Source organism: Macrotis lagotis, chromosome 7, assembly GCF_037893015.1.
Source record: "Macrotis lagotis isolate mMagLag1 chromosome 7, bilby.v1.9.chrom.fasta, whole genome shotgun sequence".
Classification (NCBI taxonomy): Eukaryota; Metazoa; Chordata; class Mammalia; order Peramelemorphia; family Peramelidae; genus Macrotis; species Macrotis lagotis.
The window spans coordinates 108,249,052-108,311,748 of NC_133664.1; the positions used below are offsets into that span (position 1 = coordinate 108,249,052).

The window sequence follows — 62,697 nt, forward strand, 5'->3', positions numbered from 1 at the left end:
ATAACTGAAAGTCTATCAGGAAAAGAGCCTTGACTTCATTTTTAAAGAATTCCTACAGGAAAATTGCCCAGATATCCTAGAAGCAGAGGGCAAAATAGAAATTAAGAGAATCCACCATTCTCCCCTGGAAAGAGATCCAAAAACAAAACAAAAAAAACAAAACCCAGGAATATTATAGCCAAGTTCCAGAACTCCCAAGTCAAAGAGAAAATATGACAAACAGCCAGAAGAACACAATTCAAATATTGTAGAGCTGCAGTCAGAATCACACAGGTCTTAGCAGCAACTACATTAAGGGCTCATAGGGCTTGGAATATAATATTCTGGAAGGCAAAATAGCTCAGAATGCAACCGAGAATCAACTACCCAGCAAAACTGAACATCCTCTTACAGGGGAAAAAATGGACTTTCTGTGAACCAGGGGAAATTCAATTGTTCCTGTTGAAACAACCAGAGCTGAACAGAAAGTTTGATCTTCAAATACAGGACTCAGGTTAAGCATAGAGAGTGGAGGAGAAGGGTAAAATATGAGGGACTTAATGATGATGAACTATATGTATTCCTGCATAGAAAAATGATACTGATAATACTCATATGAACCTCATTTAATAGAGTAGGTAGGGGGCGGCTAGTGGTTAAAGCACCGGCCTTGGAGTCAGGAGTACCTGGGTACAAATCTGGTCTCAGACACTCAATAATTACCTAGCTGTGTGGCCTTGGGCAAGCCACTTAACCCCATTTGCCTTGCAAAAACCTAAAAAAAAAAAAAATAGAGTAGGTAGAAGGAGCTTTTATAGATGAAGCACAGGAGAGACCTGAATTTGAAGATATAATATATTGTAAAAATGGAGTCAATGGCTAAAAGTAAGAGAAAAGAGAGGGGCTGAGCCAAGATGGCGACATGAAGGGATCGAGTCTTAGGAGCTCTCTGATAAAAACTCATCAACTAAGGACTCTAACTAAACTTTTGAGAGACAGAACCCACAAAGGGACCCAGTGAAGCAGTTCTCCTACTCAAGGTAACCTGGAAAAGAGCAGAGAGGCTCTGCTCCCCGGGGCTGGAGGGGCGGCCCGCCTGAGGGGTGGCCTGCCAGAGCCAAGGAACTTCAGCCTCCTGGAGGCAGCCCCAGGGCACTGGGGACCGCAGCTCGCAGCAGCGGGGGAGTCTCCTGGGCTGCACCCCCGGGGAGCACCTGCACGGAGTGGGGGAGCAGCAGGGGACCTCTGCCGGAACGAGCACGTGGAGCCCAGCCCTCAGGGCACACAGCCAGCAGCCTAGACCCGGAAAGAGAAGCAGGCAGGAGCCCCCAGGGCATGAGCCCATTGAACTGAGGGAGGGGAGTGAAGAGAGAGACTGCAGAGCTCTGTCCTCTGCCCCTGGAACAGGACTCTGGAGCTCTGACCACATTCAGATCCTGATCCCAGTCTAGGCCCCCCATAGAACAGCAAGCCCCCCCGACCTTGGCCCCGTGGCAGAGCGGGGCGCATATGGTCATTCACAGACCAGGAGGGAGGACAGAACCTCACACACTGAGACCCTTGTGGGAGTGTCCCAAAAGCTCAGGAAGCACCCCCCAAAAACAGGCTTAGGCTGAGAAAATGAACAAACAAAGAAACAAGAGGAAGACCATTGAGAAATATTTTGCAAATGAGCCCAAGAAGGATCAAAATACTCAGTCTGAAGATGAGGAAGCACAAGCTCCTGCATCTGAAGACTCCAAGAAAAACAGAAATTGGGCTCAGGCTATGACAGAGCTCAAAAAAGACTTTGAAAATCAAATGAGGGAGTTGGAAGAAAAACTGGGAAAAGCAAGGAGAGAGATGCAGGAAAAACATGAAAATGAAGTCAGCAGCTTAGTCAAGGAAATCCAAAAAAATGCTGAAGAAAATAGCATGCTAAAAACCAGCTTAGGTCAAATGGATAAAACAGTTCAAAAAGTTACTGAGGAGAAGAATGCTTTAAAAAGCAAAATTGGCCAGATGGAAAAAGAGATAAGAAAACTCTATGAGGAGAATAAATCCTTTAGACAAAGAATAGAATTCAGGGAGATTGATGAATTTACCAGAAATCAGGAATCAATACTTCAAAACCAAAAAAATGAAAAATTAGAAGAAAATGTGAAATATCTCATTGAAAAAACAACTGATATGGAAAACAGACTTAGGAAAGATAATTTAAAAATTATTGGAATACCTGAAAGTCATGATCAGGAAAAGAGCCTTGACATCATTTTCAAAGAATTAGTACAGGAAAATTGCCCTGATATTCTAGAAGCAGAGGGCAAAATAGAAATGGAGAGAATCCACCGATCCCCATGAAGAAGAGATCCCAAAAAACCAACCCCTAGGAATATTATAGCCAAGTTCCAGAACTCCCAAGTCAAAGAGAAAATATTACAAGCAGCCAGAAGGACACAGTTCAAATATCATGGAGCTGCAGTCAGGATCACACAGGACTTAGCAGCAACTACATTGGAAGCTTGTAGGGCTTGGAATATAATATACCAGAAGGCAAAAGAGCTTACAATGCAGCCAAGAATGAACTACCCAGCAAGGCTGAATGTCCTCTTCCAGGGAAAAAGATGGACTTTCAATGAACCAGGGGAATTTCAAAGGTTCCTTTTGGAATGGCCAGAGCTGAACAGAAGGTTTGATCTTCAGATACAGGACTCAGGTGAAGCACGGAGATTGGAGGAGAGGGGGAAATATGAGGGACTTAATGATGATGAATTGTATGTATTCCTGCATAGAAAAATGACACTGATAATACTCATATGAACCATCTCAGTTAATAGAGCAGGTAGAGGGAGCTTTTATAGTTGAAGCACAGGAGAAAGCTGAATTCGAAGATAAAATATGGTGTAAAAATGGAGTCAATAAGAAAGAAAGGGAAATGGAAAGGGAGAAAGAAAAAGGAGAGGGGGAATAGTCCAAGCTATTTCACATAATAAGATTTTTTTTATTTCAATGAGCTATTGCAATGATATGGAAGGGGGGAGGCAAGGGAGAATGAGGGAACCTTTGCTCTCATCAGAGATGGCTAGGAGAGAAAACAGCATATATACTCAATGGGGTATAGACATCTGGAGTAAGAAGGAGGGGGGAGCAGGGGGAAGGGGTAGGGATATGAAAAAAGGAGGAGAGGATGGACCATGGGGGGACAGTGGTCAGATATAACACATTTTCTTTTTTATTTCTTGCAAGGGGCTGGGGGCTGGGATTGGATGGCCTGTCTGGGACCACAGAGCTGGGTGGTTGCTGAGCCTTAGTGGTGGTATGTGGGCTTGGGGCCTCTTGGCCACAGGGCTAGTGATCAGTCTGCTGTGCCACTCAGCTACCCTACAGCACATTTAAGAAGAGGGACAGAGTGAAAGGAGAGAGAAAATATAGTATATGGTAGGAAAAAACCCTACCATTTTCAAGTACTAACATAAGGGTTAATGAATTACTTATTAAAGTTTTGAGGGTTCTTGTCTTTGTGAGAATTGTTTATAACTGGAAGATGTTTCTGTAGTGCCTGAGTAAGGCAAACACTTCCCTTGTAATCTTGTTTAGGATCTTATAGTGCCATTAAAATTGTTTAGCAAACTCTAATTCATAAATAGTAGATAGTCAAAAGTTGACCAGTTTCCTAAATGGAAGTGAATATTCCAGACTTGGATTAAAAATTTTTTTCCTGTTATCACTGGTGAAATATGACTATGAAATCTAGCTGAAATTAAAGATTCAAAATTGATGTAACCAAAGGCTATTTATAAAGATGTAATGTTGTTTTATAGAAATCAGAACAAGAGACTATTAATAAAATGTGGTGATCACCATGTCCAGCCCATCCTAGTTGCACGCTCTGTAGTAATGTTGGAATGCTAAGCAGTTTAGCTCGAGAAAGGACCTCAGTGTCTTCTCTTGCCAGGTGATCTTCAGAATCTTCCTAAGACAAATGAAATGGAAATGATTCGGTTTCCTGTCATGGCACTGGTAGACTGATCAGGTTTCACAGGCATATAGCAATGAGTCTGGAAGTCAGTCTAATACCTCTCCTCTCCCATACCTTATTTTGGAACCTCCCAAATACTGAGCTTACTCTGGCAATGCATGTGTCAACCTCATTGTCAATATGTACTTCCTTGGAAAGGACACTACCAAGTTAAGTGGACTCAAAACTTCTCCATTTACTGTAATCGATGGTTCCACATATGGATGGTGTGGTGCTGGCTGATGGGGCACCTGTGTTTTCTTGGTATTGTTAAGTCAAAATTAGCACAGGCAGCAGAGAATCCCTCCATATTTCATTGCATCTCAGCTTCAGAGGCTGCATTGAGTGCATAGTCATCTGCAAACAGATCATGCACCAACCCTCCCTCCACTTTGGTCTTGGCTTGTAGCTTTTTAAGTTAAAGAATTTGCCATCAGTGCATTAGCTGACCTTGAGGCCATGCTCATCCTCAGTGAAGGCATTTGATATCATTTTACTTCAGTGGTGACTGGGAAATACATTGTCCACTATCCAGAACCTGGGCACACATGCTGTCATGAAACTGTTGTACAATACTGATGAACTTCTCTGGGCAACCAAATTTTGACATAATTTTCCATAGGGGCGGCTAGGTGGCACAGTGGATAGAGCACCGGCCCTGGAGTCAGGAGTACCTGAGTTCAAATCCGGTCTCAGACACTTAATAATTACCTAGCTGTGTGGCCTTGGGCAAGCCACTTAACCCCCCTTTGCCTTGCAAAAACCTAAAAAAACCCCCATACCCCAAATTCACAGTGTTCCTCTTCACTGTGACCACCCCCCAAAAACATGTATCAGCTCCAACTTCAGTAAATTGGTCTTCATTTGCCAACCTTGTTTTACTCAGGGCTGCTCTTTGGATATGATACCTGCTGAGTTCTTTGGCAACAAGAGCTGTTCATTATTGTGGTCTATTGGATCTTGTGCTGTCTATGAGTGTGCACATGTTCCACACAGTGATGGTGAGCAGAATCTTCTCTGAAGAAGTTTTTGTAGATTTTCTTGTATCTCAACCATACTGTTGGATCCCTGCCTGCTGTGGTAATCAAGACAGAGTTGGGTAAGCAGACAGTTTTCTAGCCCTTTCCTCACATCAGGAAGTGAGCAATTCTATCCTTAAAAGGGCTGCTCAGATATCCTTTAATCCAGCAATACCACTACTGGGTCTATACTCTGAAGAAATCATGAAAAAGGATAAAAACATCACTTATACAAAAATATTCATAGCAGCCCTGTTTGTGGTGGCAAAGAAATGGAAATTGAGTGAATGTTCATCAATTCGGGAATGGCTGAACAAATTGTGGTATATGTATATTATAGAACACTAATGTTCTATTAGAAACCAGGAGGGTTGGGAATTCAGGAAGCCTAGAAGGAGTTGCATGAATTGATGCTGAGTGAGATGAGCAGAACAAGAAAAACATTGTACACCCTAACGGCATCATGGGGTGATGATCAACCTTGATGGACTTGCTTATTTTATCAGTGCAACAGTCAGGGACAATTATGGGGGTATCTACGATGGAAAATACCTTCTGCAGCCAAAGAGGGAATTGTGGAGTTTGAACAAACACCAAAGACTTATACCGTCAATTAAAAAAAAACCCCATTATCTTATTATGTAATTTTGCTATCTGTTATATTTTACTTTTTCCTTAAGGATATGATTTCTCTCTCAACGCATTCGATTTTGATCAATGTATAGCATGAAAACAATATAAAGACTATCAGACTGCCTTCTGTGGGGGGTGGGGGAAGGGAAGCAAGATTGGGGGTGGAAATTGTAAAATTCAAAAAACAATTTTAAAAAAAGACTGATCAGTCACCCAGGGAACTGCCAAATCTCACTGCTGTTATCGGTGAGGAAACGACCCTATGGCCTGGGTGTGTGCAGGGTTGTAACCACAGCTCCCAGTGTATTCCCACCTGCCACTTCATCACTCGCTTGTCACCACAGGACTTTAAGGAATGATTATCAGCAATGTCTTTTGTTGCATAGGTAAATTGGATTTAAGTGAGGTAGAGCTGCTTGAAGTTATCCGCTTCACTCTCTCTTCTAAAATCATTTTGATGCAGCATGGCAAGACAGAATCAAAACAATTGGTGATGGCTTCTCTATGAAGTGGATGACCTTGGGGTCTTTGATGTCTAACCAAGCTCTAAGTGCTCCACAGCACCTGCTTCAGCTGGCTTCATGACCATTGCAACAAACTGTTCTCTTCTACCCATTCCACCAGCACTCATTTGCTTGGGTAGACACTAAATGAGCTTGACGCTCCCTCAGTTACCTTTAACCTGCCTGCCTGCCATTTGTGGTCCCTGTGCATGCTACAGCTTCTTGGAGCCCTAGGTGAGAGTTAGGTGGCTCAGGTGGACCTCAAAGGTGGAAACAGCCCTGAAAATGGCTCAGCAGCCCTCACACCAAGGTACTAATCTTCCTTGAATACACCCTACACCCCCAATGTAATCAGCTAGGCAGCTAGATAGTGCAGTAGATAGAACAGTGAGGACAGGACATCAAATCCAACCTCAGGCCCTTGATACTCACTAGCTATGTGGCCCTAGGAAAGTTACTTTACCCTGAATGCCTTGAATTCAGAGCCATCTCCAGTTGTCCTGATTCATATCTGGCCACTGGATACAGATGGCCCTGGAGAAGAAAGCGAGATTGGTGACTTAGCATAGCACTCCCTCACTCAAATCCAATTCATGTGTTTGTCATGGCATTACCTCTCTGATGTCAGGGTATTCTGGTCTTCAATGTTTGGCCTATGCAAATGAAACACTAACTTTCTGATTTTGTGTGTGTGTGCAGTTTAGTTTTTATAACATAGTTATTTGTGTATATATATATATATATATATATATATATATATATATATATCATATTCCCCAATAGAGGCACCCAATAAACACTTAAGAAATGATTATTGAATTGAATGAATTTGGACCAAAATTAGGAAATGGTGACCAGGTAGGGGTTGTTTTGGTCTGAGAAGTTATAGAGATGGTGAGGAGAGTAATACAGTAATTGATAGATAACTCTTTTCTGTAATGAGATTTTTCATTTAATAACTACTTCCAAAGTTGTTATAACAACCGTACAAAAATAACGCTGTTGGGAGTTGATTTGGGGGTGGAGAAGAGGAGAAACCTTAGCTGTTTTAACAAAGTCACTTAGCAATCCATATCCATATGAAAAATTGCTCTAAATCATTAATTATTAGAGAAATACAAATCAAAGCTTCTCTGAGGTACCCCTTCACACCTCTCAGACTGGCCAATATGACCAGAAAGGTAATGATCATTGTTGGAAGGGATGTGGGAAACTGGGACACTATTACATTGTTGGTGGAGCTGTGAACTCATCCAGCCCTTCTGGAGAACAATTTGGAACTACACCCAAAGGGCAACAAAAATGTGCATACCCTTTGATCCAGCAATACCACTACTGGGTCTATACCCTGAAGAGACGAAGATAAAGGGTAAAAACATCACTTGTATAAAATATTCATAGCAGCCCTGTTTGTGTTGGCAAAGAATTGGAAATCAAGTAAATGTCCTTCAATTGGGGAATGGCTTAGCAAACTGTGGTATATGTATGTCATGGAACACTATTGTTCTATTAGAAACCAGGAGAGAAGGGTGGCTAGGTGGCGCAGTGGATAAAGCACCGGCCCTGGAGTCAGGAGTACTTGGGTTCAAATCCAGCCTCAGACACTTAATAATTACCTAGTTGTGTGGCCTTGGGCAAGCCACTTAATACCACTTCCCTTGCAAAAAACCTAAAAAACCCTCCAAAAACCAGGAGGGATGGGAATTCAGGGAAGCCTGGAGGGATTTGTATAAACTGATGCTGAGTAAGATGATCAGAACCATAAAAACACTGTACTCCCTATCAGCAACATGGGGGTGATGTTCAACCTTGATGGACTTGCTTGTTCCATCAGTGCAACAATCAGGGACAATTTTGGGCTGTCTGCAATGGAGAATACCATCTGTATCCAGATGAAGAGCGGTGGTGTTTGAACAAATTTCAAGGACTATTCCCTTTAATTTAGGGGAAAAAAACAGATATCTTATTGTCTGATCTTGTTATCTCTTATACTTTTTGTTTCTTCCTTAAGGATGTGATTTCTCTTTCATCATACTCAATTTGGATCAATGTACAACATGGAAACAAAATAAAGACTATCAGATTGCTTTCTGTGGGTGGGGGAGGGAAGTAAGATTGGGAGAAAAATTGTAAAACTCAAAACTCAAATAAAATCTTTAAAAACAAAACAAAACAAAGTTGCTTAGGAAAGGAGAGACTTGCATACCTTGTTCTTTGCTTCCAACTTGGGAGGGGAAAACCCTTATTAGCTCAGCCAAGAGATCAGACCTGAAAACTTTTGCAAACCAGTTTTGTTGTTGTTGAGTCCTTTTTAGTCATGTCTGACTCTTCAGGATCCCATTTGAGGTTTTCTTGGCAAAGATAGTAGAGTGGTTTTCCAGTTCCTGCTTCATCTCATTTTACAGATAAGGAAGCTGGTCCAAACCGTGTTAAGTGACTTGCCCAAGGGTCACATAACCAGTAAATGTCTGAGACTGAAATGAATCTTCCTGATTTTAACTCCAATGCTTTATGTATGACTAGGACAGCCAAGATGATAAAATGGTAGAGTGGATAGACTCATCTTCATCCTGTTTGCCTCAGTTGTCACATCTGTAAAATGTGATGGAAAAGGAAATTGCAAACTAGAAGAACTGGTTATTGCAAAAAAAAAAAAGCACAATACTTTTTAAACACTGTGTCAAGGATTGATTTGACCTAGAAATTTGTGTCCTTGCTTCCCATGAATAGTCTATGCTTTGGCAGTAGAGAAAGACTCAGACTTATGGGTAGACTATTATGATATGATTATCCTTGTTTTCCATTCTGTTTAATAAATGTTTCATAATTGAGAGTTTAAAATATCATCTCAGCTGATTTATTTAAGTGGGAAGTACACAGGTAGAAACTCAGGAGCTTCAGTTGTGAAGGAATGGCTTCCTTGACCAGGGTTCTCCCCAGCTTGCTAAAATGTATATAGCTTCACATGAGTAATCCAGCCCAGAAAGAGAGCCTAGAGAGAGGTAATGGGAAGCCATGACCTATGCTATTAGATAAAAAGCAAGACTATCCTTTCAGATATATGTGATGAAACAGGTTCCAGGCAAAACCAAAAACCAAATCTTATCTGGGGTTTTTCCTGTTCTATTTTCTGACTGTTTGGTTAGCAACCCAAGCTGATTAATTTGGGGCCCCTCCCTCATCCCTCTAATATTGCCCATCATCCTTATCTAATTTTTAGGAGGCTGCCAATTCTCATTCCAAAAGCTGTCTCAATTCACCATGGCAAGATTGAATGGCATCATTCAATCCCCACAGGGAGCATAAAAAAGAACAGAGGGAACTTATCTTCCTCCCTAGGATCAGACATCGCCTCAATGTCTCCTGCTCTGATGTCTGATTTTCTGATTTCTAGGGACTATGGTACTTGTCCAATTCTTGTTTCTATAGTTAATGTTTAGATTATTTTGCCTATTAGAGCTGAGTTATTTGTCCTTTCAGTCTTGTCTATTCCTTTGGATTTTGATTTCTTACCTTCCTCATTTAATGGGCCTTGCCAGTCCCCTCCTGCTCAGTTATTTCTGTTTCAGGTACTAGTTATGTTGTGAAAATTATGGTGTTTGGGATAGATCTAGAATTCTTCACTGAAATTTCAGGAAGCTCAGTCACCTTAAGCTATCTGCGAATTGGGAACAGATAAAAATACTACATGTCTATTATATCCCAAAGGCACAATAAATATATTTATCTGATCAGAATCTTTTATCATTCTATCTTTATTATTCTGTCTTCTGTCTTATTACCATTACCATTAGCCCTTACTGTGACCTCCATTAGAGTCAATTAGGTGGAGCGAACACTGAATGTGGAGTCAGAAAGTGCTACTTTAAAGCCAGCCTCAGGCCTTTACTAACATGGGAAGAATCTGCTTCAGTTTCCCCATCTATAAAATAGGAATAATAAGCTACCTCCCAATGCTGTTGTAAGAACAAATCAGATAATATTTATAAATCATTTAGCATAATGCCCTTAATATGTCCCCATTTCCTTCCTTCCTTTCTCCCTCCTCCAGTACTTCTACCTCTCAATTCTTTTATTAGATACACTTTCCTCCCTTCCCTAACTAACCCTTTGGTGAACCAGTTCAATTCAACACTAAATTTCCCTGTCCCCCTTTCCTGCTTTCAAACATGCTTTGCCAATCTCTAGTCTTAGATTATTTCCACCATCTGGTACCTTCACTCCTAGTCATATGCTACTACTGAAAGAAACTGGAAAAAAAATCACAAAGCTTATTGATGGGGTCCCCTGTATATTTATTTTATAGAATAGCAACTGAGCCTTCATTCCAGCAATCTTGTACAACTTTCTTGGTCAATTAAATCACCACATTGGTTCCCAGATCTTTTCACCCCTCCTCAAGCCTCCTAGCTACCCTCTCTCACTTAGGAACTTTTCCTCATATTTCACTGGAGAAAAAAAAATGAAGCTTTTTCAGAAGAGATGCTTCCTCTTCCTTCCTCCTTATATCACATCATACTTATGTCTTCCCACATTGTCTTTTCTTGCAACTGTCTCACATAGATATGACTATTCTCTTTGCCAAGGCAAACCCCTCTATATGCTCCTTTCATCTCATTCCATCCTATCTTCTCTAATAGAATTCCCTTTCTCTCATCCCCCTTTTCTAATTGATCTTCAGTCTCTTCCTATCTGCTGATTGTTTCCCTACTGACTATCCTATCTTTTTAAAAAAAAATTTATCAAATAAGATACTATTTGTCAAAAGTTACTGGTAGAGTGCCTACAATGGTATTCCCTTCTCTTACCCCCCTTTACCTGCTGACGACATTAGCCTTCTAACTGATCTTCACGAAAGACATGCCATCTCCCAGATTCCATATATTTTCACTGGCTGTACCCTCTCCAAAATCAGGAGAACCTAAGTTCAAATCCAGCCTCAGACTCTTACAGGCTGAATGACCTTCAGCAAGTCACTTAACCCTGATTGCCTCCCATCTAAGGCCATTTCCAGTTGTCCTGATTCTTATCTGGCTACTGGACTCAGATGACTCTGGAGGAGAAAGTGAGGCTGGTGATTTAACATAGCGCTCCTCATTCAAATCCAGTTCACATGCACGTCATGGCATCACCTCCCCTGATGTTATGGTCTTCTTTGAGAACAAAGGACCGACATCATCCTCATCACCCCATATGATTGATGAACCAAGGTCATCCACTGCTGACTTTTGTTTTCTGACTGAACTTTGATGACTCTGGAAGACAGTGAGGCTGATGTCTTTGTGGAACTCTGTGTCATTTAAATCTAACTTACAGACAAGTCAATACATCACTCCAGAGCTGTCACTGGTCTTCCTAGAAAACAAAGGATGAACAACCCCACACCTGGAATTTTCTCCCTCTTGACCTCTGCTTCCTGGCTTCCCTAGTTTTTTCAAGCTTAAGCCCCACCTTTGACAGAAAACCTTTCTCATCTCCTGAATGCTGATACTTTTCTCTGTGACTTCTCCTCAATTTGCCCTATCAGAATATTTATCTTATTTGTGCAAGATTGTTTACATGTTGCCTCCTCCCCTAAAACATGAACTCCTTGAGGGCAGTAGTTGGTTTTTTTTAATATCCTTATTATACTGCCTAGCACATAGTGTAGGATTCATAAATACTTGTAGACTCGCTAACTGATAGCAGGGAGTATTTAAAGGACACTGATGCTTGTTAGGTTGATTGAACAGGATTAGGAAGAATCCTCTATTGGGAGATTAGAATCAGTAGTTTTCAGAACTCAAGTCTGCATAGATTAAAACAACAAGGCAAGGGAAAACAGCACAGACTGAAACAGAATGTTGTGTACTATAATAACCAAACTTGGTCCAAAAGGCTCTATCTATCTACTGCATCTCCCAGTTTCAAAGGAGGAGTTTGAAGATAGAGTTAAAATTGATGGAATCTATCAGAAATTAGGGAACAGAAATGTAAGGTATGGTGAAAAGTCAATACAATATTAGATCTTAAGATGATTCTCAAAAACTTAGGTCTTTTGATTCTAGATGTTTGTTTACCTAGCAATTTTTGTCTGAAATAGAAAACTTTGTTGAGTTCAAGTTGCCCTTAGTTCAGTGGCATTGTGTGATTATCAACTGTTAATGATCCAGCTCTTCTCAACAACACAATGACTCAAGACAAGTACAAAGGACTCAGGAAGGAAAAATACTATCCATAACTAGATAGAGAAGTGATGGACTCTGAATGCAGATTGAGACATATTTTCTTCAATTACTTCGTTTTTACTTATGATTATTTTTTTCCTTTTGGTCTGTTTCTTTCACAACTGAGACTATTATGGAAGTATATTATAACATGTGTAAACTATATCAAACTGCCTACCATTTCCTTTTTTTTTTCCTAATTTTTTTGGGGGGGTTTGCAGGGCAAAAGGGTTAAGCGACTTGCCCAATGTTACACAGCTAGGCAATTATTAAGTGTCTGACATCGGATTTGAACTCAGATCCTCCTGATTCCAGGGCTGGTGCTCTATCCACTGTGCCACCTAGCTGCCCCCTGCCTACCATTTTCACAAGGGAGGGAGGGGGGACAAGTTTGAAATTCAAAATCTTATAAAAATGAATATAAAATATAAAAGAAATTTTAAAAATTGAAAATAGTTTACTTTGGTCTGCCCTGAGATTCAATTATTCTTTTTCTGAATGGGAATGGTATTTTCCATCATAAGTCCTTTAGAATTGTCCTTGAATTATAGTACTGCTGAAAAGAGCAAGCGCATCAACAGCAACAACAATGTTGCTGTTAATGAGTATGATGTTCTTCTGATTCTACTCACTTCACTCAGCATCAGTTCATGCAAGTCACAAAACACGATTTATTAAATTCATATTATGTACTAAGAACTGTGCTAAGTGCTTGACAAATACTATCTTATCTAATCCTCACAACAACCCTGAGAAGTAGGTGCCATTATTGTTTCCATTTTACAATTGAGGAAACTGAGATAGAAAGAAGTTAAATGACTTGTCAAAGACCTCACAACTCAATGAAAATTAAAGCATCTCTGAGGTACCCCCTCACACCTCTCAGACTGGCCAATATGACTAGAAAGGATAATGATCAATGTTGGAAAGGATGTGGGAAATCTGGGACACTAATGCATCATTGGTGGAGCTGTGAACTGATCTAATCTTTCTGGAGAGCAATTTGGAATTAAGGGCAATAAAAATGTGCATATCCTTTGATCCAGCAATACCGCTACTGGGTATATATCCTGAAAAAATCATGAGAAAAGTTAAAAATCTCACATGTGGCAAAGAATTGGAAATTGAGGGAATACCCATCAACTGGGGAATGACTGAACAAATTGTTTGTGCTGGAACACTACTGTTCTATAAGAAGTCATGAGGGATGGAATTTCAGAAAAGCCTGGAAAGACTTGCATGAACTGATGCTGAGTGAGATGAGCAGAACCAAAAGAATGGTATGCACACTGGCAGCAATATGGGTGATGATCAAACATGAGGGACTTGTTTATTTCAGCAGTTCAATAATCAGGGACAATTTTAGGGGATTTGTGATGGAGAATGCCATCTGAATACAGAGTTTAAATGAAGATCAAAGCTTATTATCCTCAATTTTTAAAATTTGTCTTTTGTATTATGTAATTTTGTTAGCTAATATTTTCTTTCTTCCTTTTGGATCTGATTCTTCTCTCACAACATGTTTAATTTTGGTCTATGTTTAACATGGTTGCAAATGTAAAGCCTATATCAGATTGCTTTTGGGGGGACAAGGGAGGAAGAGAGAGAAAAATTGTAAAAGTCAAAATCTTATTTAAAAAAATGATTGGTAGAAACTACCATTATCAGGTTGGAAAAACAAATGAAATGTTTATATAATAAAAAAAATATATTATCCATTTGATCCTTACATGTGAGGTAGATGCTTTGTTCAGTCATTTCAGGCATGTCTGACTCTTCATGATCCCTCCCCTCAATTTGAAATTTTCTTGACAAAGATAGTGAAGTGGTTTTCTTCTCCAGCTCATTTTATAGATGAGGAAACTGAGACAAACGATGTTAAGTGACTTGCCCTGGATCATAGAACTAATAAATGTCTGAGGCTGGATTTCAACTCAGATCTTTTTAAATGCAGATTCCAAATTTTTAACCACTGACACCTAGGTGCTCCAGGTACTATTTTTTTTTATCTCTCCTTTAAAGATTTGGAAATAGAACAGTGGCTAAGTAGTTAAGCTATGGTCATACAGTTAAGTTCCAGAGGCAGGACTTTCTGGATTCCACTCATAAAAAATTCTCCATTACTCCATGCTACCCTTTCACTAATTAATATCTGCAACTATTTTTTCTTTGTACAACTTACTGTCTAACTAAGCCTCCTCTATTTTTATATCTGTAAAAACTTTTTTTCAGACAATGTATAAAATGTTATATTTATCTTTATTATATATCATTAAAGTAGATCAATGCTGCCCATCAAGATCTGATCTTAGAGATCACCTAATCATGAATCACAAGACTGGAAGTAACCTTAAGGGCCCTCTTATCCAAAATAGATGTGAACAGAAATTCCCTCTCCAACGTTTTTGATCATAGAACATTCAATACTAAAAATATCTGAGCAAATCAATACATAAAAACATTTAAAAAACCTGAAAAAGTACTTCCTGATTCAGCTTTTTCCTCCTTTACACAATTTTAACTATTTTACAAAATATTTTCTTTTATCTGATCAGAAATCAGCCTATCAATTTCATTCTTTGCTCAAACTTCTGTCCTTGGGACCAAATAGTTCTTCCACATGAAAGAACCTTAAATATTTAAAAATACTTATCAGAGGAACTGCTGATGGAATTGTGAACTGATCCAACTATAGAGAGCAATCTGGAAGTATGCCCAAAGTGTTATAAAACTGTACATACCCTTTGATCAAGCAGTATCACTGCTAGGTTTATATCTCAAAGACATCCAGAAAAAAGGGAAAGGATCTATTTATACAAAAAACTTTCACAGCAGCTTTTTGTGGTGGCTGAGAATTAGAAATCAAAGAAATTTCCATCAATTGCAAAATGGCTAAACAAGTGTGGTATATGATTATAATGGAATATTACTGTGCTGTAAGAAATGATAATCAGGATGATGTCAGAAAATAATAATAGTAATAGCAATATTGTTTGATGAAGAGCTGTGAATCACTTATCTGTTCTCAGCAATACAATGGTCCAAGATAATTCCAAAGGATTATTGATGAAACATACCATCTGCTTTCAGAGAAAGAACTAATGTGGATTGAATGTAGACTGAAGCATGCTATTTTTCACTTTCATTTTTTTCTTTTGAGTCTTCTTACACAAAATGACTAAAATGGAAATGTTTTACATAATTGCACATGTAAAAAAGAATGAATAATGAAATATAAAAAAGGAAAGAAAATAATTATCATATCACCTTAAATATTATTTTCCTCAGGCTAAAAACGCTCAGTTCTTTTACTGAACCTCATGATATGGTTTACAGAATTCTCACCATCCTTTTCCTTTGGACACATTAGTTTTTCTTTTATTTTTGGCAAAGCAGTGGGATTAAGTGACTTGCCCAAGGTCACACAGCTAGGTAATTATTAAGTGTCTGAGATCACATTTGAACTCAGGTCCTCCTGACTCCAGGGCCAGTGCCCTATCTACTGTGCCAGTAGATAGAGCACTATAGACCTTCTTATAGTGTGGCACCTAAGAATTATATTTGGAACAACTAGATAATACCATGGAGAAAACACTGAAGTTGGAATCAGGTGACTCAGTTTCCTGATTTCAAATCTGATCGCCCACAGTGATTAGCTATGTGACCCTGAGCAAATTGCTTAACATAATTTGCCTCAGTTTCCTCACCTGTAAAATGAATCGGGAAAGGAAATGGCAAACCACTCCAGTATCTTTGCCCCAAAAAACCCAAATGGTTCATGAAGATGGATTGATCTCTAGTAAGCGGAATCCTTCTTGAAAGGGGTAAGGTTGCCACTGGATGGGTCTCTTTGATAGACAGCTGTAGTCAGTTTCATGCTCATCTGGGTGTTATTGTGCTCTTTTAGAAAGAGTAGACACGGGGCTGCTAGGTGGTGCAGTGGATAGAGCACCAGCCCTGGAGTCAGGGGTACCTGGGTTCAAATCCAGTCTCAGACACTGAATAATTACCTAGCTGTGTGGCCTTGGGCAAGCCACTTAACCCCGTTTGCCTTGCAAAAAAAACCTTAAAAAAAAAAGAAAGAGTAGTCACCCTTAGTGCAACATTAGTAAGAAGCCTTTACAATTCTGTTCCATCAGTGTCTCATCTCCAAGATTTGTTAGCCCTAGGCAGGAGGTAGGAGATGGAGCTTCTCATTTTTTTTTTTTTTTTGGTTTTCTAACTTTTTACATACTTTTTTCTGGTTTGAAGATGGCTTCCTTCATTAAGGGACTTCCCTTTGACTTATGGTGACCATCAAGTACATTTACCAAATTTTCCTCTCCGCTATGAAAGTAAGTAGCTGGGGGAAAGGTACTGAAGCAATCTTGTCCTTGGGTCAAGTTCATTGTTTCTGCTGGTCTTTTCTGAGCATCCTCATATTAATGAATGGGGTCAATTAAGAAATATTTATTAAACACCTATGTGCTTAATGCAAATACAAAGAATGAAATAGTCTTTACTCATTAGGAGCTTACTTTATTTAAGGCGATGGGGTTAAATGACTTACCCAAGGTCACACAGATAAGCAATTATTAAGTGTCTGAGATCACATTTGAACTCAGATCCTCCTGACTGACAGTGCTGTATCCACTGCACCACCTAGCTGCTCCAAGGAGCTTACATTTTAAAGGTGAAATCAGCATATGTAAGCTAAATAATTGAGCTAAAAACAAGATACTTTTATCAGGAAGGAATTCTTAATGGAATCTAGAAAACCCTTATAAAGAAGAGAATGTTTGAGCTATATCTTGAAAGAAGAAGTTTATGTAATGAGGAGATTCCAGGAATAGGGAATGGCCAGTGCAAAGACAGAGAAGCAAGAGAGGGATATTATATGTGAAGAATTCAGAGAAGACCAGTTAGGTTGGATCTCCAAGTGTGGAAGAAAGGGAATCTCTCAAGAGGTTAAAAAGAAAGACTGGATACAAACCAAAACAAAGTGAAATGAGTAGAACCAGGAGAACACTCCCTATTGTAATGATAATAAACTGTGAGTGACTTGATTACTCTGATCAATATAATGATCCAGGACAGTTCCAAAGAACTCATGATGAAAAGTGCTATCTGCTTCCAGAGAGAGACCTGATGAACTCTGAGTGCAGATTAAAAAATACTTTCTTCATTTTATTTTTCTTTCTTTTTTTTGCAAAATGGCTAATGTGGAAATATTTTTTGCATGGTTTCATATATATATATATATATATATATATATATATATATATATATACACATAATTGATATCATATTACTTGCCTTCTCGATGGATATAATATATAGAAATTTGTAACAGGAAATCAGTGTTCAAATCCTATCTATGCTAGTTGTGTGATAATGGGCAAATCACCCTCTCAGAATCTATTTCCTCAGGCCAAAGATAGTGCTAATATCTGCATACTACTTCATTTAAAAAAAAGGCAGTAGACCATAGAGTTAACCTTGGAATCAGGTAGGCCTGGATTCAAATTACAATTCTGCAATATACTAGCTGTGTGACCCCTATATAAGTCTATTAACTTCTCAACAGTCTGAATCCATGGCTCTCAAAGTATGTTCAACTCTCCCCACCCCAGGTCCAAGAGATTCTTTTCATTAAAATATTTAGATAGACATTTTAATTTCTAAAATGATAAATATCAACAAATATAACACATAAAGAAAAATTTCTTTGGGGTGGGTCCTCAATAATTTTTGAGTGTGTAAAGGAGTTATTTCAGAAATCAAGCAGTTCAGAACTGCTGTTCTAGGTGGCTTTGGAAGATTATAAATAGCAGAGAAGGGACACTGGTAGCAGGAATTTCCCCACCAGAGAATTCCCTATTTTGATTATTAGCCCCACCTTAACCCTCTCTTATAACCTTTCTGCCCCCATATGATTGTTGTAAAGAGATTACTTTGCCAATCTTATAGTTCTCTATAAATACATCATTACTAGAGTTTTAACTCTGTTCTCACTGATCCAATATCATTAATGGGGGATTGAGCCTGCTGAAATAGACCTTATTCTTTTTTTCTCTTTTCAGTTATTTCTTAGTTCTCATCTCCATTCAGAAACTGCAAAAATTTCACTTTCAATATTTTATTAAGCTTCCTGGTATCTCTATATCTTCATTTTCATATATCATATAACTATGGGCTAAAGACTTAGAGACTTGAAAAATTTCAAATTCTACTCTTAGCTGTCAGACTCAAGTGCAAGGGAAATGCCAAAGCACAAGAAAGTATGTCTCTTTTAACTTCAACTCCACACCCCAATTTCCCACACAAATACATCAGTTATAAATATGATCTGTAGCCTTTTAGAATGTAGAGAGAGCAGTATAAATGAATAAAACTATTTTATTTATAAATCTACTTGCTCTATCTATAAATTTATTAATAAAATTCTATTTCAACCTTCCATAGTTAAAGTTAATCTGTCTTTTCAACTTCAAGAGCTGATTGAACCAGCCAGTGTGTATGAAAGAGAAAAAAATGAATCAGAAAAGTTAGGCATAGTGTTTCAGGTTATGACCTTGATTTTAGGAGATAAGAAGGAAACATGTGTCCATGGACTTGACTAAATGCTTTTCTAGGTGTTTACTTTGGGTGGATGTGACTTGACCTTTGGAATCATCAACTCTGTGTTCATGAACCACGAGCTTATTTTATTATGGCTTTTATGGCTTAAGGTTAAACTTTAGCATTATTGATGACCTATCAGTTAAGGAAAGAGTGTTTGCATGGAATAAACATGTTTAAATTTTACAAGTCACACATTTCACACCAGGGAGTCAGGCTCAGCAAACTACACTTTGAGAAGAGATAGGAAGACAATCCAGTTCATGAATTTATTGTTGCCTATTTCAGTCTTTTCTTTTTACCCAATCTTAAGAAATGTGTGCATACCTTGGTCATCTTGGCCACTTCCCCAGAGGATAAAAGGTCCTTAGAGAAGAATATCTAGTTATTTTGGGAAGTGACTTAAAGGGTGGCTGAACTTGCGGGAATTAAAATGATCATCAGTGAAGGCTTAAGAATTTTGTTTGCCTTATCTTACCCTTCACCATTTCAGAAAGTACCCTCTTATTCTGCCTTCGCTGCAGAATGAATGGATTTTTAGTTCCTTGAAAGGCAAAGCAACCTGAGCAGTCTATGCCTATGAAGAGAAAAGACAAGCTTGAAAAAGGAATCTTTTTTTATAATATAGATTTTTGGAGCTGAAAGGGACTTTGGATCTAGGCCAACCCCACACTGATTTCACAGGTGAGCCTCAGGCCCAAAGAGGTAGTGACTGGCCATGTATCAGGCTCTGGCTTTAGGTTTTTTTTTTTGCAAGGCAAATGGGGTTAAGTGGCTTGTCCAAGGCCACACAGCTAGGTAATTATTAAGTGTCTGAGACCGGATTTGAACCCAGGTACTCCTGACTCCAGGGCCGGTACTTTATCCACTTCACCACTTAGCCTCCCCAGGCTCTGGCTTTATAGATTTTTCTTCATTTATAATTATCACCCCAAAGGTTACATAGATTTTTATGGGCAGAATGGGGATTTGATGACAGAGACAGGGATCTTTCCTTCCTTGCTTTTCAAAATTGACTCAATTTCCTTTCCATTCTTTACCCATTTTTCTGGGCAAGCAAGAGTAACTGTTATATTGATCCTCAGAAAGTCAAATAGCAGATATTCTTCATTGTTGATGAGTAATTTCAGTTGTATCCAACTCTTTATGGTCCTATTTGAATTTTCTTGAGAAAGATAGTCTTTCTCTAGCCCATTTTATAGATGAGAGCTGAGATGAATAGGGTGAAGTAACTTGTCCAGAGTCACACAACTGGTAAGTATCTGAGGCTGGATATGAACTCAAGGAGATGAGTCCTTCCTGATTCCAAGCCTAGGGCTCCATCCACTGCACCACCTAGCTGCCCCAAAAAGTAAATCAGGGATTCTTAAAGGTCCATATATAGATTTTGAAGTGAGGGGGAAAGGAGAGAGTGAACTTTCATGGAGAAAATGGACATCTTTATTTTTCTAATCATTGGGTTTCTTTGCAATCCTATGTATTTTATTTTATGTATTACATCACATTATTCTGAGAATAATCCTTATACTTCACCAAATTGCCAAAGAGATCCATGACACAAAAGTCTTAGGTCTAGAGAGATGGAGAATTAATCTTGATAATTTATGGGCTTCTGTGAAGGCTTTGTGTTTTATTATCTATGGAGTTCAAAGACTGACCTAGAGTCATTACAAATCATTAGTGTGACTGCTTGCCTGAGCTCTATTACACCTGTAAAGATGTAGATAGGGGCGATTTCATCCAAAATTCCCAGAGAGAAATCATGGGGTGGAGAAGAGGGAGGGCAAGTCACACAAGAGTGATTGAGGAGAAGCCCTCACCATTGAACCTGGTATTTCGTAAGACCAGAGCTTGTGATTCTGGGACTTAGATCACACCACACAAATACTGAGTCTTCTTTACTTGTTGGTGCTCGTAAAGAATCCCCTTAGATTGTAATCAGTTGTTCCCTTTTTCAGTCTACACAGCAAGAAGTGGAAAAGGTGATAAAAGAATGTATTTCTCCTTTTTAGCTCAGCAGCATCCAATTTCCTGACCCAATATCTATTTTGTAAATACAAGATTTGTCTTTACTGGTGTGACACTCCAGTTTGAAGTCAAATCATTTAGTTCAGCTTGTTTTCCAAAAGCCCAGAGACAATTTACCCATGTGAATGACCATTCCTAGAGAACGCTTTAAAAAAAATTTTAACTATGCAGTTGATCAAAATATTTGTTCAATGGATCCTATAAAAACTTGGATCCTGTTATGGGCCTATCATGTCAACAGGATCCCAGGCTCTATTAAGTTCCTAAATAACCACTAATTGCTATTGAACAGAATCTATCTTGGTACTCATAGGTATTACTTGTTTAAATGAATGTTTCCCTCAACTGCAGGATAGGCTTTGAGTTTGACTGAGATCTACAAGTGTTGAAATGTGAATCTGGAGCAGGTATCTTAACTCAAAGTCAATCAAAAGGTATAATTATTTGCCCATATTGTGGTTATTTCAATAACCTTTCATCATCTCCATTATTCATTCACTCTCTCACCCTCATTCACTTTCCTTCACCTAGTTTCTGCTTTCCATCAACTTGTCTGCTCATTTTCCATACCTAACAATTCTTTCAGCCTTTAATGGTTTGGTATTAAGGAAATTTTCCTTCTCAGATTTGTTGAGGCAATCTCCTTACAGCCAAATTTCCTGCTTCATCTTTTCTCTTTGTGCCCTTTAGATACTTGCAGTGAAATAGCAGGCACAGACAGGTTGTTTGGGGATGTCAGTTCCTGGGCAACTCCAATAATTTAATGTGCCAGTGTCGCTGGGATCAAGGGCACAGGTCAGGGAAGTTCTGTGGTTTTTTCAGTAAGTTCTGTAACTATCAGAGAAGTGGTAGAATGTAGATTTGATGTGGGAGGACTTGGCTTTGAATTACAATCAAAATGATTTGCATATTCTCTGCCTAGATGATCTCGAGTAAGTCAACCCCTTGATTCCCAGTTTTTCCTAAATATGTAAAATGAGGGAGTTGTATTATCTTTACCATCAAAGTCCCTTTCAGATCTGAATTTTAGCCAAAGTAATTTAATGTCATGCATAAAGTTCTACAGAACCAAGAGAACATTGTACACATTAACAACAACATTGAAAGATGATCATCTTTGATGGATGCCATTCTTCTCAGCAGTTTAGAAATCTAGGAAAACCCTAGGAAACCTGTTATGAGCAATGCCATTCACATCCAGAGGAAAACAAAACAAAAAATCCAAAGAATCTGAATGGATACTATTCCTTTTTTTTTTTTAAGGTTTTTACTAGGCAAATAGGGTTAAGTGGCTTGCCCAAGGTCACACAGCTAGGTAATTATTAAGTGTCTGAGGTCGGATTTGAACTCAGGTCCTTCTGACTCCAGGGCTGGTGCTCTATCCACTGTGTCACCTAGCCTCCCCTGTGCTGTTCACTTTTTAAAAACTTCTCATGTTTTTCCTTCCTATCCCATAGTTTTCTTTCTTTACCCTTAGTCTTAATTTCTCTTACACAAAATGACTAATACGTAAACATATTAAGCAGAAATGTACATGTACAACTCTTTACTAGACTGTTGCTACTGAGGAGAGGGGTATAGGAAGGGAGGGTAGTAGAAGAATGTGTAATTTATAAATAAACAAGTTGATGAATGTTGAAAAACTTTCATAACATGTAATTGGAAAAATAAAGTATCAATAAAAATGGATAGAGCTCTAGACTTGGATTCAAGAATACCTGAATTCAAATATGAATGAATAAATGAATGAATGCATGATTAATATGGATCTATGTTTAGCATGTTTTTTACATGCAGAATCTATATTAGATTGCCTTCTGTCAAGGGGTTTGGGGGGAAGGGAAGGGAGGGCGGGAGAAAAAATGCAAAACTCAAAATCTTGCAAAAAAGTATTGATGAAAATGACCATTGTGTGTAGTTGGAAAAAATAGATAAAACATTTAATTTTTTTAAAAAAAATTGAATGAATGAATGAATGAATGAAGTGAAAAATATTTATTAAGGGCTGACTATGGTAGGGACTAATGATTCAGATACAAAAACAAGAGAGTCCTTGTCCTCAAGGAACTTACATCCTAAAAACTGAAAGCAATACATAGAAAGCAAAGGGGTTTAAATCCCTGGTATGGTGAGTAAAGTCTTATTATAAAGTAATTGATCAACATATTCTTTCCAGGAATGATAATTTTCATTTGATTATTTGTGCCCAGAACAAGGGCTAAAAACATAGGTACAGGGGTGGGGTGCAGCTAGTTGGTGCAGTGGATAGAGCACCGGCCCTAGAGTCAGAAGTACCTGAGTTCAAATCCAGCCTCAGACACTTAATAATTACCTAGCTGTGTGGCCTTGGGCAAGCCACTTAACCCCATTGCCTTGCAAAAAAAAAAAAAAAGAACCTAAAAAATCCATAGGTATAAGAAAAATGAATTTGAGATATTAAAAAAGTATGTTCAATTCATTAAATACTTTTTTAAGTACCTACTACTAGTGAGCGGTAGAAGATACAAAGAAAAAAATGCAACAATTCCTGCTTTCAAATAGGTTGTATTCTAGTCTGTGTGTGTGTGTGTGTGTGCGAATACAAGGTTTATGACATATATATAATATATACATATAGATAACAAAAAATGGTGAGTTGAAGAAAGGTTTTGAGTAGCAAAGTAGCACTTTCATTGGGTCTTTAGGGATAAAGATAAAAATTATAAAGATAAAATTTATCACATCCAGATAAAGAACTATGGAGTCTGAATGCAGACCAAAACATATTATTTGCCATTTAAAAATTTGTTTTTTGCTTTACGTTTTTTTCCTTTCTCATGTTTTCCCCTTTGTTCTGATTCTTCTTTCATAACAAGACTAATATGAAAATATATTTGTTTATTTTCAGGTTTTTGTAAGGCAAACGGGGTTAAGTGATTAGATTTGAACTCAGGTACTCCCAACTCCAGGGCCGGTGCTCTATCCACTGCACCACCTAGCCACCCCTGAAAATATATTTAACATAGTTATATATGTATTACCTATATCATATTACTGGCTACCAAAGGGGGCTGGGGGGGGAAGGGAGAAGAATGTGGAACTCAAAATTTTACCAAAAAAGTGAATGAAAACTATTTTTGCATGTAGAAAGGAATAATAATAATAAATAATAAATAAAAATTTGATTTTTTAAAAAAGATGTTAGGCATTTTAAGCTGGAAGTAAACAAAGAATACATCTAGAAATGAAGATAGCTTTTTCTGAAGGCCAGATGACCACTTGCTAAATATTGGATTATAGATCTAGAGCTAAAAGGACCTCAAATGCCACCAAATTAGTCAGTCAATGCACAAGTATGCCAGACACTGGTCAGGGAAACAAAGAAAGATAAAAAACACTATCCTCAAGCAGCTTCCATAGGGAAGAGATAATATGTACAATTGCCTCTCTGGATCAATTAAGCTGGCCCCACCACATCCCTTCTTGAATCTCTCAGGCCAGAACTATATCAGTATTTTATAAACAATTCATGAACTATGACCAACTTTTCCCAGATGATTCCAACACATTTCCTGTATAACCAATACAACTAATTAAACACTGCTTTACACTTGATAAAAAGTCTCTGATTGGTTAATTCAATAGAAAAGTAGTCTCATTTCACTAAAGTATCTGGTCTTTAGTACCTTGACACATATTATTTTTTTTTTGCACTGTTCTGTTTTTATTTTTTCATTGTCATTTGATTAGGAATTTTAAACTTAAAATGTAGTATTAAATAAGGTTTGGAATTGTTTGTTAAAAACCCCCAAGGAATTTGTTTTTCTTTTCTTTTTTTTTAACATTACTACAATAGTCATGTTGTAAAAATAAACATACCCCCCCACACACACACACAAAGAGAAACCTCAAGAAAAATAAAGTGAGGGGAAAAAAAGATACTTTAGTTTGTATTCAGAAATTATCAGCTCTGACTTTGGGATGGCTAGCATTCTTTATCATAAGTCCATCAGAGAAATTGCTTCAATATTTTTCCCCACAGTTGTTATTGTTAGATGTATTTCCCTCCATGCTATTCCCCCACCCCCATTTATTCTATACTTTCTCTCCTTTCACCCTGTCCCTCCCCAAAAGTGTATTCCATCTGACTACCCTCTCCCATGATCTCCCCTCTCTTCTATCACCTACACCTCCCTCCCCTCCCCATCCTCTTTCTCCCATCCATTTTCCTCTCTTATTTTCCCCTAGAGTAAGAAAGATTTCTATATCCAATTGAGTGTGTATGTTATTCCCTCTCTGAATCACTCCCCCTCACCTTCCCCCCCCCTGCATCCCCTTGCAAAAGCTTTTTTCTTTTTTTTTATAGGAAATAACCTATTCTACTTCTACTTTCCCTTTGTCCTCATTAACTGCATCTTTTTAATATATTATACCTTCAAATTTGATTCCCTCCTGTGCCTTGTCTTTATGTATTCCTTCTATCTGCCCTAATAAATGAGAAGGTTCATATGAGTTATCAATATCATCTTCCCATGAAGTTCAATATCATTAAGTCCCTCATAATTTGCCCATCCCATCTACCCTCTCTATACTTCACCTGAGTCCTATACTTGATGTTCAAATTTTCTGTTCAGCTCTGGTTGTTTCAACAGAAAAGTTTGAAAGTCCTCTATTTCACTTAAGGTCTTTTTCCCCCTTAAAAAGGATATTCAAACATCTGTATCCAGATAAAGAACCATGGAGTTTGAACAGAGTTCAAGGACTATTCCATTTAATTTAGGAAAAAACCCCAGATATCTTATTGTCTAATCTTGATATGTCTTATACTTTATGTTTATTCCTTAAGGATATGATTTCTCTCTCATCACACTCAATTTGGATCAATGTATACCATGGAAACAATGTAAAGACCGACAAATTGCCTTCTGTGGGGGGTGGGGGAGGGAAGTAAGATTGAGGGAAAATTGTAAAACTCAAATAAAATCTTTAATAAAAGAAAAAAAAGATATTCAGTTTTGCTGAATAGTTGTTCATTGGTTGTAATTCAAGTTCTTTCACCTTCTGGAATATCATATTCCAAGTCCTAACAATCCCTTAATGTAGAAGCTGCTAAATCTTGTGTTATTCTTACTATTGCTCCATGATATTTGAATTGTTTCTTTTGGCTGCTTGTAATATTTTCTCTTTGACTTGGGAGTTCTGGAACTTGGCTATAATATTCCTGGCAGCTTTTATTTTGGGGTCCCTTTCAGGAGATAATTGGTGGATTCTTTCAATTTCTATTTAACCCCATGTTTCTAGGATATCAGGATAATTTTCCTGAAAAATTTCTTGAAAAATAAAGTCTAGGTTCTTCTTTTGGTCATGTCTTTCATGCAGTCTGATAATTTTTAAATTATCTCTCCTGATCTATTTTCCAGGTTAGCTGTTTTTCCAAGGAGATATTTCACATTCTCTTTTTTTTTTTAAGTTTTTTTGCAAGGCATAAGTGGCTTGCCCAAGGCCACACAGCTAGGTAATTATTAAGTGTCCGAGGCTGCATTTGAGCTCAGGTACTCCTGATTCCAGGGCCGGTGCTTTATCCACTGTGCCACCTAGCCACCCCAACATTCTCTTTGAGTGTTTCATTCTTTTGGCTTTGTTTTATTGTTGCTTGCTTTCTCAGAGTCATCAACTACCCTTAGCTCCATTCTACATTTGAAGGAATTATTTTCTTCAGAGATCTTTTGTATCTTCTTTTCCATCTGGCCAATTCTGCTTTTTAAGGCATTCTTTTCCTCATTGGCCTTTGGATGTTTTTTTTTTCCATTTGACCCAAATTGGTATTAGTTATTTTCTTCAATATTTTTTCTATCTCCTTCACCACTGCTAACTTAATTTTCATGATTTTCCCACACCACTTTCATTTCTCTTTCCAATTTTTCCTCTACCTCCCATACTAGATTTTCAAATCTTTTTTAAGTTCTTCTATAGCCTGAGACTAATTCATATTTTTCTTGGAGGCTTTGGATTCAGAAGTTTTGACTTTGTTATATTCTGAGTGTGTGTTTTGATCCTCCATAGGACCAAAATAATTGTCTTTGGTCAGATTTTTTTTCTTCTGCTGTTAATTCATTCCTTGATTTTAACTCTTTGTCTTCCAAATTGTCTTGGGCTGGAAATTTGTCTTACTCAGTCTTTTTTGTGGTTCTGCTACTCCAGAATTTAGTTAGATTCATTGTTTAAAGATATTTGTAGAGGTTTGGGGGAGAACTTGGGCCTTTACTCCATCATCTTGGCTCTGTCCTCCTTGATACACTTTAAATGGGAACAAGGCAATTTTATTGATTTACTCAACAGATTCTTTCCCCCAACTCCAATTATATACAGGATAAATGGAAGATCACCAGTCCAACTCCTCATTTTATAAAGGATGAAATTGAGGCTCAGAGATGTTAAGTGACTTATCCAAGGTCACATAGGAAATAAGAACCAGAGATGGTATACAAACCCAAGATGTTTGACTTAAGAGCCACTGCTCGTTTTTGCTGTACTGTGTATAGAGTATTTGTAGAGTAGATTTTTTTACCTTTATGATTTATATTATGTGACCACTGAGATCCATTCTAATTCTGAAATTCTGTGATTTTTTTATTTTATTTTTTAATTCTCATTTTGTACAATTTTTTTTTACATTAATAAAATATTCTTGTTTAAGAGTAAACAAAATACCCCTTCCCCCATGAATATAGACTCGCTTGGGCAATAAAGTAAAGGGGAGAGAAAAAAAATTAAAATTAAAAAAGAATAATAGTAATAATTGTAGTTATGGCCAGGTGGCGCAATGGACAAAGCATCAGCCCTGGAGCCACGAGCATCCGAGCCCACATCCAGCCCCGTAGACCCAACAATCACCCAGCCATGTGACATGCAAGCCACCCGATCCCCACTGCCCTGCAAAAACCTAAAAGAAGGAAAAAAAAAGAGCCAAAATAAAATAAAATAGTAATAATAGTAGGGGTGGCTGGGTGGCAGAGCATTGGCCCTTGAGTCAGGAGCACCCGGGTCCAAATCCAGCCTCAGACACCCAAAGATCACCCTGCTATGTGGCCCCAAGCAGGCCATCCAGCCCCATTTGCCCTGCACCCTCCCCCAAATAATAATAATAAAAACTGTGCTTCAGTCTTTGTTCCAACACCAACAACTCTGTCACAGGTGGATCACATTCTTTATGGTAAGTCCATCGCAGAAGTTGCTTCCATATTTTTCCAACATTGCCATTGCTGATTGCAACTCCCTCCTTTCTTATTTCTCCACTACCATGTACTATATTTTCTCTCTCCTTTCACTCTGACTCTGCTGTAGGGTCGCTGAGTGGCGCAGCAGACAGATCCCTGGTCCTGGGGCCAAGAAGCCCTGAGCACCCATACCACCCCTTGGGTCCAGAATCCACCTGGCCCCATGGTCCTGGACAGGCCTTCCAATCCCGGCCCCTTGCAAGAAGTAAGAAAGAAAATGTGTTATATCTGCCCACTCTCCCCCCATGGTCCATCATCTCCTCCTTTATTCACATCCCCACCCCTTCCCTCTGCTCCCCCGCCTTCTTATTCCAGATGCCTATAGCCCATTGAGTATATATGCTGTTTCCTCTCCTAGCCATCTCTGATGAGAGCAAAGGTTCCCTCATTCCCCCTTGCCTCCCCCTTCCATATCATTGCAATAGCTCATTGTAATAATAAAAAAATCTTATTATATGAAATATCTTGGCCTATTCCCCCTCTCCTTTTTCTTTCTCCCATTACATTTCCCTTTTTTTCTATTGGCTCCATTTTTACACCATATTTTATCTTCAAATTCAGCTTTCTCCTTTGCTTCAACTATAAAAGCTCCCTCTACCTGCTCTATTTACTGAGGAGGTTCATATGAGTATTATCAGTGTTATTTTTCTATGCAGGAATACATGCAGTTCATCATCATTAAGTCCCTCATATTTCTCCCTCTCCTCCAATCTCTGTGCTTCACCTGAGTCCTGTATCTGAAGATCAAACCTTCTGTTCAGCTCTGGCCATTCCAAAAGGAACCTTTGAAATTCCCCTGGTTCATTGAAAGTCCATCTTTTTCCCTGGAAGAGGACATTCAGCCTTGCTGGGTAGTTCATTCTTGGCTGCATTGTAAGCTCTTTTGCCTTCCGGTCTATTATATTCCAAGCCCTACAAGCTTCCAATGTAGTTGCTGCTAAGTCCTGTGTGATCCTGACTGCAGCTCCATGATATTTGAACTGTGTCCTTCTGGCTGCTTGTAATATTTTCTCTTTGACTTGGGAGTTCTGGAACTTGGCTATAATATTCCTAGGGGTTGGTTCTTTGGGATCTCTTCTTCATGGGGATCGGTGGATTCTCTCCATTTCTATTTTGCCCTCTGCTTCTAGAATATCAGGGCAATTTTCCTGTGGTAATTCTTTGAAAATGATGTCAAGGCTCTTTTCCTGATCATGACTTTCAGGTATTCCAATAATTTTTAAATTATCTTTCCTAAGTCTGTTTTCCATATCAGTTGATTTTTCAATGAGATATTTCACATTTTCTTCTAATTTTTCATTTTTTTTTGGTTTTGAAGTATTGATTCCTGATTTCTGGTAAATTCATCAATCTCCCTGAATTCTATTCTTTGTCTGAAGGATTTGTTCTCCTCAGAGAGTTTTCTTATCTCTTTTCCCATCTGGCCAATTTTGCTTTTTAAGGCATTCTTCTCCTCAATAACTTTGAACTTTTATCCATTTGACCTAAGCTGGTTTTTAGCATGCTATTTTCTTCATCATTTTTTTGGATTTCCTTGACTAAGCTGCTGACTTCATTTTCATGTTTTTTCCTGCATCTCTCTCCTTTCTTTTCCCAGTTTTTCTTCCAACTCCTTCATTTGATTTTCAAAGTCTTTTTTGAGCTCTGTCATAGCCTGAGCCCAATTTCTGTTTTTCTTGGAGTCTTTAGATGCAGGAGCTTGTGTTTCCTCATCTTCAAACTGAGTATTTTGATCCTTCTTGGGCTCATGAGCAAAATATTTCTCAATGGTCTTCCTCTTATTTCTCTGCTTGCTCATTTTCCCAGCCTTAACCTGTTTTGGGGGTGCTTCCTGAGCTTTTGGGATACTCCCACAAGGGTCTCAGTGTGTGAGGTTCTGTCCTCCCTCCTGGTCTGTGAATGACCATAAGCGCCTCCCTCTGCCATGGGCCGAGGTGGGGGGGGGGGGGCTGCTGTTCTATGGGGGGCCTAGACTAGGATCAGGATCTGAATGTGGTCAGAGCCCCAGAGTCCTGTTCCAGGGGCAGAGGACAGAGCTCAGCAGTCCCTCTTCACTCCCCTCCCTCAGCTCAATGGGCTCATGCCCTGGGGGCTCCTGCTTATGGGCTCCACCTGCTTCTGTTTCCTGGATCAGGGCTGGGGAAAGAGGATGCTGGCTGTGTGCCCTGAGGGCTGGGCTCCACGTGCTTGCTCAGGCAGAGGTCCCCCGCTGTTCCCCCACTTTGTGCCTGGTGCTCCCCAGGGTGCAGCTCAGGAGACTCCCCCCGTTGCTGTGAGCTGCAGCTCCCAGCATCCTGGGGCTGCCTCCGGGAGGCTGAAGTTCTTTGGCTCTGGCGGGCCACTGGCAGGCCGCCCCTATGACCCGGGGAGCAGAGCCTCTCTGCTCTTTTCCAGATTACCTTGAGTAGGACAACTGCCTCAATGGATCCCTTTGTGGGTTCTGTCTCTCAAAAGTTTAGTTAGAGTCCTTAGTTTCATGTTTTATCAGAGAATGCCTAAGACTTGATCCTTTCTTGTCGCCATCTTGGCTCCCCCAAAATTCTGTGATTTAATGAAAGTGTGTAAGCACCCTTGAATAATATTCAAAAGGGAAGTTTCATTCAAAAGGGAAGTTTCCTCTATCCCTGGAAAAATCCACAGGACAAACTAGCTTTGTTATTTTGTTCCCTTATAAACTACCTGGGATGGCACTTTTTTTAAATAAAAGAAAGATTTTTATTTATTTTGAGTTTTTACAATTCCCCCCCCCCCATTTTTGCTTCCCTTCCTCCACCCCCCACAGAAGGCAGACTGTTAGACTTTACATTGTTTCCATGGTGTACATTGATCTAAGTTGAATATGATGAGAGAGAAGTCATATCCTTAAGGAAGAAAAATAAAGTATAAGAGATAGCAAAATTACATATTAAGATAATGCTTTTTAAAAAATTAACAGTAATAGTCTTTGGTGTTTGTTCAAACTTCACAATTCTTTCTCTGGATACAGATGGTATTCTCCATTGTAGATACCACAAAATTGTCCCTGATTGTTGCACTGATGGAATAAGTAAGTCCACTAAGGTTAATCATCACCCTCATGTTGCTGTTAGGGTGTAAAATGTTCTTCTGGTTCTGCTCATCTCACTCAGCTTCAGTTCATGCAAATCCCTCCAGGCTTCCCTGAATTCCCATCCCTCCTGGTTTCTAATAGAATAACAGTGTTCCATGACATACATATACCACAGTTTGTTAAGCCATTCCCCAATTGAAGGACATTTACTTGATTTCCAACTCTTTGCCACCACAAACAGAGCTGCTATGAATATTTTTGTACAAGTAATGTCTTTACCCTTTTTCAAAATCTCTTCAGGATATAGACCCAGTAGTGGTACTGCTGGATCATTTTTGTTGGACTGGCACTTTTAAATTTCACTATTATAGATATGTACATATACATGTATAATCTATATTGATTAATTGTCATCCTAGGGTAGGGGAGAGAGAAGAGAGAGGAAAACTTTATAAAAATGAATGTTGAAGGTTATCTTTAAACATAAAACATAACTGAACCTTTTTTTTGTTTGTTTTTTCAAGGCAGTGGGGCTAAGTGACTTGCCCAAGGTCACACAGCCCCTCTTATTTATTTTCAGTTATGTTTAGGGACAACTTGGTGGTGCAGTGGATGGAACACTGGCCCTGAAGTCAGGAAGACCTGAGTTCAAATTTGACATCAGACACTTAATAATTGCCTACTTTTGTGACCTTGGGCAAGTCATTTAAACCCATAATAAATCTCCATATTATTCATTTATAAAGAGTTATGATTTCCCCTTTCCCCTCCTTTCCAGGGAGCAAAAAATGTTTTTTCACCAATATCAAAGAACCTGAAATAAATGTGCATTGCCAAGGAATGTCTCTGGATCAGTAAAATTCTTATAGGTCTATTTCTAACCCTAGTTAGAGAGACTTCCTATTTATCTTGCTTATTATTCTCTTACCCCCCAACATAGGATTGGTTTCTACTTAGCTTTTTCAAATTAGAGCCTGTCCTGGTTGTGGGTTTTTTTTTTAATGTCTCTGGGAAATTTAAACAATTTAACACAACTTCATCCTCTGCCCTCTTAAAGTACAGATCAGATCCTGACACTTATAATCATATTGACTGACATTTATGTAGTAATTTCAAGTTCACACAGCATCTCATTTGAGTGGAGGCAGATGGCTATGGCTACTTTTGCCACTTTCAGGAAGCTGAAGTCCTGAGAATTTAAGTGATTTTCTAGTGAACATGATCACTATGAGAAGTCAGAGGGAGGATTTAGACTCAGGTCATCTTCTTGCCACAATGCTGTACTCCAATCTATGTCTCTAACTCTTATCTTTGGCCCCTACACTCCTGATTGGTGAGAGTTCATCATATATAGGTTTCTACCTCTTGCTCTGGGAACAAATAATCAAATGAATAGTACTATTCCTGGAAAGGATGTGTTGCTCAATTACTTAAAGATTCTACTCACCATTTCAGAGATTTAAAGCTGCACTTCCCTCTCTGTATTGTTTTTTTTCTGTTAGAATGGAAACTTTTTTTAGAGTTTTATTTATTTAAGGCAAGGGTTAAGTGACTTGTCCAAGGTCACACAGCTAGGTAATTATTAAGTGTCTGAGAATGGATTTGAACTTGGGTCCTCCTGACTCCAGAGCTGGTGCTCTGTCCTAGAACGGAAGCTTCTTGACAGCAAGGACTGTCTTGCTTTTGTATTTGTATCATTAGTGCCTGGAACATAGACAGTCTTTAATAAATACTTTTCATTCATTCATTCATTCATTCATTCTTTCATATTTGAACTCTGGTTTTCCTGATTCCAGTTTTAAAGGCAATTTATTGTTGATCCATGCCACTAAGTTGCTTCTGATAAGATTTAGAGCTAAAAAAGGAACTTGATGGTAAGCAAGTCCAACTCTCTCATTTTTCAACTGAGTATAAACCGGAGCTCTAGAATATTGACTCGTATGGTCACCTAGGCAGAGAATAGCAAAAATATAATTCAAAACCAAGTCTTCCTGCTACAAATCTTGTGTTCTTTCCATTATGACAGCCTCACCTTTCTTAGGTATTCTGCACTCTCCACAGGTATGCTGACCCAGTAAAAAGACAGTGGGAAATAGAGGACAGATGGACAGGTAATTGGGAAATTTGTGATTTAGTTATGTTATACTTCCCTGCCCCTTAGCTATTTTTTATACTGTAGCTGTGCTTGGGAATGCCCCTAGGCAGGGAAGTGAATTTACTGAAAAGACCACTGTGGGCTAATTTCAATCTTGTTCATGTTATATATCTATAAAAGGAAATGATCTGAAACTCTGCCCTCTCCATTTAGGTATGTGCAAACATTAAACCTTCAACCAGTACAGGCTGTTAAGGGATCAAGAGGATTAGTCATGGATTTTGGGAACAACCCTACTTCCAACCCCACCCCCAGTCAAGGTTGCCTCAATTTAGACTAACTAGAACTTGGTATGTTGTGGATAAACCATTGAAAATTTGGAGAAAACAACTTTCTCTTGTTTTCTATTATGTTTATCTCTTCTGTTTTCTAGAAGATATCAAGCCAAAATATACCAAAAAAACTGAACACTTCTAACTAAAATATTTTAAATTTTGTTAGATGTGCAAAAATGACTCCATATCCTTAATGTATATCAAATTGCCTTCTCAAACTGAGAGTAAAGGAAGGAGCGAGGGAAAAAATATAGAACTCATTTTTTATGTTAAAAATCTTTGTTTACATGTAATTAAGAAAAATAAAAGAAAAATTAAATATTTTTAAAAAGATGATACAGAATTGTGTGTGTCTTTTTTAAAATAGTCATGCTTTTTAACCCAAAGATCCCATTGCTGGGAATATGCCAATCCCAAAGAGCTCAATGGCAGAGAGAAAAGTCAAAAGTCATAGATGTACAAAAATATTCACAGTAGCACTTTTTTTGTGGGAGCAAAAAAGAACTGCAAATATGGTAGGGGCCCATTGATTGAAGCATGGCTAGTCAAGTTGTGGTATAACGATGAAATAGAATATTACTGGCTCATAAGAGAACTATGAAAAATTATGAGAAAATCTATAAAATAAAGAAGGATCAAGAAAACAATGACTTCATTGACATAAACAGAAAAAAGCCTAATAAAATGAAACTAATTAAATATGCTCAGAAAAGCTTCAATTTCATAGGTCAGATATTCATGATTTTGTCTTTTTTTTTTCAGCTGTGTGGGTATGAGGAGAACAAAAATGAAGCAAGATTCTGTTATTTAATGTTTTTAATTTCACTATACTCAAATTCCCTATTCCTCTTCAAAATAAAAAAAATAATCCCAAACCCAATTTGTGATAAGATACTCTAGAGTATGCTTTCTATCCTTTCCATTTTTCTTGATATTCTACTCTACTTTCCTCCCAATCTATAGGCCCTTCTTTTTCTTCAACACTGAAGGAAAATACTGTGAGCAAAAGTCAGATTCAAGGTTTGGTCAGGACTAATGAAAGGGAACCTTTATTCAATCTTCCTAACCACTCTCCCTAACCCCCCAACACTAACTTCATTTTAATATATGACTAAGGGAAACAGATGACTTCTCCCTTGGAAACACTCCCTTCTTACTTCTGCCCCTTAGAATCTAAAATTTTCCTTCAAAGTTCCTCCTTGCATTTAAAAAGAAATCTTTCTTGATAGAATGGAAACTTCATGAAGACAGAACCGATTTCATTTTTCTCTTAGTATTCCCAGCTCCTAGTGCTATAACTGGAACATAGCAGACACATAATATATACTTGCATTACATTGAACTTCCTTCAGTCACTGGACATAGCTTTCAGAGGTTTCTTTTGTTGATACAGGAGGACAAGAGAAGCAACCACGCAAGCTGTAAGGAAGCCTAGACAATTAAAAGAAAATAACTCCAAGGTCTAAAATCTAATAGACTGAATAACCAGATTTCTGGGTTTCAAAGATTGCCTCTTCAACAATACACTCCACCTCCCACTTTTTTTCTTTCCCTTTTAACAATTGCAGTGGTTCTTTGAACTTGGACTTGAAGTTATGAGGATTGGACTAGAATCCAAGAGGAGATTGTTTGGTGGCATCTCCCTACAAAAGTTCAGGTCATTCCGGGCAATCAGCTCTTTTGCCATTAGCATGAACACTTCATTAATGTTCTTGGACTCTTTAGCAGAAGTCTCCAAAACTGCAAGAAGGCCATATTTCTCTGCTAGAGTGCAAGCATCTTCAAAAAGAACATGACGTTTATCCCGTAGGTCAGCCTTGTTCCCTAGATTTAAAGACAAAACAACAGGATTCTAAGCAGTATAGACTGATTTTTAAAATCAACAAAACATTCTGTAGGTTAGAAAAAACTCCTAAAAATAAATTAATATCATAAGCATCAAATAATTGGGGGCCATCCAGGGAATAATAGTACATTGATGCAATGCAATATTATTGCTTCATAAAAAATCCAATTTGAAGATTATAAATATGGAAACTTTATAGGAAATGATGTAGAATGAAAAATGAATCTAGACAACTTTAATTAGTAGGTTAAGAATATTATTTAAAAAAAATTTTAAAGAGTCATTATACTGTTGTATATCCATTCTGAAGGAGGGGAAAGTAGAGGACCTAATTTGGGGAGGAGGGGTGGCATTTTTCATTCCCACCACTGATCCTCAGGGTTGGAAGAGACCTCAGAAGCTATTTAACCCAACTACAAATTGGAGGAATCCCATCCTATAGAATTTCTGAGAAGGGGTCCTCCAGCACTTCCTTGCAGATTTCTATCAAAGAGGAATCTATTCTCTCTCTCTCTCTCTCTCTCTCTCTCTGTCTCTCTCTGTCTCTCTCTCTCTCTGTCTCTCTCTCTCTGTCTCTCTCTCTCTCTCTCTCTTTTAGGTTTTTGCAAGGCAATGGGGTTAAGTGGCTTGCCCAAGGCCACACAGCTAGGTAATTATTAAGTGTCTGAGACCGGATTTGAACCCAGGTCCTCCTGACTCCAGGGCCGGTGCTTTATCCACTGCGCCACCTAGCTGCCCCTGAATCTGAATCTATTCTCTCTTGAGGCAGCTCACTGCACTTTTTACTGCTGTTCAGTTTGTTTTATTCATGTCCAATTCTCCATGATCCCAGTTGGAGGTTTTCTTGGAAAAGATACTGAAAAAGTTTACCATTTCCTTCTCTAGCTCATTTCACAGATGAGGAAAGTGAGGTAAATTGGGTTACATGACTTGTCCAGAGTCTCAAAGCTAGTTGGGGTCTGAGGCTAGATTTGATTTCATGAAGGTGAGTCTTCCTGATTCCATGCTTAATGCTCTATCCACTGCATCATCCACTATACTTTTTCTTTAATTGGGGGCTTAGTCTCCCCTCTTGTAATGTCTCTCCATCCTATCTACCCTTTTCTAGAACAGCTCTTTAAATATTTGAAATCTCCTGTCATATTCCTTCTGGATCTTTTCTCCTCTAGATTAAACAACCCTGGTTTCTGCAACTAGTCCTAGTATGGCTAGGTCTGTGCTCACCTCTACATCTTGTTGCCTTCCTTGAAATAACTTCTAGTTTGTCAATTTTAGCCTGGGTCTGTGACTTCATGGGTGAAGGAGGAAATTCCTACCAGTACGGCACTTTGCATTTCTGGGCTTAGACACTTCTGGCCTGGAACACTTAAATGAACTAAATGATCATGCAGCTGGTGGCAGGAATTCAAAGCAAATTTTTCTGACTCAGATGCTTTGTCTACTGTTTATTTAGGTCAGATTTACCATTGGTCTTTTAAAATGAAGGTCTTGGGTATGTAGTAATGTTCATCCCAGACTATGCCAACATTCCAGATCCATGCCTTTTGTATAATAATGATGACATCATTTGAATCTTTTTAAAATATGATTTGATCGCAGAACTGAATCCAGTATTTCCAATATGTTCATGGCCAAAAAGGTGATTATAAAATGATAGATTCAGGGAGCAGCTAGGTGGTGCAGAGAATAGAGCACCGGCCCTGGAATCAAGAGGACCTGAGTTCAAATTTGACCTTAGGCACTCAATAATCATATAGCCATGTGACCTTGGGTAAATAAGTCACTTAACCCATTGCCTTGCCAAAAAACCCAGATAGATTTAAAGCTAGAAGGGACCAAGTCTGGCTCCCATTATGCAGATGAAACCAAGGCTTTGATCATACCTACCAAGACTGAATATAGTAGAGTTTTAATTATCAGATTCCAATTTTCACCCCAAACAACTCTGTCTTTTCCCCTTATTCTCTTTCTTTTCCATAGACCAAGGGCAGAATCATCTGTCTGAGGACTGTATAAGGTCTGTAAAATCAGGCAGTCTGGCACTGCCAAGGCAATTACAGTGAGTCTTGACTCAATAAATCTAGGAACTATTTAGGGGTGAATTAATTAAATGTTTGACCAAATAAAGCAGGCTAATTTTTAAGTTTGGCAGAAAAAAAATTCTCCATCCCTGTCTTAGACTTACAGCTGGGTATTAGTTATGGTTAAATATCTGTTCTCTATAACTATAATACTCTTCATCTTCAACTTAGCCTCCTAACTTTCTTGGCTTCTTTCAAGCCTCAGCTAAAATCCCATCTTCTTCAATGAGTCTTTCTTTTGTTTTTTTTTTTTCAGATTTTTCAAGGCAATGGGGTTAAGTGGCTTGCCTAAGGCCACACAGCTAGGTAATTATTAAGTGTCTGAGATCAGATTTGAACCCAGGTACTCCTGACTCCAAGGCTGGTGCTTTATCCATTACGCCACCTAGCCACCCCCCAATGAGTCTTTCTTGATTCTCCTTAATGCAATAGACCTCACTCTATTGATTGCCTCCAATTTACCCTGTACATTTCTGTATATAATATGTACATATTTGTTTTCATGTTATTTCCTCTCATTGAACAATGAGCTCCTTGAGAATAAAGACTAATTTTTGCCTTTTTTGTATCCCAGAAGCCTGGTACAGTTCCTAGCAATAAATGCTAAGTAACTGCCTGCTATAAACAGATTTTTTCCAGCTCTTCAGAAGGGAGACTATCAGAAGACCAAGTGTATAAACTGTTAGTTGCTTAGTGACCATTGGCTAAAAAAATTAAGAAAGTGCTATTTCACTTTCTCTAAAACAATAAAGTGGCTAAGAATCCTACTTTACAATGAAAATAGAGAGTCACAGAAGTTCATACATTGATGAAAAGACGTAGTTATAGAAATTTATGTAATATATGTATAGAAATAAATAATTTTACATGTGGAAATATACTTGTGGGTGTATATATATATATATATATATATAAAATCTCTTCTGATTTCTGCAAAAATTCTGAGACTGAAGCTTACATTTTTGGAGAGCAGGCTCTGAAAGATGATGACCACTACAATGATTTTTTTTAATGTGCCCATAACCCCACATCTGTAAGAAATTGTATGTATGGGCTTTTCATAACAAGCTGTCCTTGATCCCAATCTCAGGGACAGGTTTCAATTCTAAGGGAAGTGAGATGAACTACAAAGTAACACTTTGATCAAATCTTTACACAAGATTAGAATGGAAAAGGAAACCTCAATGTGAGAAAGATTAGAATGAAATGAAAAAAATGATACATTTAATGTCTGAGTCTTACAGTTAAAATTTTCCTATTGGACCCTAGGGCCATCACCTAATCAGTTTAAGGTATACAGTACTGTTTAGAGTAAACACTAATTGAAGGCAAAGTATCTCAGAGTGAAAAAATAGAATCTTGAATAATATGCCTTCATTCTTATAAAATGAGGATAGAAATGTCATATTTGTTTTAGTGAAAAGCAAAATAGCTTCCATTTACAAACATTTGAATTTATTCTATCTAGCTAAATCTTCTGTTTTTGTTTTTATTTAATTCTTGAGACTAGATTAAATATTATATACATATAATAAGAAAATAGATTTTTTGAGATCAGAAATTGTTTCATTCGGACACAGTAGTTATTTAATAAGTAATTATTGGTTTCTAGACACATATGCTTGAAAATGTTTAATTCACCATTTGAGGACAGACTCTTCATCTCCCTGATTTCATATTTCCCCATTCCAACCTGTCTTCTACATGATGGCTAAAGTGATTTTTCTAAAGTATAGAACCACTCAGAAGCTTTGGCTGCTTTTTTATTTTCATCAGAATAAAATACAAATTCCTCTATTTTCCATTTGAAGCCCTTCATAGCCTATATTAGATTGCTTTCTGTCAGAGGGAGGGGGAAGGGAAGGAAGAGAGAAAAATGTAAAACTCAAAATCTTGCAAAAAAATGATTGGTGAAAAATTACCATTTTGTATTAGAAAAACAAATAAATAAAAATATTTAAATTTCAGGCCTCAGACTTCTTTCTAGCTATATAAGACTACTTACTACCTTTAGCCTCAGGGCTTCCCAAAGTGAATGCAATATAGATATTTAATAAGTGTTGGTTGATGATTTTCATAATAAAAATTAAAAATAAAATAATATTAAAATGAGTGGATATCGAATTGAATCAAATCTATTCTTCCAATTTATTATCTTTAATTATATTCAGTCTTTAAAAACTGAATTGCTACCTGAGTTCAAACCTGGCCTCAGATACTTAATAATTACCTAGCCAAGTGGCCTTGGGCAAGCCACTTAACCCCACTGCCTTGCAAAAACTAACCCCCCCCCAAAAAAGAACTGAATTGCTCTCTCCTATACAGAGAGTGACCTGTTTCATTAAAAAAGTTCAGTGTATACTAAAAAAAGTAGATTCCAAATCCAATATTCTCTTGGGAGAATCTCCCATATCTGAAAAATGAACATGTTTAGCATGGATCTAGGCCTTCTGGGGGCCATAAAAATGATAAGGATTCTCTTAAGTAGTTTTTAGCATAGGTAGAGAAGCAAGAGTTAGACATGTGATACACTCTAAGCAAAGTAGATGCCAAAATGTTTCGAGTGCATCATTCAGGAAGGAGAGATATACTAGAGCCAGTTATTGGGGAAGGATTCATGGTGAGAGTAAGACTGGGGGGAGGGCTCTGAATAATGAATTGTAAGTTGCTTGAGGATTTGGGAAACCTGAATTTAATGCAGTGGAGGAAACTGTGGCAAAATACTCTGGTATTTCTATTTCAATTCAGAGCATAATTTTCCCCCGATGAGAAGCTATAACCATCTCATCCAGAACAGAACCCCAAAGGCTTAAGAATTAGGATAATTTAAGGTCTATTAACAATGATTGATCAACTAATTATTTATTTATAAGTAGTAATAATTTATTCTGAAGACTCAAGCATCAATAGAAGCTTACTACAGCAATATGTTCACATCACAATCTGTGAAATTTTTCTCTATATTTTCTTTTCTCCCTGTACCTCTCTCTCTTATCCCTTTACTCTTTCCCTTTACTCCTCTTTTTTCTTTCTTCTTTCTTCTTTCTCTTTTACCTCCCTTCTTTTTGTCTTTTATTCCTTCATTCCTAGAATCTTCTCTGCCTCTGTGTTTCTCTTTTATCTGGTCATGCAGAGTATGGAATTAAAATATATGTTTGACATTTTAATCTACGTTCCCTGTTACTCTGAAAAAGAGTGTACTACTTTTGAACATTTTGCATTTCATTAAAAAAAATATTCAACATCCATCCATTTCTTTTTTCATTCCAGGCTAGTGACCCTTAATATAAAGAAAGAGACTCCATTCCTTTTTTAAAAACTTTATGGTAATGGGCTAATTTGTTTCCTGAAGAGTTACTTAAGCTTAAGTATTTTTGAGTCACCCATACATGGATTCAGTATTGCAGGTCAATGAGCACTTCATTACACCAAAAAGTTATGACACTGAATGTTTCGTAACATTTACCAAACTACTAATGGGGATGATGATGTTAAATGTCTCGTAGATACTGTACCAATAAGCATTATGACCAAATTCGCCGCCCCATATTTTTCTATTTCATGGATCCAATGAGGAACAGATTCAAAAGTGGATCGCCTTGTCAGATCATAGGCAATGATAGCAGCATTTGCACTTCTATAATAGCTCTGGGTGATTGTACGAAATCGCTCCTGGCCAGCAGTGTCCCATATTTGCATCTGTCCAGGTAAGGAAAAGAGTTAAGCCAGTTCAGTAATACTAGAGAACAAAAACAGTTACAACAAATCCTCCTACAGCCTTAAATCTCTAAATAAAACACTTCCAAGCACTGCCTTGCTTAAAAAAATTTTTTTGGCATTTTTTACAATTACATCTTATTATATCCACAACTGCCCTCACTTCTTCCCTACATCCTAGAGAGCCATGTTTTATAATATAGGGTAAAAAAGTAGTTCAGGGAAACTAAAATATTTGAAAGGTTTGACATTATATGTATAGTCCCTCACTTCTACAAAGAATGGGGGAAGGTTCTGCTATATGTATACATGAAAATCTTTTTTTTCCTTTTCTTGTTTTACATTTAAGTTTAAAATGAATAAAATATTTTTTAAAAAGATTGGGGGAATGTGCCTTCTCATGGTCTTTTTGGGGCACATTGAATCATAAAATAATAATATTAATATATAATTAAATATAAATATTATTATTGACATTAATATTTAAAGTAAGTGATATATAAATTATAATCAAGTATTTGTAAGTGGGTAAGTATACTGTAAGTGGGTGCCTTTGGACAAGAGGCAAACACCTATGTAACAGAGGAACTTGAAACTTAATGCCGAATGACCAATTGGACACAACAGGCAAATATTGTACATACTTGATAATATCTGGATGGAAAGAAAGCCCCACCTCTAATTGTCACTAAGGACAAGAAAGAGAAGATTGAATATGTTTCAATCATTTTATGTTCTTGGAACTGAAAAAGCCTGGTACACTCAAGCAATTATAAAGAAGTGGGCTAATTTAATGCTGGCACTTGTTTTGTGAGGTGGCCAAAGAGGTCTACTGGTCGGGGATTCTGTCAGCACTCACCACACCAAAACCACAAAGAACTTCCTTGCAGAGATAAGAATAAAACAAATAATGATTTCTGTAGGAATGACTGCCTATCTCCAAACATCCCCTAGAAATAAACCTTAATGCTTTGGAGCAAAAATTATTTTGGAGGAAATATGGAACTAGAAGGATCATAGGACATAGAAGAAATATTGAGTTTGAGCTCATGGGATCCTAGGTCAAATCCTACCTCTAATGCTTTACTGACTCTGGTACCTGTCATTTAACCCCTTTAGACCTCAGTTTCCCTATCCATAAATTGAAGATATCTGAGTAGATGACCTCTGAGGTTCCTTCCAACTCTACATCAATGATCTTTTGATATTATCAACTGCAAATTACCTGAGGGTAGTAAGCATCATCATTAGCATCACAATAACAACAGTGCTATTATGGAACTTTCCATAGTCATTTGAGTCTTACAAAGGACCTGAGAAGGCAGTATTATTATTTCTGTTTTCCAGTTGAGGAAACTGAGGCTCAGATTTGTTTATGTTGTAGGCCCCACATACAAGGTTTGTAGGAATAAGCAGGTGAAAGATTGAATGGATGGATCTGTAAGAATTTAGGAAAGAAGATGCTATCCACCTTCAGAGAAACAGATGATAAGGAGTAATAAGCATGGTATAGCCTTACATAAAAATGTGTGAGTATATATGTGTATGTTTAGATATCTATGCACCACAAATACACACATACATACACACATACATATACACACACATATAAATATTCATGCTTAATTGTAGCCTTCCTTAGTGTGGGGGAGGGGTAGTAGAGGGAAAAAAAGTAAAGTAACAAGTCCACAGTAGAGAACAAAAGATACCAACAAGGAACTCAAAAACCCCAAGAAACTTTGAAAACAATGTGTAGTATTTATTATATATCTTTTCTTGAAATGAAAATTTATATTTTATATTGAATCTTCTATGTTCTGCTGTATACACAGCAATGCTTTTCTTTCTTTTTTCATTTTGTATTTAATTGTAAAATAAAATTACCAAAAAAAGAATGTAAGGATTGTATAGATAAGTAATAAGAATACAAAAATTATTATTAACTTTTTTATGTTGACTTTCCAAGATGATTTCAGCAGAACCTGGAAAGACCTCACATGAACTGATGCAAAGTGAAGTGAGAAGAACTAGAATGTGTACATTGTAACAATAATATTGTACAATAAAAAACTGTGAATAACTTAACTATTCCCAGCAATACTGATATAATTCAAATATGGACTAAAGCATACTATTTTGTACTTTTTTCCTTTTTAAAAATTTTTGTTTGCATCTTCTTGGACAAAATGACTAAAATGGAAATGTTTTACATGACTGCACAATAAGCTGTATCATATTGCTTACCATCCCAGGGAGGGAGAAGCAACAGAAAGGGATAGAATTTGGAACTCAAAAAAATTTTTTTAATATTAAATTGTTTTAACATGTAATTGGGAAAAATAGAATATTACTAAAAGTTTTTAATGGTCTTAGAAAAATATAAATAAACCACTGGCTTTCTTTTTTTTAATTCAAAAAACAAACAAAAAAATAGACCATTGATTTTCTGCCATGATAGAAAATGTCCTACATTATTAAGTTTTTACCATGATGGAGAATGTTATACTCATTAATAATCTAGGGTATAAGTCCAATCGCACCAGATTATCTCTCTATCCAAGCGTGAAATAATTTAGCAAATTTAGCCAAGACTTATCTAGGAAATCAAATTTCGTGGTTTGAAAGGACTCTTGCATCGCCTTATCAAAACAACAAGCTTGACCAAGATTTAAGCTTGAGTAATTGAATAAGAGGCCTTGAGATATGATGAAAGGAATGGAAACCTAGAAGGCAGGAAACCTGTAGATATAGCCTGACATCTTTCCCTGACAGGTAAGTTGTTTCTCCTTTTTGGATCTCAGTTTGCCTTTCGCTGTTATCCCCAGTCCTGTATGCTTGCATATGATAATTAATTAAAAGTAATCTCTATGTTAAGAACATATTACCAGATTGCCAAAGGAATTCTTGGCATGGGCAAAAAAAAGAAAATTTTTAAAAAGGTTAGGATCTTTTTTTTTAGGTTTTTTTCCAAGACAAATGGGGTTAAGTGGCTTGCCTAAGGCTGCACAGTTAGGTAATTATTAAGTGTCTGAGGTGGGATTTGAACTCAGGTACTCCTGACTCCAGGGCCGGTGCTATATTCACTGCACCACCTAGCCTCCCCAAGGGTTGTGAATCTTAAATCTAAATTAAGCCCACTTAGATACTAAGGGAAGCTCTTCAAATCGTCAGTAAATTAAAGAAGGAGGTAGAGACCTAGAAGTTAAGGACAAAAGAAAAGGTGCATTTCAATGATAAAAAGGGATGCAGATTGGACTCCCACAAGATCTGGTAAATATAGATCATTTGAATATACTTAAATGCTTATCAACACTAAAGACTAATTCAACTTTCTTAAACAGCTAAGTGGCACAGTAGATAGAATATTGGGTCTGGAATCAGGAAGACTCATAATATTTATGCTTGTTTTATCTACTACTTCTACAACTTCCTGAAATCTAGCTTCTGATGAAATGGTTTTCTGTAAAATGGGGATAATAATGATCCTTCCTCCGTATTGTTGTGAGAATCAAATAATAATGGTAAAATGCTTAGTACAGTTTGGTCCATAGCAGCTAAACAAGGGAACTCTGAGTACAGAGAAATGTCATTTTTTTGGTATTGGAAACTTTTCTGAACTGTGGAGGGTATCCTCCATTCTGTGTTGGCTCTTTGTGAACTCCATTTCCTAAGCCACTTTGGATTTTTATAGGAAGGATAAACTTGGTCATGCCCTTTGGGCTGAAGAGTGCATAGCACTAATGAAGCTTCTCAAGTTCAGTGATTACTGTCTTAGCCATTCCTTGGGGACTGCCCCTGTGGCATGCACTTTGAAGAACACCTAAAGCCAAGTGCTAATCTAGTCCTCAAGCACCACGCTTGTTCTGCTCAACACAGAAATGTATTTGAGCAACATTCCACCCAGACCTGGCCTTTTTCCTGTTTGACTCCTGGTCCAGGCTGCTCCAGGTTTTTTTAAACTTTTCTTTTCTCTAAGCTGGATCCATGTGCTCAGTTCCCACGCTGCTAAACCAATAAGGTCCCAGCTCCATGTGGCTGAATCTATGTTGATCTAAGTTTCTTTTTTCTTCTCTTTTTTTCCTTTTAACTTGACTATCCCCTTTGCTATTCTCTCTCTCTTTTTGCTTAACTTTATTACTCATCTCCTTTCCCAGCTTTTAACTATCTCTTTAACATGACTATCCCCTTAGCTCTCTGTCTCCATCTTAGAAACTATTATCTCCACAGTAATTATTACCCTCTTAGAAACTACTATTTCCTTATAACTATTACCTTCTTAGAAATTACTGTCTCCTTTAAGAAATGAGTTGTTTTATGGAAGGATTTACATGAACTGATGTTGAGTGAGATGAGCAGAACAAGAAAACCATTTTACACCCTAATAGAAACATGGGGTTGATGACCAACCTCGATGGACTTGCTCATTCCATCAGTGCAACAACCAGGGACAATTTTGGGGTATCTGCAATGGAGAATACCATCTGTATCCAGATAAAGAACTATGGAGTTTGAACAAAGACCAAAGACTATTATCTTCAATTTAGGAGGGAAAAACCTGTTATCTTATTATGTAATTTTGCTATCTCATACTTTATTTTTCCTTCCTTAAGGATATGATTTTTCTCTCATCTCATTCAAGTTATATCGATGTATACCATGGAGACAATGTAAAGACTGACAGAATGTCTTCTGTGGAGGGGTGGGGGGTGGGGGGTGGGGGGGAGGGAAGCAACAGTAGGGGAAAAATTGTAAAAATAAAATCTTTCTGGGAAAAAAAAAGAAATGATAAGAGGATGCCTTCTGAATAAGCTAAAAAGACTTACATGAACTGATGCATAATAAAATGAACAAACCAGGAACATATTATATTCAGAAACAGCAATATTGTACTATGATGAAAACTAAATAACTTAGGTATTCTCAGCAATACAATGATCCAAGACAATTCCAATGGACATATGATAAAAAAAATGCTATCTTGCTCCAAAGAAAAAATGTGGAGTCTGATTGAGGATCAAAGCATACTTTTTTTTTTAACTTTTATTTTTCTTGGGTTTGGATTTTTCCATGACTAACATGGAAATATGCTTTGCATGACTGTACATGTATCACCTATATCAAATTGCTCACCTTCTCAAGCAAAAGGTAGGGAATGGAGGGAGAGAGAGATTTTGGAACTCAAAAAATTTTTAAAATATGTTAAAATTGTTTTACATGTAATTGGGAAAAATAAAATATTGAAAGAGAAAAAAAGAAATTAGTTGCTTTTCCAAAAGATTTAACTTGTGAATTTTTTGTAGACCTTACAATTTGCAAACCATCTGTGCAACCTGTGAATTAAAGTCTAAGTCTTTCTTTTTTTTTTTTTTCGGGTTTTGCAAGGCAATGGGGTAAATGCGGCTTGCCCAAGGCCACACAGCTAGGTAATTATTAAGTGTCTGAGGTCACATTTGAACTCAGGTACTCCTGACTCCAGGGCCAGTGCTCTTATCCACTGCACCACCTAGCCACCCCCAAGTCTAAGCCTTTCTCATCTTCTTGCATCAGAATTGGTCATTTTGTCACACCCCCCAAAATGAACCATAGCTGTTTTCTTCTCACTCCAATTTCTTTAGCAATATTTTTGGCATCCATGGGTAGGCTCAGCTGTCCCTCTCTCTGTAATCAGTAGGTGCTTCCTTCCTTCTTTATTCCTTTCCTTCATCCCTTTTTTTTTAAAGTTTTTTCAAGGCAATGGGGTTAAGTGGCTTGCCCAAGGCCTCACAGCTAGATAATTATTAAGTGTCTGAGGTGGGATTTGAACTCAGGTACTCCTGACTCCAGGGCCAGTGCTCTATCCACTGTACCACCTAGCTGCCCTAATCCCTTTCTTCCCCCCCTTCCTTCCTTCCTTTTTTTTTCCTTCCTCCCTCCCTTTATCCTCTCCTTTTCCTCTTCCTCATCTTTTTTCCTTCCTTCTATCTCTCCAATGGCACCAATGTAGGAGAAGGTAGCATGATACACCAGAAGCCCAGCCTGGAAGTCAGCAGAACTAGGTTTTAGTTTCTATTCTACTGGTAACTCACTATGCAACTTTGAACAAGACAATTTTTCTGGGCCTCAGTTTTTTTTTTTTACCAGTAAAATGAGAGTGCTAGAATAGAAGATCTTTTAGGTCCTCTTAAGTTCTAAAATACTGTGATAAGGACTTTTGCTAAATCTCAAAGCTTATTGTCCTTGAATTCTCTGGTACATTTCATGCTGTTTACCACCACCTTTCTTATTGAAATTCTCTCCTAGCTTTGGCTTCCACGATGTTACCTTATCCTGGCTCTCTAATTGCTTTTCTAGTTGTCCCTTCTGTTTTCTGGCCTGAGTTCTTTTTCCTCTTATCTCTTAACTAATCTCCCAGTGGCTAAGATATTACTTTTAGGCTTTTTTTCCCTTTATACTCCCCTCCAAGGAAAACTTCATAAAATGCTATCAGAAATATAAAATAGTTACACCAAGAAGGCTAATGATAGAAAGATCCAAAATATTCATGGCAACACCTTTTGAAGTATTGAAAGATGGAGAAGCATAATAAGTGCTTCTCATTTGTGGAATGGCTAAACAAATTGTGATTCATGAATGTAAAATAAAATTACTTTCTCTTAGAAGAAACAGAAAATTCACAAAATTCCCAGATCAGATTAAAATGTAATTGAGAAGTGTTTAACAAAATAAATATAAATATAACTATAACTACAACACCACAAAGATAATGTTTATTGTTAGTTTTCTAAGGTAGTATGCAGTCCACAGGGATTCATTTCTATGAATTTCATACCATTGCCCTAAAGAAACAATAATTTAGGAGCACGTAGTTGGTGCAGTGAAGTCAGTGGAGTACCTGAGTTCAAATCCAAATTCAGACACTTAATAATTTCCTAGCTGTGTAATCTGGAGCAAGTCACTTAATCCCATCGCCTTAAATAAGTAAAATTTAAAAATAAAGCAATACATTTGATGAAATGGGATATACATGAGAAGACTCCTATGAACAGTTGCAGAGAAAGGACCAGGAAAATTCAATAAACAAAAACAAATAAGAATTTAAATGACTTGATTAATGTGGAATATGTTAAACACAATTGTCCATGTACAACTTTTATCAGACTTATCTTCCTGAGTTCAAATCTGGCCTCAGACTCCAAATGGGGTCACTAAGAGTTGAACATGTCTGAAACAACCTAGCAATATTTATATATAGATATAGATATATACATATATACATATAAATATAAAAGATTATAATTATCTGTTCCTGTAACTATATATATATATATATATATATATATATATATATATATATATATATATATATATATATATTGGTTTTTGCAAGGCAATGGGGTTAAGCCACTTGCCCTGGGTTCCTACAGCTAGGTAATTATTAAGAGTCTGAGGTCACATTTGAACTCAGGTCCCTCCTGACTCCAGGGTTGGTGCTCTACCCACTGTTCCACCTAGCTGACCCAACTCTATTACTTTTTTTTTTGCAAGGCAAACGGGGTTAAGTGGCTTGCCCAAGGCCACACAATTAGGTAATTATTAAGTGTCTGAGACCGGATTTGAACCCAGGTACTCCTGACTCCAGGGCCGGAGCTTTATCCACTACACCACCTAGCTGCCCCAACTCTATTACTTTTTAATGATGTCTCCTAACTCTAGAATCATGCCAATTCTTCCAAGCCCTACTCTCATTTTGCTAGCTATTTAGATGAAATTTCTACTTTCATGTCAACCTAATGTCTCCAAACCATAGACTCCCAAACTGAACTAGTCTGTCCAAATATATCTTTTCTAGGGTATAATGGATCAACTTTCAGGAAAACCTCTGGTTAAACCCCCTTCTTATAGATTTACTAGCTTTAATTTTAGGCAAGTCATTTAACCTATCTACCTCAGTTTCCTTTTCTGTATAATGAAAATAATATTAGCATCCATCTTCATGGTCCTCACAAGGTCCTCATAAGGACCTAGCTATTATTATTTTTGCTCCTCAGAAGTCCCTGCTTATGGCAATGATGCCATAATCACCTAATCTCAAAATTTAGAGGCATCTTTATTCCTCTCCTTTAAATAATCTTACAAATCAGTCATCAAAGACTATTGTTGAGTCAGGCCTAACTTTCCATGGCCCCATTTAGCATTTTCTTGGCAAAGATCCTAGAATTTCCATATCCTTCTCCAGCTCATTTAAAGATAAAGAAACCGAGGCAAACAAGTTTGAGTGTTTACGCTTCACATAGCTATTCAGAGTCTGAAGCCACATTTGAAGTCAGGAAGATGAATATTCTTGAGTCCTGACTCAGAACTCTATTTGCTTCACTACTTAGCTGCCTGCTCAAAAACTATTACTTATCTATTTTTTAAATGTCTCTTGTAACCAGGAGTGAACTGGAACCAGTAATCCAGAGATGATTGTTAAAGTTTCAGTATGAATACTATTGGGAGGTATGATTGAATCTCTGGTCTCCTGCACCTTCAAATTGCATTCTCTTTTGAGAACTTTGAAATCACAATAGCTTCAGGTAGTTCCTAGGAGTTGTGGTGGGGCCACTTCCTTGATGAGTTTTCAATGTGTGCAATTGTACTTCAAAAATTAGTCAATGTTAAAAAGAGCTTGCTTTATTGTTTTGTAAGGGCAGCTAGATTGCACAGTGGATAGAGAGCATTGGCCTTGGAGTCAGGAGGACAGGAGTTTGAATCTAACCTCCGACATTTACTATCTGGGTGACCTTGGGCAAGTCACTTAATCCTGATTGCCTCACTTCCAGGGCCAACTCCAGTCTACCAGATTCTTATCTGGCCACTGGATCCAGATGGCTCTGGAGGAGAAAGTGAGGCTGGTGGATCAGCACAGCCCCTCCCTCACTCAAATTCAATTCATGTGCTCATCATGGCATCACCTCCCTGGAGAACAAAACATTATTACTATTATTATTATTATTATTATTATTATTATAGTTTTGTAAACTTAGAAAAGTGATGGAGAAAATGTTAATAATGCAGATTAAACTTCAAAATGTGTAATATATAGTTTCCCTTCATTAGGGAGACTACAGTTAAATATTATCAATAATTATCATTTATTAATAATAATTATTATTATTAACCTCTAGTGGCACCTATCAGGCATTTATATCTCATATTTGGATTCCTGTGATGCAGCTGCCTGATTTTCAGTTAAGCCCATTCTAATCCAACTTGCATACGGCTGCCAGATTAGTCTTTCTCAAAGGTTTCTTTCATCAATCATGTTACTCACGTTGAACATCAAAAACCTTAAATGGCCTCATTTCTTATCAAGACACATCTAACCCACCCCCATCCTGTCTTTCAGCTTCTTCCACAATAATATCTGGTATTATTCTCACCTATCCAGTCATATATATATATATATATACATATATATATATGTATATATATATATATGTGTGTGTGTGTGTGTATGTATGTATGTATATCCTAATACCTTCTCTAACACATACCTTCTGCACTATTTAAGCAGTCCAGGAAAACAGCATCATTATTCTCATCTAGGCCTTGAAGGTTCCTCTCTCTTATAATGTCCTGTCTTCCCCATCTTCTTTTCCCAATACCATCTTCTACCTATGAACAGTTAATTTATATATATATGTATATATATATTTGATTGATTCATTTTTTCTGGGATTCTAAGAGAAGTTGATAGTTGAGACCAACTTTCACATAGATAATCAAGCAGGTCTACTTTTAATCAGGTCAAATTAGTCATTGTAAAAGGGTGAAACTCCCCTAAAGTTAAATTCTGTCTTTGAAAAGACAAAAGAAGGGGCAGCTAGGTGGCAGTGGATAGCCAGCCCTGGAGTCAGGAGGAAGTAAATTCAAATCCAGCCTCAGACACTTAATAATTGCCTAGCTATGTAACTTTGGGCAAGTCACTTAACCTCATTGCCTTGCAAAAATAAAAAAAAAACAAAAACAAAAACAAAAAAAGAACTAATAGAAATTTGAATATAAAATTGTCAATTTAACAATAAATGCTTGCCTTCTTAATTCATCAAGATAGTTCTGGAGCTATTTCCAAGCTTTGAAGAACTTTAGAACAACTGATAGGGCCCTCTGTTTATTGAAATGTTTGAAGTTCAGCTTCTCCTCCATGGTTTGGGGGTCTGTACCCTTCTTTGATTGAGTAAGTCAGAATGAATGATTCAGATCCTACTTTCTGATGGTCATGGTTATAAAAACATCAGTATAGGGCTCCATGCTTAGGACAAACTCTGGGAAGGTTTAAAGGCCAAAACTCAATGAGAACCCCGCCTCACTTTTCAAGGATCCCTTCACATGCTTTTCGCAGCCCAGTTCAAATCTAGGAAACCTTCCAGATCAGATTAATGTTCCCCTTTATCTGAACTTTTCTGGAGTTTATGTGCTATGCCATTTAACTTAGAATTTGATTATATACTTCTGTGGTTTCCTTTCAGTGAGTGATCCTTTATCTATTTAGACCGAAATTCTTACAGCAGAAAATGGACTTAACTAAAAGCAGGAAAATTGTGGTTCTATGCTTGGTGAAACATAAGTTACTATCTGCCATTCATTAAACAATACAAGTATTAATTTAAAGCTTGCAGAGGCCTTTAGAAGATATTGTGTGCCACTCAGAAACATTATGTCACTTGCCAAAAATCACTTATGTAGCAAGTATCAAAATCAGCATTTGAACTCAGGTCCTTTGATTTAGAATCAGTGGTTTTAACACTGTACTCTTGTTCCTCCAAAAAATTCCATTCCTCTATTTCTCGAAAATCTTCCTTTTGTATCTGGCATCTAGTATAAATCACTCTGAAGCTCAGTGTCTGGGAAGTTAGTTATTTTTACTTGTTTTGGAAATGGTGAAAATTACTAATGTAATGTTACTTGCCAAATCTAATAACCCTTTTCTCAGTCCTCATTCATTTTGACCTTTTGGCAGCCTTTGACACTGGATCACCCTCTTCTCTGTAGGTTTTCCTCTTTACTATCTAGGGTTTTTCTGACCTTGATTTCTGATCAATTCTTCTATTTCTTTTGTTGACTTTTCATCCAATTCAGTGATGGTGATGGTGGCACCAGTTGGGTCCTCCTCCCTCTATATATTATTTTACTTGGTGATCTCATCAGTCCTCATGGGTTTAATTATCATCTCTATGCAGATGACTATCATATTTATAGAGTTCTCCCTTGCCTCTCCCGAGCAGTCACATATTACTAAGTATCTACTGAACATTTCCAACTGACCATTCTGTGCGCATCTCAAACGAAACACGTTCAAAAGAAAAATCATAGTATTTCTCAACCCTTTTCTTAACTTCCTCCCAGTCACCTCAGTCTCCTTGTTTGTTATTGTTTTGTTTTTGTTCTTCTCAAAGAAGACCATGACATCAGGGAGATGATGCCATGATAAGCATGTGAATTGGATTTGAGTGAAGGGGTGTTATGCAAAGTCATCTCTGTTCATCACCTAGGAGCCATCCTGGATTCCTTACTATCCCTCAATTTCCATATCAAATCAGTTTTCAAATCTTGACAATTCCACCTCTAAACATTTCTTGAATAATTGAATAATTACCTGTATTTAACTGCCCTTGTGTGGGTCCTAATCAACCCTTACCCTAATTGTTTCAACAGCTTCCTCATTGGCCTACTTGACTCAACTTTCTACTTTCTTTAATTCATCTTCCATAAAATTTCAAAGTGAGATTCCTAAAGCACAGAGGTGACTACATCATTCCTTTGCTGAATAAATTTCAGTGGCTCTCCCTAAAATTGACTGTAAGTCCTCTACATGAAATTTTAAGCTCTCTAAAAATCTCACATCAACCCTTCCCAGCCTTATTAAACTTCCCTTACATACTCTACAATTTAAACAAACTGACCTTGTTTCTTATGCATTGCTGTCTCCCTTTGGGAGACCAGTTGGCTCCTGGGGAACATGATCCTCCAAATAAATGTCTTCACTTGAATTGGAGATAATCTAAAATTTGAGGTGTCCATACCTCTGCATTTGATGTCCTCGAGCTTCTTTCTTCACCTTAGTTTTTTAGCTTCCATTATGGCTTTGCTTAAGCAGCACCTTCTAAGTGAAGTTGTTATGGGGATAATTAGGTGAAATAACAAACACTTGTGCCACTAATATATGATTCTTTATCTAATAAAGTTTATCATTAACAGTCTTTGTTTTAAGGAAAGGAATATCAGCAAAGCTAATTATATCAGAAGGATGGCCTGTTATCTGTCTTGAAAAATGTCTTAAAGACTAGGGGTTTTGGCTAGGGGTTTTGTACACTTAAAGCTAAACATTGAAAAGGTTGTAGTGTAAATAATTTACTTAATATGCAGTGTTCTGAAATGGATTATGCAATATTTAAATATACCATCCCTATATCTTTTGTTGCAACTAAAATTAATGTGGCAACTTGTAAATTAATTCTCTTTTGTATTGGAGCTCATATTCTTGTAAAAGTGTTCTTAGTGGAATCTCATTCTCCAATTCAGGGATTAAATGATGCCAAGTAAATAAAAAACCTGATTTATCTGAGTTTTCTGTATATCAGCATGATAACTGACCAATCAATATTGTAAATTCCCTGATCTAAACAGTTACAAATTTAATTTTCTAATTACAGAGGTTATGTTAAGATATTCTTTTGGCAAAGGAAAAAACTCTCTGATTTGAGCTAGAGAAAACCTTCTTTGAACCATTAACTAAACCACAAGACATCAGATTTTCTAGAGAAACAGATCTGAATTTGTTTTGCTGCCACCACCTTTCTCTTGTGTATCTTTTATTTGTTAGGTCCAAAAAGCAGTCTGGGTAAACTTGTATGAATTGGTACAAAATAAAATCAGCAGAACCAGGAGAACAATTTCTACCAAAACAATTTTGAAAGATTTAAGAACTCTTTGAATGCAAAGATCAATGAAAATTCCAGTGGATTAGTGATGAAGTATATGACTCACTTCTTGATAGAATGTGATAGTCTCAGATTGCAGGCTAGGATATTATATTTTAAGATGTGACCAATGGGAAAATTGGTTTTGTTTAACTAAGCATATTTCTTTGTTTTTTTTTTCTTTTTAGGTTTTTGCAAGGCAAATGGGGTTAAATGGCTTGCCCAAGGCCACACAGCTAGGTAATTATTAAGTGTCTGAGACCGGATTTGAACGCAGGTACTCCTGACTCCAAGGCTGGTGCTTTATCCACTACGACTAAGCACATTTCTTTAAAATATTTTCTTTTCCTCCAAGTGGGATTTGGAGAGGGAAGAAGAGAGTAGGGTAGAAAAGCCAAAAACAAAAAGGGAGAAAAGGAGAAGAAAAAACACAGAGAAGGTCAGTAAGAATCACATACAAACAGGACAGTTTTGAAAGTTACAAATTAAATTTATTAATATTTAAAGAGAAAAACAAGCTGAACATAATGGAAATTTACAGTTTTCTTACAATCTTCTTTCCTGTTCTACAAAGGATATAGAAATGTCCCTTTTATATGGCATTTATTAGGCTCAGAATTTTTTAAAAATTAAAAATGCTAGGAAGCCACTGAAGATTCATGAGTGACATTTAGGAAAATTAATATTTTAGAAATATTAATTTGGTAGCTGTGTAGAGGATGGATTAGAGATGGGAGAGAATGGAAATAGGGAGACCAATAAGGAGGCAGTCCAGTTGAGGACTGAGGAAAGCCTAAACTAAGTAGTAACTACATGATTGGATAGAAAGGAATGGGTGAGAGTAAAATTTCAAGGTTTGATAATTGGTTGTATTTGAGGCATGGGGTGCAGAAAGAAGATTTGAGACAAGTCTATAGTTAAAAACCTGGGTGACTTTGTCTTTGGAGAGGAGATTGTGGTCCTCTCAATCCAACTGGAAAGTACAGAGGAAAATTAATGAGAAGCTATCCTGTGCCTTTTGTATGTCTGGGGATAAAAAGAATGGCAATTTGCAACTTCAATACTCTTTTGTTGGTAAGGGAAGCAACATCAATCTCACTGGGTCTCTGCATCCATTTTACAGTCTCTTACCTTTACTTTTTTCCCATCAACCTCAAGAGAGCGCACAGTGAAGTCCACACCAATTGTATTTTGCTGTGTCTCTGTATAGAATCCAGATTTAAAGTGTTGTACCACACACGTTTTTCCTACATTTGAGTCCCCAATGAGGATGATCTTGAACAAATAGTCAAAAGTGTCATCTGGTGCTCTGATGAAATTGGAAAACTGCATGGTTCTTAGGGCTCACATGGGTTAAAGACAAAAAGGAGAAAAATAGATTATAGGATACAATTAGTCATTGAAACATACTCAGGGAACAAAGAAAACTAGCTCATATAGGCTTATGTCTGTTCCCGATGATTTTAGCGATGCCTCCAAGACAAAGATATCCTCACTCTCCCTTTTGTGTCTACTTTAGGACCACTTCATATTCTGTCTACTCTGTAGCGAATACTAATGATGAAAACTCTGGTCATAATGAAATCAGCAAAAACAATTCCCACACACTAATGTAAATCAATTACCATAATGAAGAAATCAAATGATCCAGAAACCATCCTGCTAGCAAACACTCAAATTGCAAGTAAGGATAGCTAAAAGCCAGAGGTAACAGCAGTTTAAAAAATAAAATAATTTGTAAAATCTCAGAAAAGAGAATGATAGGAGGTTAAGACCAGTTGTATCTCTTAAAACAGTGAAAAATAGTGGAGGGAAGAACAATGTTATGGGAAGTTAAGTGATACCCAACATCAAAAAATCATCCCCAGGGTATTTAAGGGTAAAACTGGAAGAGCAATGGTCAAATTAAAAAAAGAAAAAGTCCTGTAAAGATTTCTATCATCAGCTTTTATCCATCATTGACAACAATTACAAATATTTGGAATCTATCAACACAGTTCCCATTGTATTGTTAAAGGAAGTATAGTCTGAAAGAAAACAAAGATGGGTAAAGCAGCTGGCCCTGATCAAATATACACAGAAGAAGCCCATGAGGGAAGAGATGCAATCATGAGTTCACTGAGAGCTAGAATTTCAAAGTATTTGAAAGAGGGAAGTCACTAAAAATTTAAGAAAAAAAAACTATTATTACTCCTTAGATACCCCAACTGTAGCCATTTCTCATGTTTAAAAAATTCTTAATAATCTATAAATACATTGAAGCTTGGTGTAGGTATAAAAAGGGGAATGGGAAAACCTTTATAAATATTATATACAATAGTATATCATATTTTAATTGTAACAAAATAGATTGAAAGGATCCCTTTTTGCTTATAATTTGTTCACTACACAAAAGCAGTTGACTCCATAATGATTGCACACTTAACCAAATGGTTGGTTGATTTAGTAAATGTAGGTTATTTCTTGAGAGCTGTAATCTATGTCCAGTCTTTAAATAACTCACACAGTTTTATTTCTTTCAGTCTCACACACACACACACACACACACACACACAAAAAGAACTGGCTATAGACTTAGATGCCTCAGGTTGGGCATGATAAAGTGAAAGGTCATCGGATAAGAACCAAAGGATGAAGTGAACGGTGGCCCATGTCAAGTTGTTAACTTGACAAGAATAATTGAAGGGTCTGTTGTCTTTTTGGGACGTGGAACTCCTAAGATATCAAAAAAGATTATCACTTACTTCTATCGATTCCTGGGGATAAAAGTGACAATGAAAATTCATAATGATAAATCAGAAGCTTTACTTAGGTTTAAAATTTTAGGTTCACAAATCCAAGAAGAGGAAAATATGAATAGACAATTTGTAGTTTCTTGAAAAAGATTTGAAAGCTTGAATAAATGGTAAATTCAATGAGTTAGTAGTGACAAGGTAGCCACAAAAGTTAAGGCAATTTTCAAATTCAACAAGCAATTTATTAAACACCTGTGCCAGTTGCCTAGGTCACAAATACAAAAACAGTCAAATAGCACCTGCTCTCATGGGCATTCTATAAGGAATTTGAATTCCCTGAATTTCTACCTTTTAAAAGGTCCAACTCAAATGATGCCTTTTCCTTCATTTCTTCCCTAATTCTCTTTCTTGCTAACAAAGTCCCCCTCGCCACACACACAGACTGCATGTAATACTTGGTTTTGTAATTGTCTAATGGACATTGCATGAAATATTGTGTAGTATGAGAGAACCAGGAAGACTTGAGTACAAGTCCCACTTCTGACACAATCAGTGTGATCCCGAACAAGTCACTTAAATCTCTCAGTATTCCAGACAGCACACTAAACTTATATATTGCAAGCAGTCTGTTTGGCACAGGGAATTTCCTTACAAGAGGGTCCCCTAAATGAGCAAAATCTTAGTGCCTCTTCCCCTCCTACTGTCTGTTAAAGCTTTTTTGTTTGTTTGAGTCTTAAATGTTTACTAGATTAAAAAAGAACTGATCTTATCTAAAATTCTAATCACTCTAGCACCTAGTGTTTGAGAAATAGTTGATAGTTTTTGCCATCAGATGAAAGAGCTCTTCATCCTTATTTTCAGGAATGTCTAAAATTAGCCTATTGCTCCCTTTTGCCGAAGCTAAACTGAGCTTCTGAAAGATAAGACAGGTAATCCATCCAACTTTCCCTTTTTCCCATTTCAAAGCCAAAGAAAGCCCTATCACTTCGGATCTCTTGCCACTGGAACATGAGCTGAAACCTTCCCTTCCCAGATCTTTTCCAGAGTTTCCCACAAATCTCTCTCACCTTCCTCCACCAAGAACCCCTCACCCCTCCAAAAAATCCAACCCCAAAGCTCCCCAAACCCTTCAACTCTCACCAGTAAGCAAAGAATCGTTTACTCTACCGCTACTTCCTCTTTCTCCATTCTATGGTCTCCTTCATTTTCTGAAACACCTGCTGCTTACCTGGTTTTTCTCACCTGTGCCAGCAGGTAATGATTTTTTTCTTTTGTTTTCTTTCCTTGTCCTTAGCCCACCTTCCACCTCCTGTCTCATTGCTTGGTGGGAACTGTAGTTCTGTTCCCCAGGTGGCAGCTTCAGAAAGTGAAAGGAAAACTCAATCCCCTCCCACCCCTCCCACCCCCCCCCTAGACTGCAGTCAAGTCCTTTTCTAACCCAAAGAAGTAGAAGGCTCTAAGTTGAGTGTCAGCAGTTTTCCCACTAAACATTCCCTTTGTCCACTGCAAAAACTGGAGACAAATAGCCAATGAACTTGCCCAAGTACCTACAAAGCTGCCTCTTGTTTCTTTCCTTCTTTCCATCAACATTTCCCTCCTGTCCTTTTTTCAGAGAGAGTGGGCAAGAGTCTATATAGCCTGGAAATATTACGATGTCAATGGGAAGGTTTTAAGTGATTGGGTTGGATTTGTGGAGACAAAGCTATCTTGGAGGATTAACTGGGGAAGAGGAGTGAATGTCAGGGGCAAAAAAAATAACACCTGCTTTGAACTGGCCAGAGGTTTATTGGTTTGTGTTGAGGAGAGGATTGGTTCTCCCATCTCCACTACTGCAGAAAAAGCTGAAAAAGGCTGAACAACCCTTGCTTCATTTCTAAAAAACCACCAGGAGATAAGGTTAATTATCTAGGGGCCATTGGGAGTTCAGAATTTATGAATTTATTGCGGTGGCTGCTGACTACAGGAGGAAGTTGATTTTTTTTTTTAACTCATTTATAATTTGGATTGAATTCTGCTTGGGGCTCTTAAAAATCAAACTTACATTTAAGTTTCCTGGGATAGCTTTCTTGTATAAAGGCTCTGACTCGGGGCGCCAAGTTTTGTTAAATTCTACTGAACGTACTTGCAGTTTTTCAGTACCTACTTATTAAGAACTAAGACAGGACCTGGATTTCATTTGGAATAGGGTGTTCCCAGGAAAGGAAACTTCCTCTACCCCTATAAATTAGCACCTGCCCTGTAAATGATAGTCTTAGAGAGATGCCTGGGATACCTGGAGATTAAAATGACTTGTCCAAGGTCCCTAGTAAGGCAAAGAATATGGATAGTGATCAGTCTAGTGAATTGGAGGATTTAAAACTCTCAAGTGAGGTTACTACTGACAATGCAGAACAACATCTTCTCTCCCATTGACCTTAAGAAGTGACTTGTTCAGAATCGCAAAAGCAGGATGGATCAGCCAGGACTTGACTGAGGTATTCCTGACTGGAACGGTGGTTTTCTAATCATTCATGCATACTTTTTTCTTTCAAACAAGAATAATTAGTTATAATAGGAAGTTGCGGGTGGGGATGGGAGTGGGGGTGATCAACTTTCCATCCCTACCCACAGGACTCCCCAGCAGTAGCTGCCTTGCCTATTTTGCTCCTTTGTAGTTCTTGGGAGAGAGGATAAGAGGAATTCCAAGTTATAGCTATGTTCAAAAGTGCTACTGAACTGAGATTTTACATGTTTATGTGGAAGAAGACAAGGAAGAAGAAAAGGAGGAAAAGAATGAGGAGGAAGTGGGGTGTGGGAAGGCTGCCAAGAGCAATGCAGAGCCTTTGATCTTTTCCTCAAATGAACCACAGTTTTTTTTTTTTATCTTGGCATTGGATCCAGATGGCTCTCTGGGTGAGGCTGGTGACTTTGCATGGTCCTTCCTCACTTAAATCCAATTCACATACATCTCTTGGCAGCTAGATGGCGAAGTGGGTAGAGCGCTGGTACTGAAGTCAGGAGGACCTATGTTCAAATCCAGCCTCTGATACTTACTTGCTGTGTGACCTTGGATAAGTCACTTAACCCTGATTGCCTTGCAACAAAGGTTATCTCCAATTGTCCTGATTCATATCTGACCACTGGACCCAGATGACTCCAAGGGAGAAAATGAGGCTAGTGACTTAGCACAGCACCCCACTTCATTCACAGTTCACATGCATGTTCTGGCATCACGTCCTGATCTCTAAGAAAGAAGGACAAGCAACAACAAATCCAATTCACTTGCAAGTCATGGCATCACCTTCCTGATGTCCTCTTCAAGAACAAAGAATAAATATCAATAACAAATAATATTTTGAATATATGTCTAAGGGAGGGGAGTTGGAGTAGAGAAAAGATGTTGACATTTTTCATTAGGTTGGGTTTCCATTACCCTTTATCAAGTTTTTAGCTAGTCATCTCAATAGTTCTTCCCAAATGTAAGGTAGGAAGGGAAGGAATTATTTATTTTTGTATTTTATTCATTTAATACAGTTGGGTTAAGTGACTTGCCCAAGGTCACATAGCTGGGTAATTATTAAGTATCAGAGGCTGAATTTGAATTCAAGTCCTCCTGACTCTAGGGCCAGTGCACTAGCTGCTCCAAAGGACAGGAATTATTGCTCACATTTTACTGTTGAACAAATTGAGGCTTGGTGACTTCCCTGAATTTTTAGCAATTTAATAAATTGTTGAGCTAGGACTAGAATTCAGATCTTTGACTTGTTTAAGAAAGTGTTCTTTCCAACATGGATTACCTCTGGATCATGTTGTTAATTCTCCCTCCAAGAGTGAAAATTCCTTTTCAAGACACAGCCTTGATCTATGCCCCACTCCCTTTTCCCTCTTACTTCCTTAGGTCCCTGAAATTGTGAATAGCACTTGGGGAGCATTGTCAGGGATATTTTGGAGGAATTTGGAAGGTAAAGGATAAAAACTTGGAGTTTAAAAGTTATGCTTATTTTTTGGTTATTCCATTTATTTTTTCTTAAATTTTTTTTTAAAATACAAGGATATATTTAATAGTTCCATGCATTGGCCATGCTCCTCCCCCCAAAAAAAAAACAGAAAGAAAAAGAAAATATTATTCAATCTGCACTCTTGAATGCATCAGCTTTCTGTCTGGAGGTGTTTAGTATGCTTCATTATAAATATTTGGAACAGTGAAGATTTTTTTTCCTTTAGAAAGATTTTATTAATTTTGAGTTTTACAATTTTTCCCCCATTCTTGCTTCCCTCCCCCCCCACCCCCTCACAGAAGTCATTCTGTTAGTCTACATTGTTTCCATGATATACATTGATCTCAGTGAATGTGATGGAAGAGAAATCATGTCCTTAAGGAAGAAAAATAAAGTATAAGAAATAGTAAAATTACATAATAAGATAATTTTTTTTTTCTTTTTACTAAATTGAAGGTAATAGTCTTTGGTCTTTGTTCAAACTCCACAATTCTTTCTCTGGATACAGATGGTATTCTCCATTGAATAATCCATAGCCAAAAATTGTCCCTGGTTGTTGCACTGAAGGAATGAGTAAAAATGAAGACTCTTTAAACAGTGACTCTACTTATCCCCAAGTTGGAATAACTACAGGAAATCAATGTAGGAAGAAGGAAGGGTGAAAATGTTATTCTCTTAGGCTAATTTAAATTTGACCACTATCTCTTGAGAATCATAGTATCATAGATTGTTAGACCTGGACAGGATCTTAGTAGTGATCTAGTTTGATCCCTTTTCATTCTGTTTTTGCCATGCCACACAGTGAGATGGTTCTGGTTAGAACGTTTGTGGAAAGAGCATTGGTCTTGAAGTCAGAATTTGGGTTGGTTGTCAGTACTTGGGGAAGTCTCTCAACTGTTCAATCCTCAGTTCCCTTACCCATAAAATGGGTTTAAGAATTGTACTACCAAACTGGGAAACAATCTTTACAACTAATGTTTCTGACAAAGGACTCATTTCTAAAATATACAGAGAACTGAGTCAAATTAAAAAAAAGCCATTCCCCAATTGACAAATGGTCAAAGGATATGCAAAGGCAATTTACAGATGAAGAGATCAAAGCAATCCATAGTCATATGAAAAATTGCTCTAAATCATTACTTATTAGAGAAATGCAAATTAAAGCTTCTCTGAGGTACCACCTCACACCTTTCAGACTGGTCATTATGACCAGAAAGGATAATGATCATTGTGGGAAGGGTTTGGGGAAATCTGGAATAATATTACATTGTTGGTGGAGCTGTGAACCCATCCAACCTTTCTGGAGAGCAGTCTGGAACTAGACCCAAAGGCCAACAAAAATGTGCATACCCTTTGATCCAGCAATACCACTACTGGGTCTATACCCTGAAGAGATAATGAAAAAGGGTAAAACCATCACTTGTAAAATATTCAGAACAGCCCTGTTTGTGGTGGCAATGAATTGGAAGTTAAGTAAATGTCCTTCAATTGGGGAATGGCTTAGTAAACTGTGGTCTATGTATGTCATGGAACACTATTGTTCTATTAGAAACCAGGAGGGATGGGAATTCAGGGAAGTCTGGAGGGATTCGCATGAACTGATGCTGAGTGAGATGAGCAGAACCAGAAAAACATTGTACACCCTAACAGCAACATGGGGGTGATGTTCAACCTTGATGGACTTGCTCATTCCATCAGTG

The 62,697-nt window shown here is 37.5% G+C and overlaps 1 protein-coding gene across 3 annotated transcripts; it reads right to left on the minus strand.

Moving 5' to 3' along the window:
- Nucleotides 1-34,044: 34,044 nt before the first annotated feature.
- RAB19 (RAB19, member RAS oncogene family) lies at nucleotides 34,045-58,341 on the minus strand. Of its 3 annotated transcripts, none has more exons than XM_074193555.1 (4): nucleotides 58,263-58,341; nucleotides 55,417-55,628; nucleotides 41,143-41,326; nucleotides 34,045-35,524 (listed from the first exon to the last, which is right to left on the minus strand). In XM_074193555.1, exons 1-4 carry the CDS (start codon nucleotides 58,336-58,338, stop codon nucleotides 35,256-35,258), a joined length of 741 nt encoding a protein of 246 aa, XP_074049656.1. In that variant the 5' UTR covers nucleotides 58,339-58,341; the 3' UTR covers nucleotides 34,045-35,255. The 3 variants fall into 3 exon arrangements, with proteins under 3 accessions (XP_074049656.1, XP_074049658.1, XP_074049657.1); XM_074193557.1 differs by having other exon boundaries at nucleotides 58,249-58,330; XM_074193556.1 differs by lacking the exon at nucleotides 58,263-58,341 and adding an exon at nucleotides 58,161-58,241.
- Between the last annotated feature and the right edge of the window lie 4,356 nt (nucleotides 58,342-62,697).

Bases quoted from the DNA above. Each gene is read 5' to 3' on its own strand.
- RAB19 (XM_074193555.1), bottom strand. From the start codon at position 58,338: ATGAGACAGGAGGTGGAAGGTGGGCTAAGGACAAGGAAAGAAAACAAA. The intron at 55,629-58,262 runs GTGAGAAAAACC...AACCCATGTGAG, and splicing joins ATCATTACCTGCTGGCACAG to CCCTAAGAACCATGCAGTTT. The intron at 35,525-41,142 runs GTACAGTATCTA...CTTTAAATCTAG, and splicing joins TTTGGTCATAATGCTTATTG to GGAACAAGGCTGACCTACGG.